Below are 70513 nucleotides of genomic sequence, written 5' to 3' on the forward strand. Positions count from 1 at the left end.
GGTGGGGTGATTCTTCTTTATGTTTTTCTTCTATCTGTATTTTGTAATTTCTTAAACAATTATTACTTGTATACCTTTTTTTTTTTTTTTTGGAGCGTACTCTTTATTTCTCTTTGGTTTCTTAGCAGGAAAGACAGCCGTGTGGGAGGATGTATACTTTACTTTTATAATTTAAAAAAGTAAACATCGGGGCGCCTGGGTGGCTCATTCAGTTAAGCGGCCGACTTCGGCTCAGGTCATGATCTCACGGTTTGTGAGTTTGAGCCCCATGTCGGGCTCTGTGCTGACAGCTTCGGATTCTGTGTCTCCCTCTCTCTGCCCTTCCCCTGCTCACGCTCTGTCTCTCAAAAATAAATAAACATTTAAAAAAAATAAAAAAGTAAACATCGAGGCTCCTGGGTGGCTTGGTTGAGCTTCTGACTCTTGATTTTGGCTCAGTTCTTGATCTCACAGTAGTGAGTTCAAGCCCCGAGTTGAGCTCTGTGCTGGGGGTGAATCCTACTTAGAAGAAAGAAAGAAATAAAGAAAGAGAGAGAGAAAGAGAGAAACAAAGAGAGAAAAGGAGGGAGGGACGGAGGAAAGAAGGATGAAAGGAAGGAAGGAAGAAAAAGGAAACATCAATTCCCTAGGAAGACAGAACCTCTAAAAGGCTAATGTTGCAAACTGGCAACCCATAGGCCATATGCAATGCACAAACCTGCTTTATGTAATCATCACCATAAATTCCTAAAGATTGTATTAGAGAGAAAAAAATAAAACAAGACTGGAGGAAAGCATAGTTTAAAATGCAGGAAGCAGAGAACTACCAAGAGTGAGATCTGGAGGGTGCAAAAAGCCATCATTGGCTAGAGGGAGAAAGTCTCAGGGACAGTTTACTGGGTAAACTGTGGAAACCATTGAGAGAATCTAGACTGAGGGGCCCCACCTTCCTTCCTGCAGAGTAGCGAGCAGCAACTGCCATGTGCACAGAGAGACATGCAGGGCCATGCTCCAGGAGAGCTAACAACCCCCATGAAAGACAGAGAGCTTCCACACCCAGCACATTACAAGAACATAGAACCTTACGGAACAGCCGTCTCTTCTCAAAAAATCGGTAGCACTCCATTATAGTCAAATCAGCAATCAGGCAAACAGGAATTCCCAAACACAGAGTATTACAGACCAGCGAAAGTCAGCAAACAGTTAAGGAAAGCCAGACCTCTGGAAGAAAGCTACCTGAGAACTAACAAGTAAGGGACAAGAAAGAAACTAACAAGAAATTTAACAGAACAAATGGAAGACTTTAAAAATAATTAATAGCTCTAGAAAGAATGTGGAAGATTCTGCACTCATCAAGCACAACCCATTTTAGCTTCTTTGCGAAAAGAAGCAAATAGAGGGGGTTTTTTGCTGGAAAATAAAAATAAATATATATTATATGTATCAAATATAAAAAATATATGATTTTGAAAAGCTGAGTTGTTAGCAAAATGAATACGGCTAAAAAGAGTAGTAAGCTAAAAGATTAAAGTGAGAATTTCTCCTCAAAATTCTATAAGAACAGGGGCGCCTGGGTGGCTCAGTCAGTTAAGTGTCCAACTTCGGCTCAGGTCATGATCTCACAGTTTATGGGTTCAAGCCCCGTGTTGGGCTCTGTGCTGACAGCTCAGAGCCTGGAGCCTGCTTCAGATTCTGTGTCTCCTTCTCTCTTAGCCCTCCCTTGCTTGTGCTCTGTCTCTCAAAAATAAATAAATGTATTTTTTAAAAAAGGACAAAGAAAGTACATGTCATGGAGGATACGTTCAAAATTTCTAGCACCTGCCTAATAGTTCTAGAAAGAAAGAAGAAAGTGAAAGAGGGAGGAAAAAGATAGAAAAGGAAATAATTAAAGCAGGAATAAGAGGAAATTTCCCAGTGCTTAAAAATACAAGCCTCCTGTATGGATCAATATAGGCTGATTGTGCTTTGATAGCAAACCACACCCAAATCTCAACGGCTTAAAACCACAAAGGTGTGTTTTCTGGCTCAAGCTACCTATGTATTGGCTATGTGCCTATCACAGGTCAGCAGTGGGCTCTGCTGGTTGTAGTCACTCCAAGACTCAGGCTAACAGAGCAGCCACCATCTAGAATGTTGCCCATCATGGTGGCAGAAAGTAAAAGAAAGTTCAGAGGCGCCTGGGTGGCTCAGTCAGTTAAGTGCCCGACTTCGGCTCAGGTCATGATCTCACAGTTGGTGGGTTCAAGCCCTGCGTTGGGCTCTGTGCTGACAGCTCAGAGCCTGGAGCCTGTCTTCAGATTCTGTGTTTCCCTCTTTCTCTGACCCTCCCCTGCTCACACTGTCTCCCTTTCTCAAAAATAAATAAGACATTAAAAAAAGAAAAAAAGAAAAAGTTCAATGGGTCTCACTTTGTCAGTTAAATGGTCCAGCCCAGAAGTGATATGTACTCACAACTCATTGTCTAGAACACGGCCTCACCCAACTAGGAAGGAGCCAGGAAGTACAATCTGATCATATGACTGCAAGTATTGGATTAATAGCACTGACGACTGATGATCAACTATACTTTTGGTTTCCATAAATGCAATACTTTCGATGAGTCTCGAAAGCGTATGCTAAGTAAAAGAATTTAGACTTAAAAGGCCATACATTATTTGATTCCATTAATATGACATCTGTAAAAGGTGAAATACATAGGGACAGAAAACCCAGATCAGTGGTTGCCAGGAGCTTTTTGGGGAGGAAACTGACTACAAAAAGTAACAAGGCAACTATTTGTGATGATGAAAATACTCTCTCTTGATTATGGTGGTGCTTTTATGACCATGTAAGTTTCTCAAAAATGATAAAAATGTGTGCCTGAAAGGAGTGAATTTCTCTCAACCAATCTTGGAGGATAAAAAGGTAAACAACTTTTTTCATCCATAGGCCATATTTGAAAGAGTTACTGTAGGTTGTTCTTCAGCAAAACAAAAATTAGATTCAAGTAAAATAAAGATAGGGAACACAAGAAACAGTGTAGAGCAAAGCAAACAAAAAACAATAAAACTTAAAAATTTTTTTAAATTAGGATTTTAAAAGATTTTTATAAACATAAAATATAAAAAATAAAACAAAGATTTAAGAAAAAAACAAATTAGGGGCGCCTGGGTGGCTTAGTCGATTGAGCATCCAACTTTCGCTTAGGTCATGATCTCGCGGTTCGTGGGTTCAAGCCCCGCGTCGGGCTCTGTGCTGACTGCCAGCTCAGAGCCTGGAGCCTGTTTCAGTCTGTGACTCCCTCTCTCTCTCTGACCCTCCCCTGCTCACACTGTCTCTCTCTCTCTCCTAGAAATAAATAAAACATTAAAAAAAATTATATAAAAAAAAAGAAAAAAACAAATTATGTTATTATGTTAGAAGGCTTATAATTAAAAATAGCAGTTCCCTATTTGGCCCCCACACACCCATGTCTTGCCCCTTACTACCTGAAAGTCCTACCTACCTCCTCCCAAGAAGTAACTCTTTTCACATTTTTAGTTACCATTTCTAGTATTTATCTCCAAATTTAAAAAAAAAGGCAAAACCTCTCTCTCTAGGTATATCCTAAAATTATTCATTTCAGACATCATTTATTGACTTATTATGTTAGAATATTATTTTTTGTTTATGTATTTATTTTGAGAGAGAGAGAGCGTGCACGCATGAGCAGGGCAGAGGGAGAGATAGAGAGAATCCCAAGCAGACTCTGTGCTATCAACTGATAGCACAGAACCTAATGCGGGGTTCAAACTCACAAACCATGAGATCATGACCTGAGCCAAAACCAAGAGTCAAACACTTAACCAACTGAGCCACGCAGGTACCCCTCGGATGATTTTATTTTGTTATAGATGTCTTTCCTCCACCATTTTACCAATACAGTTAAATTATGTTTTGTTAAATTCATATTCAATGTTTTTATGTTTTGACCACGAAATTATTGTGCACTATGATTTCTTCTCCTTGTTCCTTTGAAGAAAAAAACTGTTCAATTTTTGTTTTTCCTGGAGTTAACAATTGCCTCACTTTTTCCCCATTTGCTTAGTTTTCCTTGAACCTATCTATGGTTTAAGTCTTCCTATAACATCCAATAATTTTCTTAAATATTTCTCAGTACAATGTTGACAGTGTCAACCCTGTCAGATTCTATCAACCTCAGTTTTTCCCACTGAAGTCCTTTTGTCCTAACAATCTGGATTGATTATTGTGTAGGCTTAATGCATAGCTGTTGTCCTGGGACCTCCCTTTATCATCCTGGAAAATTACTTCCTTGATCTTGTGTCAGATGTACTATTTCCTAAGCTCTGTATGGTGCTTTGGATTCCCTTTCATTAGTTTTTACAAGTGTTTGTCAGACCCTAGGCACCAAAAGGGTGAAGCAGATTGAGAGCAAGTATGCTTTTTATGCTTTTTTTATGCTTTTTAGGAAGGCTTGAACCCTGCAGAAGATACACTTGCAGCACTTGACTCTTCATTCACATGTTGTGGGTCTTGCAAAATGACCAATCCTTTCTTCAATCCCTCTCTAAAAAGTATTCCAACATGGTGTTCCTTGAAGCAGATGTGGATGACTGTCGGGATATTGCTTCAAAATGTGAAGTCAAATTCATGCCTACCTTCCAGTTTTTTAAAAAGGACAAACGGTGAGGTGCCTGGGTGGCTCAGTTGGTCAAGTGGCCAACTTTGCCTCAGGTCACGATCTCATGATTTGTGAGTTTGAGCCCCATTTCTGGCTCTTTGCTGACAGCTCAGAGCCTAAAGTCTACTTCAGATTCTGTGTCTCCCTCTCTCTATCTGCTTTTTTCCTGCTCACACTCTGTTTCTTTCTCCATCAAAAATAAATAAACATTTAAAAAATTTTTTGAAAAAGGACAAAAGTTATGTGGATTTTCTGGAGCTAATAAGGAAAATCTTGATGAATTAATCTAGTCATGTTTTCTGAAAGCATGACCAGCCACTGGCTGTTTAAAACTTGTATTTTTTTTTTTTAATTTACAAACCAGAAAGATCAAGCATGAAAATTATATACCCAACTACCATTTTATTCTAAGTGCCAATAAAATATTAATTCTACCTTTTTAAAAAAAGAAAGAAACACACATAAATGTAGTATTTCCTGGACCCCTTGTTTTTGTCTTTCTTGTTGAACTCCCTTGTTTCAGAGGAGTACATCTTCGGTAGCCTCTGCAGAAAGGTCATGGGAAGCAGAATTTTTGAGACTTTGCACATCTAAAAGTGATTTTATTTTATCTGCGTGTTTGTTTGATAGTTTGGCTAGAAAAATATAGGTTGAAAATCATTTGCCCTCTGAATTTGAAAGGTGTTACTCTACTATCTTGCAGTTTCTGACATTGCTTTTGAGATATCCAGTGCCATTCTTACACTGTTTTTTCCTTCTCTGTGTGTGTGTGTGTTGTTATTGTTGTTTTTGTTGTTGTCTGTCTTTCGTTTTTTGGTTTTTTTGGTCTGTGACCTGTTTTTCTCTCTGGGAGCTTTCGAGTCTTCTGTCGTTAGTGTTCTGAATTTCATGATCATTTGTCTTGGTGTGTGTGCCCTTAAAATTAATGAGGTTGGGCGCTCTGCGGACTCTTTTAATCCCAAGTTTCATGTCCTCATGTGAGGGATATTTTGTCATATCATGTAATTGATTATTTTCTCCCTTTCGTTTTTCCTGTTCTCTATTTCTGGAGCTCCTATTAGATATTGGACCTGCTGTATCAATTTTCTAATTGTATTGTACTTTCTGATTTTTGTCTCTTTGACCTACTTTTAGGGAAATTTTACCAAAACTTTAACTTATGCCACATTAGAATTTTTTTTTCTTATTTTTGGAGTATTACTTCTCTCTAGAGACAGTATCCAATTCAATGCAATCTCATTTCATCTCTCCAAGAATATTACTTTGAGTTTATTTGAAATTATCTTTTGTTCCCCAAATTGTTTATGTTTCTTCTTCTCCTTCTCCTTCTTCCTCTTCTCCTTCTTCTTCTTTTCCATTAGGTTGTTTTGAACTCTCTTTTCTGCGGGAAGCTTTCCTCAAAAGTCTGGATGCCCATTAGAATGACTGCTAGGATCAGTGTGCACAACAGGAACTTGGCTCATCAACTGGTGAGTCAGTGGGTGGCCAAGGAGCTTTTAAATTAGAGACTCCTAAATGTCAGAATCTGGAGGTCTTTGCTCTGAGTGGTTCAGATGGCATAGGTGAGCTCATAGAGTTGCCTTCGGGCAACGTATAAGCCCGGCTAATTGAACAAGGCTGGGGAAGGGAGGGTAGTGGTCTTGTTGTTCATCTGTCCAGACTACCACTGAACTCCCTGCCTGCAGCTTCTGGAACCTCATTGCTTACACTTCTCCATGCTCCTGTCCATGAGTCTGGAGCCTCTCTGATGTAATTTCTACAGACGCTAAACCTCCTGCCTCCATTGGAAGGGAGAGAGGGCAGTTAGTGGAGACTTGAGCTGGATGGGGGTGGCAATCTAGAGATCTTCTTCATATACAGACTTTGAACCAAACCCTGCTTTAGTCCCTTGCTTTCTACATCAGCCGAGGTGTCCAATTTCCTAAAGCTTTCTGGGATTGTGGGAGAGAACTGGCTTGCTTCTCACCAGATTCTACTTCTGCAGCACTTGGGTCTGATCTTTCTCCATCTTTCAGAGCTCATTTCCATTCCTCATCCTCCTTCCCACCTTGTATAATGCAGTTTCAGAATACAGATGTCGCCTTATTTCACCAAATATGGATTTGCTGTTTCTGCTTCTTGTTTTCTGTGCTTTGGGGGGTGATTTGGGAGGAAAAGAAAGGGACGAACATGACATTATTTTACAATAGTAAAAATATATCAAAGCAGTTTTTTTTTAAACTTGGCTCATTTGCTAACATTGAAAATAATCATGACATTTCTTATAAACATGAGAATGTTAGAATTTCCTAGAACTATCACAAGAACTGACAGCACTGGCCCCTTATTGTTTCCATGTGGTAGCAGCTGGAGCTCAGGGGCAACACTTTCCATTTTCTGAAGTCCCCACCACTCCCTATTGTCCCAGTGTGTTTCTGTATATTGACATTCCTGCCTGGCTCCTGTAGGCATTTGAGTTTGCATTCCCTGCCGAATCTCTTGATTAGCTGTGTGCCTCCTGGGGAAATAAGTTAGTGGGAAAATCTTCCTTCTATGTCTGTAGGAGGGGGAAGACAGCCGCAGGAGGGAGACGTGAGGGCTGCAGGAGGAAGAAGGTATAGGGGTCAAACCAAGGGAGGAGGAAATTGAAGAAGGTGAGAGAGCTCTGGGGACAAAACTTTCACAATTTAGGGATAATACACACTTCATAGGTTTGTTGTGAAGATTGAGTAAATATGTGTACAGTACTTCGAACAGCACCTGGCCCCTAGTATGTGGTGCTATGTTGGCTTATTATTATTATTATTATTATTATTATTATTTGCTTTGTCTGGTTGAGGTGTGATTTACATACAGGGAAGTTCTCTCTTTAGTGTATAGTTCCATGAATTTTGAAAAACATATAGTCATGAAATCACCACCACAATCAAGATAGGGACTATTTCTGATACCCCCTCACACACACACACACACACACACACCCAGTCCCTGGCAACCACTGATCTGCTTCTTGTCCTTGCTGTTTTGTGCATTCTAGATCACCATACAAATGGAATCTTTCAGTAAGTAGCCTTGAGTCTGGCTTCTCTCACTTAGCGTAATGCATCGAAGATCCTTCTCTATTCTTCAGTGTCTCTGTAGTTCATTTCTGTTTATTTCTGAGTAGGACTTCATTTTAGGAACACACCACAGTTTGTTGATCCATTCAACAATTGAAGACCATTTCAGTTGTTTCCAGATTGGGGTGATATTATAAATAAGGCCACTATAAACATTTACATATAGGCTTTTGTACATTTTCATTTCTCTTAAATAAATATGTGTAGGCATGGAATTTCTGGGTTCTATGGTAGGTTGATGTTTAACTGTATGAGAATCTGCCAAACTATCTTCCAAATGGCTGTGCCATTCTACCTCCCCCCCAGCAGCAAAAGGAGGGGTCTGGTTGCGCTACATCCTTCCTGGTTCCTGGTCTGGTCTCTTCTTTTAGCTATTCCAGTAAGTGTGTCTTGGCTTCTCACCATGCTTTTAATTTGCATTTCCATAAAACTAATCATGTTCAGCATATTTTATGTGCTTATTTGCTTCCCATATATTTTCTTTGATGAAATGTCTATGCCACTATTTTGCTATTTTGGCGGGGGGAGGGGGTTGCTTTCCTTTCTTGACGCTTGAGAGTTCTTTATATATTCTAGATACAAGTCCTTTATCCGATATGTGTTTTGCCAAGATTGTCTGCCAGTCCGTGGTTTGTCTTTTCATGTCATAACAGTGTCCTTAGCAGAGCAGAAGTTTTGAATTTTGATGAAGTCCAATTTATTACCTTTTTCTTTTATAGTTAGCATTTTGATGCCATGTTTTAAGAAAGCTCTGCCAGGGCACCTGGGTGGCTCAGTCAGTTCAGCATCTGACTTTGGACCAGGTCCTGATCTTACAGTTCGTGAGTTCGAGCCCCACATTGGGCTCCATGCTAACAGTGTGGAGCCTGCTTGGGATTCTCTCTCTCTCCCTCTCTATCTGCCCTTCCCCTACACTCTCAAAATTAAATACAAACTTTAAAAATAAGTAAATAAACTAGGCCCCCTGGGTGGCTCAGTCAGTTGAGCGTCTGACTTTGGCTCAGGTCATGATCTTGCGGTTGGTGAGTTCAAGCTCTGTGTCAGGCTCTGTGCTGACAGCTCAGAGCCTAGAGCTTGCTTCGGATTCTGTGTCTCCCTCTGTCTCTCTCTGCCCCTCCCCCACTCACTTTCTGTCTCTCTTTCTCACAAAAATAAATATTTTTTAAAGATTTCTTAATAAATAAAAATAAAAAAGGTCTGCCTAACCCCAGTCACAAAGATTTTCTCTCCTGTTTTCTTCTGGAATTTTTGGAGTTACATTTTGGTCTATGATCCACTTTGAGTGAATTTTGCTATGACATGCAAGGGATGGACTGAGGTTCATTCCTTTTGCACGTGGATGTCCAATGGTTCCAGCCTCCGTTGTTACCTGTTCGCAGTGAGCATTAACACTATCAGACTATCAGGATTCCCAGTGTTCCAGGGGCTGCCAGTCAGCAAGGGGCATCCTGGCTCCACATGTCCCTCAAATCTAACAGCAGGGGCCCCGTGGCAGTCCTTTGCTGGCAGAGAAATTGGTTTCGGGTCGCTTTACCTCCTCTCTCTCTTCCTGAAATCTCTTGCATAAAACAAACCATGAAAGGGCAGGGGTGGCTTAGTGGTCTGGCAACGTCCCTTTGAAAACAAACAAGTGCAGAAATTGAAAGCTAGCGGCCATCTCTGGGGACTACTTGGAGAAACAGTTTGGGGCCGGTGCATCCGCTGCGCGTGGCTCTCCTGCCCCCGCAGGCAGTAGGTCGGACGTGGCAAAGCCAAACAGGATCCTGATTGCTTCAGATGTCACTTCTGGCCAGGGAGACCACCCCCCAGCTCAGGGCCTTTGCAGAGAGAGGCCGCGCTGGTAGGGGGTGTCTCATCATGGAGGAAGCGGAAGGGGTTCATGGCTAAGCAGCCCTCGAAAGTTTGTACAGTTGGCTTCCCACGTCTAAGGGACCATAAGCTCTGTTTTATAGATAGGGAAACTGAGGCGGGGGAGGTGTGTGTGTGTGTGTGTGTGTGAAGAAGATGAGTGCAAATTTGGGGTTTGGGAGGGACAACTTTATTGAGGTATTGAAGCATACAGCTTAGCGAGCTTTGAAGAAATTCCCACAGCTGTGTGATCCTGCCTGGAGTCCAGCGTTAGAGAATATTTTCATCACCTCCTGTCATTTTGCAGTCCATCCCTGTCGCCCCCTGTCCCTGACTACCCAGGCTTTTCCTTCTGTCACCACAGTGTTGCTTTTTCTAGAAATTTCTTGCAAATAGAATCATGCAGTAGGCAGTCACAGCAGGATTTCGAGTCGAATCTAACAAGGAAGCCAGAGAGCCAGAACAGCAGGCACACCTTCACCAAAGGTTTTCTCTGCCTGCTGCGTCTCTGAACTCCAATCTGCACATCTTTCAAATGAGGCTACACATCGGTCCCCCATCTCAGGGTTGAAGCCAGGGTGAAATGAGATAATGGAGGTCCAGTATCTTGCACATTCATAATAAATACTCCGTGGATACTGGAAATAGATCAAATGGCCAGCAGCAGGAGAATGCGTAAGTTCCTTGCTGTGTCTTCACCCTGTGGAATATTCTCTAGCAAGGAGAAGGGACTCCAATGATTCACAATCATACCGATGAAACTCACAAACATCCTGTTAAGTGAAACAAGACAGATGGAAAGAGCACATACTGTGATTCCATGAATGGAAAGTTTAAGACCCCGCAAAACACACCTGTGCAAAGAGAAGTTGGGAGAGTAGCTGCCCTTTGAGAGGTAGTGACTGGGAGAGACAGCGGGGAGCCACGCAGGTGTATTCAGCGTGTGAAGGTTCATTGAGCTACGCCTTCACAAGCTGACAAACAATGCAAAGCCCTGCATGGTGCCTGGCACATAGTAGGTAATTCTTATTCTTTCCACTACACAGTGTTTCCATAGGAAAGCGTGGTTGACTGCAGAGGTTGGCAAACTTTTTCTGTAAAGGGTTAGTTATTACATATTTTCGACTCTGCAAACCATGTAATCTCTAGAACAACTTTTCACCTTTGCTGTTGTATCGTGAAAGCATCCAGAGATTATATGTCAATGCACGAGCATGGCTGTGTCCCAATAATACTTAAAAAAAATTTTTTTTTAGAGAGAGAAAGTATATGGGGGAGGGCCCAGAGAGCGGGGGGAAAGAGAGAATGCCAAGCAGGCTCCGCACTGTCAGTGCAGAGCCCAATGCAGGTTCAAAACTCATAAGCTGTGAGATCATAACCTGAGCTGAAATCAGGAGCCAGACAGTGACTGAGCCACCCAGGCGCCCCTCAATAATACTTTATTTATGAAAACAGGCGGTGAGCTAGATTTGCTGACCCCTCGCCCATGGAAAGACGGGCTGGATTCCAAAGCCTCCTTCACAGAGTCACTGCAGGAGTCTGTTCAGTCATTTCCCTGTCCCCACTTTTTCTATCTGTATAATGGGGAGCTGGTCCCTGCTCTGAACTACCATTCCAGGTGGCTCAGAGGTCAAATGAGCTCACAACTGAGGGAGCCCAAGGGAGGAAAGAGCAGGATTTAAGAGTCTCTTGAGATTCTTTGGTGCAAAGCAGATTGTTATTTCTGCCAAAGTCTGAAGAGAGAAAGCCGTCAACCTCACGCCACCCAGTGCATCCATGGGCACCAGTGTCCCAGGGGTATCCCGGAGCAAGTCAGGACCCACAGGCCTGGCACCGCAGCCTGGTCTTTGCCTCCCAGAGGCTTTTCTCTCAAGAGCCTATGGAGGAAGAACAATGATGAAAAAGGCTGGAAAAAAACGAGACCCCAGGGGGCTGTTCCTCTGAGACCCAGGGCCCTGATGCTCCCAGCTTGGGCCTGCTTTACTGAGCAGCCTGTGTCTGTGGCAGGGACGTCTCCTCTAATCTCCAGCCTTTGCTCAAGCCTTGCCCTTAGCCAGGAGTGTCTTCTGTTCTGTCTGTTTCCTGGTGGGCTTCTACTCATCCCCCAAGACATGATTTAGGCTATAGATCATCTGGAACACTCTGGGCAAATAACCCTAGTGTCAGTCGTCTGGGGAAGAGGCTGGTCTTCAGAAAGCCAAGTGTAAGTCAGAAGGCAGGCCCAGGGGCCCTTGGGTGGCTCAGTCCATTGGGGGTCTGACTTCAGCTCAGGTCAGGATCTCGTGGTTCACCAGTTCGAGCCCCGTGTCAGGCTCTGTGCTGACAGCTCAGAGCCGGGAGCCTGCTTCGGATTGTGTCTCCCTCTCTCCCTGCCCCTCCCCTGCTCACACTCTGTCTCTCTCTCTCAAAAATAAATAAACATTTTTAAAAATTAAAAAAAAAAAAGAAGATAAGCCCAAAGTAACTGGGAGTGGGCAATTCTTGCCTTTTCCTGCACCTCGTTCTCTAGGAGCTGGGCTTCTGGGGCCTAGACATGATTGGAGATAGTAACTATAATCATAGTAACAGTAGCAGCCAACATTTTTTGAGATTTACTATGTGCCAGGACCTACCACACACACTTCACATGGATTAATTCATCTAATCCTTGCGAGGACCTGAGAGCAGGCACTATTATCCTTCCCATCCTGGACAAGGAAACTGGGGCCCAGAGAGGCTAAGATTCTTGCCTGAGATGACATAGGTCTAAAGTGCTGGAGCTCTGGAGATTGTAGAAGAGCTGGCTTCAGAAGTCCAAAATGGGTCATTACTATCCTTGTTGTATCTTTTTCCTCAACTCTGAACAAAGTCCTTGTCACACAGGAGCATTAAAAGGGGAAATTGGGAGGGGAGAGAGAGAGAGAGACACCCTTTCCAAGAGAATGACACCCAATCAGGAGTCAGAGCTACCACATGGGCAATCACCCCTCCTTCGGATTCACCCAGGAACGACTCCAAGCCCTGCGACAGATGAGTGGGGGCTCGTGTGGGAAAAGATCCAGGGGAAACTGACCTGAAGGGCATTTATTGACTCACAACATTGAAAAGTTCAGAGGGAGGACTGGCTTCAGGGCCGGCTGGGGCCAGGTGCTCAAATGCTGTCCTCAGGAAGCTCACACTTCCCATCATTCAGCTCTTTCTTGTGTTCAAGTCATTCTCAGGCAAGCCTCTCCCTACCTTGCTAGGGAATTTTCTAGTGAATATTTTAGGACTCCTTTCCAGTAGTTCCCACAGAAATCCCAGGGCTGTCACTGGGCCACAGTGACTCATGTGATCATCCTTGAACCAACTGTAGCCAGGGGGTGGGACCATGTTGGTGGTGCAGCCCTGGGTTATTTAGCTGCCCCTAAGACTGAGTGGACAAGGGTGACCTCTACTGGCAGATGAGGGGAATGCAATGGGCAAACAGCAGATGTCTATTAGCCTCTGGAGGGAAATAAAGCATTCCTCGCCCACAGGAGGGGGATGGTTAAACTTGGCCTTTGAGGTCTGTAATCCCTCCTTGCTCTTGACTGTGGACCTCCATGATCCTTGTTGGCTTAGCCTGGGCTAAGACCCAGACCTGAGTTTCTCTGCCTGCCTCTCCCAGCCCACCAGCCGGGCTGTAATGCTGACACGGCCTTGTGCCAACTCCTGGTCTCCTGCTTGGCCTATCGCCCCAGCTTCCTAGTTGCTTTGCCCCCATCTCCAGTCTTGGCTTTTTCCCATCCATGCCATTCCCTGGAAATACTGTCCCCAGTCCAGCAGAACCCTGGCTCAGAAGCCTCCAGGCTATTCCTTAGTGTCAACAAGGAAAAACGAACTTCTTAGTCCTATGCCTGGACCCCCTGCACCACCTCCTCAGCAAAATACACCTCCCCTGGTTCCAAACCGTGTTGACTATCCTGGCACACTGGCTCACTTACTTGCCTACAGCCGAAGGGTCAAACCTGAGTCACTGCTGCCCAGGGCCCTGCACCCACATGGTGCTCACACGAATGCTTGCAAAGCCACATTTTCCAGCTCTTGTGCATAACTGCTCCTCATTTAATGGACAGGAGAGGAAGTCAGGCAGCTCCATAGACGGACAGGAAGCGACAAGAGACAGAGAAACCAAGAGAGACACCAAGAGAGTGAGCGCATAACAGAAACAGATTTGGGGGTCAGAGATCGGGGTGGCGGATCCACAGAGACAAGTCTGGAAGGGACAGAACTTCACCCAGGACGGAGATGCGGGCACACAGGGAAGAGAGAAAAGGGCGGCGCACAAGGGTGCCAACTGAAGCATATTTTGGGTAGAGCAAACAAAGCTGAACTTTCTCCATTAGGACTTCAGGAGTGTCTTGCGCTGAGCAATCAATCCTGGTAAACATTAGAACATGGTAAAAAAGAAGGGGGTGGGAGGCAGAGGCAGACAAAACATTTGCCTCCAGGTGGGTTGGCGCAGGCCTTGATCACTGAGACAATAATCCAGCCCCCCACCCCCACTCCCAGGCAGATCAGCCTGGGCCCAGCTTCAGGTGGAAGAGGAGGCGGTGAGACAAGCCAGGGAAAAAGAAGCCATGGAGGTAGCCTCCAGGGAGGGAGTCTGAGCTAAGAGCTAAGAGAGAGAGAAGTGCCCCAGCTGCCGGGAGCGGAAAGGGCCCCAGGAAGGTTCTGGCTCCAGCCTGGCCATGAGTCACTTAAGACAAGCCGAGACAAAGTTGGAATCCACCTCTGGGCCAATTGCTCAGAGTGCCTGCCACAGCCTCCCAAAGTCAAGGACCAGGGAGCAGGTGTGGCCTTTCCATGGGGGACCTGCCTGGCTATGTGACTGAGGCTGTGTCCTCACCTCGGCAAGGAGGTCTGCAACACCTGCACACAGTATCCAGCTGGTGCTTAATAATGGCAGCTAACATGACCCTGGGAGGCAACAGTCCCTGCGTGCAACGAGCTTAGTGTCCTGCAGTCAGGGCCACACAGTCATGCAGGAGAGGCCAGAGCAGCTGGTGAGGGACCCTCTTACCATCCATCAGATTTTACTCTTATTACTATGCTATAAAGCCACATGATGTTCATGATTTGAATTTTTTTATTTTCTGAAATGGAACCATTGTACATTGTACAAACCATATCTACTGATGGAATAAATAAGTGAAAAATTATACTGCTGTACAACACGCCAAAAAAAAAAAAAAAAAACAACAAACCAAAAAACAAAAACATAAGAGGGAAAAGAAAATTAGGTAACGGTGAAAAAAGGTCTTTATACCTCTAACCAGGTCCTTGGCGATAATGAACATTCCAAACCATGACATCGTTTGTAATGAGGTCACCACCCTATAGATCAGTCAACCGCCCTCCGGGTTCTGGGTGTAAGTGCCAGCACTTTGTGGAATGTGTAGCCGAAGCTTCCCCGACTCCGTGTGTGGCGGGGAGTAAGGTTGCCCTGGCAGCCCTTGAGGCCACAGGGCCTGGTGTCCGCGGAAGGCATCTGCTGAGGACCCCTGCCCCTGGCTCGGTCGGCTGAAAGGTCTTAGATTCTGGTGGGAGGAGGGCGAGGGGTGCAGGGTGGGGAACAGTGGCTCCGAGGAGCGGACTGCGTCAGGGAAGGAAGCACGTGTGGATTTTTGCAGTCTAACGATGCCGCGTGGAAGGCCTTCCCGGCCAGCGATGCGTGCGGGGCCACTGGCGCTTTGCCAGGCGCTTTGCCTGTCCCCGGCCACAGGCCCCTTCCTACCTTCATCAGGCACTTCAGAGAAAAACTAATGACAGCCTCAGTATCGTGGATGTTGTCTTCAGCCTCAGCCACGCTGACTCCCCTTGCCTGTCCAGAGAGGCCACAGCAAGCGGCAGGGGCCCCGGGGACCCCGGCCGACGTGGCATTCCTTGGATGCACGTGTGATTCTTCTTCAGCTGTCTTGGTTCTAACCTCTCATTTCCCAAAAAAGAAAGGAGATAAATATCCAAATTCATCTTTCGTCAAAATGGAGTTTTGCTGCAAAGAAAAAAAGTTAAGTTACTCTAGCACGAGAGGATGTGGAGGTAAAGCCGCCTTGAAGATGCTGAGAGGTAACGCGGAACACAGTTCTCCACAGAACTGACTGCCTGAGGGGTGAAACTGATAAGGATTTTGTTTTGTTTTTAAGACAGAAACCTTTCGGCATTGCGAACTTCAACATTAAGATTCTCAAAGTTTGTTGGTTTTTTTTTTGTTTTGTTTTGTTTTTTTGTTTTGTTTTGTTTTTTTTTCCCTTATTTCAGGAAACATTTTTGCATGAGGTATTTGAAATTCAGGAACATTTTGATTCTTCTCGAAGTGCAGGAAATAGATTGGCTCCCTTAAAAAAAAAGTAAGAGCCTCACCCTCAGAAACTTAGGAACTGGAATCTGGCAGACACTTCCCACGGTGGTCAGGAGAGAGATCCACACGTCAAAGGTGGTACCTGAATATACGCACCAATCAGCAAAACGAAAACGCAAACAAAAAAACCACAAAACAACAACAAAATATCCCCCTCCAACCCTCCCACCCCCTCACACAACTCAAAGGAAGTTGAACTCCAGTGCAGTAAAGAAAGCTCAGGAAAAGGGTTAAGGTCCGAGGAGTCCATCTAGGAATTAAGAGCAAACCAGGCCTCAGAACCAAGCAATCAGGCAGTTCGTCCACAGGGGGCGTCGCCATTTGAGTGAGAGGAAGCTGTCCTGGCGGAGGCAAGGACGAGACCCGGGAGGGGGACTCAGTTACCCCTTTCTGGAGGAGTGTAGAGCTTTCTGCTCCCCGGTGCCTGGTTTCTGGCCTTTGAGGCCCAATCCTCAGGGTCTGCTCCCCAGTGGGGACCGTCAGCGCATCCTGGGAGCGAGAGGCGATTGACTATTGTTGGCTCTGAAGAGTCAGGAACACTTTGTGATCTCGCCTCCGCCGGGCGGGGGGTGGGGTGGGGTTGGAGGAGCCCAGTGGAGCCGGGGAGGCGGAGGGCAGCAGGTTACTGTGGATTTGAAATCCAGGCAACACACTAGGAGAGAAAGTTCAGCACCAGCTATTCCTGCCATGTGCGCCGGGCCTCCACGGCCCTTTCGTCGTCGTAAGGAGGCAGTCCTGCGTTCTGCCACAGAAGCCGCTTCGTCTTCGGAGGTGTGGGAGAAAGCGGGATGGTGGGGGTGGAGGGTGGGAGTGCCAGGGCGACCTAAGGGTTCTGTGTATCCATCTGGGCCACGGTGGGCTTGGAAACAGCGGCCTCAGACGCCCCGAGGAAGCGAGAGCACATCCAGTGGCCCGCCCTCGGGGACAGTGTCCCAGCGACATCATAGACGCCTCGGACCTTGGACCCAGGACCCAGGCAGGGCCCAGGGCGTGCCCGACCCCTCCCCCCTGCACCTGCAAATCAGGTGGCCAAGGAGGGTCCCGCTCTTCTGAGGCCTCAGTTTCCCCTCCTCCTCGCCTGCTCCGCTCCAGCTGAAGTCCCGGGTCAGGGAGGAGAGAGATGTTGAGGACGGTGGCACCGGCTGCCTGGACAAAACCGAGGGCACTTTGCAAAGGGAGATGCAAAACAACCAGGAAAACATGCCAGAGGTCACCTCAAGGGCACAAGGCACAAAAAAAGAAAGCGGAAGGAATCGGCTGAATAGTGAAAAGCCCCGACGAAAACCGATTTCCTGATCGGCACCACCCTCACATATAGCTTATATCGTTAAATAGAGAAGTGGGGGGTGGCGGAGGGGGTAACGAAACAATACAGCAGCAACACAAATGTAATCTTGGCTTCGGAGACAGTGTGCAGACACTCCTGAGCGCTGTCAACTCCGCCTTCCCAAGGACAGTCCCTTCGAGACTCAAGTGTTTTGCTTCACAGCAGAAAGTTCTTCAGTGTCTGAGAAGTTACGCTGTTCTGGGTTTTCTTGGATTTGCACTTGGTAAACTTGGAAAGTTAGTAGTTCTGTCTGCCCCCGAGAGGAATCGCTCGGGGGAAGTTGTTCTAGAATTCAGCCTGCAGATGGGTCTCCCGGGAAGTGTGGACAGCAGGACTGAACGTGTCGTGTCTACATCTCTTCGGAGTTCTGTTGTGAGGCCTCCAGCTTCATCTTCTTAGAGGCCGGGGCTCCTTCCAAATCCTTGGGGAAGAAGAAAGGAGAACAGAGGTTAGCAGGCCAGGAGGGCAGTCTGCGCCAGCCGTGGGGCGGAAGGTCAGCCCGGGAGGAAAGTGAGGCCCACCCTCTGTGGTTCAAGCCTGCAGTTCTGACTCTGTGCTCTGCGTTCACCACGCCCTGGGTCACCTGGGCCCCGCGTGTCCCTGCCACGGTGGCCGCCCTGTGGGTCCCAAGCGCACTGTCAGCCACGACTGTTACCGTACTGCCCCATGTGGCTCTAAGCTTCTCTGTCCCCTTCACCACACAGACCGGGGGAGGGTTTCCCCACTATCAGCCCTCTGATCTGTAATTAATCGCTGCGCTAATCACTCGTACCAAGTTCCAAGTGTGCCTCTCCAAGCTCGAGGGCCTGGTCCAACCGTGCCACACGTGGACAGTGGCTTCTCCAAAGCCTTGGACAGGTGCCTGGCCTGGACGCAGATTCGGCATTTGCTGAACGCATATGTGCATTTTTCTGGGGAAAAGGCCTATAGTTGTGACCGAATTCCTAGGTCCCATGACCCAAAAAAGGCTCAGCACTCATTCTCGCACCCTGACTTTCCCACTCAGGCACCTCCAACCTGGCCCATCACCTGAGACCAGCTGTTGACCTTACCCTCGCTGCCTGCACCCCGTGTCCGTCGGGGACGCCACACCTGCCTGGGATAAAGCTGACAGTACCCCAGAGGCCTTGTTTGACCTCCCCGTGTCCCTCCCCCGCCCCCCACCTACTAGCAAGTCTCACCAACTCCATCTCCAAACACCCTTGGGCCCGCCCACCTCTCCCCGCTGCGTGCTGGCCCATCCACATTGTCCATAACCAAGCCGCCACCATCGCCTGCCCAGATAAAGCGGCTTCCTGTCCCGTGCTCTCCCTATGCAGCCTTCAACACCGTCCGACCAATCCCAAAATAGAAATCACACACGGAACACAAAACCCGCCGACGCTTTCCCACTGACTTCAGAGCAAAATCCCAACTCCTTACCGGGCTGGGAGGGCCCAGCAGCCAGCCCAGGCCTCCCCTGCACCTCTCCTCACTGTGTTCTTCCTTGTCCGCTAGGCCCCGGCCCCCCAAGGCCCCCTTTTTGGTCCTCAGGCTCATTCTGGTCTCCAGGCCCAGGCACCTTTGGTTTCCTCTGCGCAGAAAGTCTGCCCTATTTTCCCATCCTTCAAATTCCCATTCAAAGCCCCTTCCTCTGCCTACCCTGACCCAAAGAATGTTCCACAGTCCGGCCTCCCTGTTCTGGTTCTCCTGAAGCGCATGTTGGGGCCTTGTAACCTGCCCATGCCTGCTGCGTCCTGGCTGCTCCTTCCTCCCCGACCCCATGAGGAGCCCCAAGAGAGCAGGGAGGGACCCAGTCTCTGGCTCCCCCTGGGTCCCTAGTATCTGGCCTAGGGCAACAAATGTTCCATAGAGGCCCTAGACCTTGATGCAGGCTGTGTCTGAGTTTCTTTCTTTAAAAAAAAATTTTTTTTTTAATGTTTATTTTTTTGAGGGAGAGAGAGAGAGAAAGAGAGACAGTCAGAGCACAAGCTGGGGAAGGGCAGAGAGAGAGGGAGACACAGAATCCGACAGGCTCCAGGCTCTGAGCTGTCAGCGCAGAGGCTGATGTGGGGCTCGAACACTCGAACCATGAGATCATGACCTGAGCCGAAGTCAGATGCCTAACCGACTGAGCCACCCATGAGCCCCGTCTTTTTTTTTTTTTCTTTTTGAGAGAGAGAAAGAGCACAAGCGGGGGAGAGGCAGAGAGAAGGGGACAGAGGATCCAAAGCAGGCTCCATGCTGACAGCACAGAGCACAATGTGGGGCTCAAACTCGTAAACTGCAAGATCACAACCTGAGTTGGAGTCGGACACTCAAGCGACTGAGCCAGCCAGGAGCCCCTGGCTGTGTTTCCTGCGACAGACCCTGAGAGCCGGCATCCCAGGGAGGCAGAAAGAACCACCTCTGTTGGTGTTCTCTCTTGTTTTCATGAAAGTGACAGAAGTCAGATAAAGACAGAATAGCAGAAGGCAGGCTCTGTCCCTTCCGAGGACGGTGGGTCCCGTTTGGGAGAAGGTCTTTGGTCCTGCAGAACACCTGGGGCAGGGAGGAGCAGCATGTGACTTTGGGGGGTGGGGAGCCTGGAGGAAGGTGAACTGGTGTGCAGGAGGGGAGGGGAGAGAATGGGAAAGGGAGGGAGTGAGAGGAGCCACGAACTCAGGACAGTTGAGCAGGCAGAAGAGCTGAGTATTCTTCCTGACAGGGGAGGAAGGGAGGGGCTTTTGTTTGTGTGTTTGTTTTTGACACAGGAATGGCCAGATTTCCACGTCAGGCTGTTTGCTTAGCTGTGAAGCACCGTGCACCTCGCTCACAAGCCTCGGGGCTCCAGGGGCCCGCGTCTGTGCCTGTGCACAACAGCAGAGGAGACCCCCTTTCAGGTGTGGGTCCCCTGGAAATGGGAGCGGAGGCGGGGGCCATGTTAGGACGGAAGACCCCTGTACCATTCAGACCTCTGAAGGGGAGGGGAGCACAAGAACCCCCCAGGGCAGGGAGCAGAGTTTCAAGCTGACCTCTCCTCCACTGAGTTCAGGAGGCCAGGAGATCCCAGCCAACATCTGGTTTTACAAATTGTACGTGGGGCTTTGATTTTTATTTTTAATCAAATGGTCTCACGCTATGCCCGAGGTTCTGTGTCTTGCTTTTCTCATTTCACATTGTGAGGGCATTTCTTTATTGCCGGTCTGTACCTGGGTCGACCACACTCTTTTCAACAGCTACGTATGAGTCTGTTCTACCCATGACCTCAGGATTAATTTAACCAGTCCCCTTTCGACAAACTTAGGTTGTGGCCGATTTCCTACCACTGCAAACACATCTTCTATCAACACTCGTGCTGTCTCCGGACAGAACACAGCAGGGGAGAATTCTATAGGAGGAGAGGGCTGCAGATCCAAAGGCGCTCTTCTCCTTGGGGGTGCAGCTGGACTTAAGGTCTTGCCCTGCCCTTTCCAATCTTTCGGCTACTACTCCTTGTCAGTTTCTCCCACGGTCTGGAAAATAGTTTTATTAGCTGCCATTTTGATACCCCTGAGTCCCCAACTCATCTTAGGTGAGCACAGTGGGCGGACGCTGAAAAATCACAACAGTGACTTCTGAGGCATTCCTGCATCCTGTGTCACCAGGAGTGTGTTACTCACATTGTCTCATCTCGTCTGCGCCTTGGCCCCAAGACAGTTCTGTGACCCCCATTCTGGCAGCTGCAGACAACGAGGCTCGGTTATGCGGAGTGAAGGGGTTGGGGATTCGAACTCAGGATGTTTGTTCCTATCCACCGGCCACCTGCTTCTGCACAGTCTGATTCAGAGCAGATGCTCACAGACAGCGATGACCCAGTTCGGGGTCCAAGGTGGGGGAGGGGGTGTGGTCAGTTGCAAAATTCTAACGGATGATTCATCTGGCCTTTAGGATTGTGCAGACATACCGTCCCGGCTCTCAAGGAAGCGGACTTTGGGTCACTAGAGCGGACAGTGGCTTTGTGGACCCGAGTAACAAAGTGGTAAGGCTAAGGCTGGGTTAAAGGATGCTTCCTCCTTCTACACCCTGTTCCCTGAGGACAGGGCCCACGTGTCTTGTTCTGCAAGACACCCAGGGTGGGACACGGGACGCCCACAAATCCTGCTCAATGAATACAGGAAAGTTCCAATCTTCCAAGGAGAAAACAACCAAACAAAATAACAAAAACACCTTTCAACGTACCCCCGACACCCCAACGGGCTCCCGGCCGATCTGGCTGCCCCTCTGAGGCCTGGATCGAGGTACCTGAGAGATTGTGGACGCCTCTGCAACTAGACCCGCGTCTCCAGATGGCTGCCGTTCTACTTTCTCTGAACTGTTCATCGAGTTTTCCATTGAGGACTGTGAATTCTGCTCATCAGAAGCATCTGAGGGAAAAGCAAAATGACAGAAGCTGTTTTCAGACACGTGAGATGCGGAGCCAGATGGACCAATTACTAAAAATACCTGGAACAGGGTAGTTTTGTGGCCAGGCGGTCTGTCAGTGCTGCAATGAGCTGTGGGGGTAGGCCGGGAGGCCTCTTAGATTTTTTGTGAGGTCGTTTTAACCTGCCAGGCCACAGGCTGGCCCTGGGGCCCCTAACTCTTGCCTGCTCTCTCACCACCCGCCACGTGCCTGGAGAGGACATCTTGGGGCGGGGGGAGGGAAATGCTACAGGCTTTGTGCCGTGTGCGCCTGGCGCCCTCTGGTGGGCACAACGCGCTGCAACCGTCATGGCTGCTGACTCCTCCCTCTTGCATTAGAGTGTGTATTCTCTACCTGGGGAGCCCACTGAGGTACCTGCCCCTCTGCAGACATTTCTCTTAATAACATGGATACTTTCCTGATCGTCAGAGCAAGGGCTGATCATTGTGAGAAACAGAAAACACAGGAAAAAAAATATAAAGTTAAAATCAGTGATTATCTCACACCACCCACAACTATCAACCCACTAACATTTCGGAGGATTTATTTTCATCTCTCCAGATGTTTTCCCCCTACATGCATATAATTCTCTGCTCTCCCCAAATAGAGATCACACAGAATTTTAGAAAAAATTTTCATATCTTGGAAAATTCTCTAAACACAAGAGTGCACAAGATGGCTGCACGGCTTCTCCCAAGCCATCACTGATTTATGAATCCTGTTTTGCCAATTATTTGGGCTATTTCTTATGCATCAGTCTCCCTGCTCCCCACCCTCCCTGCCATGTCCCTTTAGCAGGAGGCTGCAGGCTACAGTCGGCTGCATGAGGCCATGCAGCTGTGGGAGAAGAGACAGCAGTGTTTGTACCTGAAGCTTATTTTGGGCACCGAGCAGCCGAGCTCACAGGGGGACCAGCAACATCCTGCCAAGGGCCCCATTCTGCTTGCACTCAAGGCCCCAACAACATATGTCACCCTGATTTTTCTAACGTGCACGAGAATACTCAAGAAGGCTTTATTTTCTGGGGTTTCTGAGGCAGAAAAGAAAAAAAAAATCCAGGCTTAAATTGTTGTTTTTTAAAAATTTTTTAAGCTTATTTATTTATTTTGAGAGAGACAGAAAGAGAGCAAGCAGGGGAGGGGCAGAAAGAGAGGGAGAGAGCATCCCAAGCAGGCTCCACATTGTCAGTACAGAGCCCAATGCAGGGCTCGAACTCACAAACCATGAGAGCATGACCTGAGCTGAAACCAAGAGTCGGTAGCTTAACTGACTGAGTCACCCAAGCGCCCCTAGGCTTAAGTTTTAAAGCAATTCAAGCAATGTGGAGACAAGGAACAAAGTCGGCAGCTCTCCATGGCCTGAAGCCACAGGGAAGCAGCGGGCTGGGGTGTGGGGCTGGAAGGAGGTGTAAGACCCTCCGCCCAAGGAGGCTGACCTCCCGGCACGTCCATCCCGGTGAGCTGTTGTTCACGTGTTCCCTTACCCCCAAAACCAGCTGCCCTGATCGCTGGGGGGCAGCACCGGGACACCCACCACCTGGCCAGGGCCACCTGGCTCAGGGGTCCACCTTCTCCGGGGCTGGGATCTGCCTACAAACTGGTGGACACAGCATTTAGAGACAGACCTAAGTTCCAACGGTGTGTCTGCCACTTGATTCCTCTGGGCCCCATAAGAATTACGGTTGGCAACAGGCACCCTGTGCGGTCACTGTGAGGACTAAATGGGATGACAGGGAAAGTACTCAAGTAGCAAAATAACCCGGGGAGGGGGGGGGTATAACTGAGGGATTAGCTAGGGCATAGACCCAGACTCCCCATAAGCCTGACATTTCTTTGACATTTTGTTTTACTTTTTTTTAAAGAAATATCTACCTATTGGAGCACCTGGAGGTGGCTCTGTTGGCTGAGCGTCTGACTCTTGATTTTTGGCCCAGGTCCTGATCCCAGGGTTGTGGGATCAAGCCCCATGTTGGGGGATTGAGGCTCAGCATGGAGCCTGCTTGGGATTCTCTCTCTCTCGCGCTCTCTCTCTCTCTCTCTCTCTCTCTATCAAAAAAGAAAAAAAAAAAAAAAAAGACTGGCAGCTGCCATGGGTTGGGGCCAGTGAGAAGTGAGTTTAGGGGTACAGAGTTTCCTTTTGGGTTGATAGAAATGTTTGGAACTGGACAGAGTTGAATTTCATCTCAATTTTTTTAAAAAGGAAAAACATCTCTGTTATATTATATTCTATTTGATAATACATGCTTGCTTTAGCAAACACCACTGATTGTTACTGTCGTGCTCTGGCCTGCAGACTGGACAGGAAGGTTCAGAAATCAAGGCCAGTCACCCAGACGGTCGCGCTGAGCCCCTGGCCGGCCCGCAAGCCCGTGGAGCACCGACGGCTCAGTGCAGCGGCCCGGCTCTCCCAGCGCCGGTGCTGGAACCCCCCCAGGGGAAATTATTTTCCTAGGGCCTAAATTTAGTCCAGCGACTTTGGACATTATGTCATTCCCTGAACTCACTCAGCAGTAAACAAGTTCAAAGCAAGGTCAACAGCTGGCGACCAACCTGCCCTGTCCTGCAGGCAGCATGCACCCACCTGGGAGGCCTCCAGGCCTTCCCCGTGGGGGCTCCCCACCCGTGGGGGCTCCCCACCCGGGGCGGGCCCTTCCGGGCGATGCAGGGCAACCGTGCGGGCCCAGGGGCCCGGGGTCGCCAGGAGGTGTAGTTCCCTCCTGCACCAGGAAAGCCTTCGGTGCTAGCGGGGACGGGGGTGGGAGGCGGTGGTAGTTACCAGAATGTGTCAGCTGTGGAAGCGGCTGCCCAAGCAGCGTGCGGGCAGCGGGCAGCAAGGCTGGGGGCAGGCAGGACGGCCTCCCCGCGCTCAGGCCCCTCCTCCACGGCGGGCCAGGCCGCCCTTTGCTTCCCTTCCTGCCCCGTTCCTTGTGGGGACCTGATGGGGGGCCAGGGAGCGGGGAGGCGAGTTTTACTGGCCTTGTTTTATAAAGAAGGAAACAGGAAGGCTCGCAGGAGGTGATGCTGCCCGCCCAAGGCCACACAGCCGGCAAGCGTGGGCCCAGATGTGACGGCTCGTCTTGTCCCGGGCCCAGCCCCCTGCCTCTACTGCCCTCTGCCCGCAGAGCTACAGGGAGCCCAGGAAGACCCAGGGGGCCCCTGTAGGGACAAGGGGGTGCCCCCCCGAAGGGCCCATGTCAAACCTCCTATGATGCTGGCTTTCAACTGAGGACGATTTTGCTCCTCGCTAAAGGGGGGCGTCTGGCAGGGTCTGGAAACATTTTTGGGGTCACAGCCAGGGGTGAGGGCAAGCTGGGGGGGGGGCTTCTCAACATCCCACCACACACAGGGCAGCCCCACGGCAGAGACTAATCTGTCCTCAAGTGGCAGCAGTGCCGAGGCTGAGAAACCCGCCCGGCCCCCGCCTCTCCGGAGGAAACTGTGGGTTCAACTACATAAACAGTCCGCGGTCCCTCAGCCCCACCCGCCTGAGCACAGGGGCAGAGATGCGCAGGCAAGACTCCGCGCGGGACCGTGTATGGAGAAAACAACCCTCCCCCAAAACAACCCAATGACCATCCACACGGGTCTATTTAAATGAAATGGGACACACTCATACCTCTGCGTGTATACAAAGCTGGTGAAGAGAAGAAGACAAACCTGTACGTGCTAATGTGGAACCATCTCCATGGTGATTGCTCAAGGAAGTATTCTAAAAAAAGGGAGGTTATAATCTCATATAGATTCTTCTGGGTGCACAGACTACTTATTTCAGGAGGGCCACAACACAGGCTCACAGGGTCCTTCCTGATGAGAGGGAGGACGCTAGAGGCTCCCGATGCGGGGCTGTCCAGTCTGTGACCTAACACCGACCTGTCTGTCCCCCGTGTGCAGCGTTACCTGCACCCCACCCTGCCTTGCCTACGGGCCTACCTGGCACATGAGCACCTTCCTCACGCCTGGCTGGCTCGCCCCTTCCCCCACCTTTCCCCAGGCACTGCCCCTTGGTCCCTTCTGCTTGCATCGCTCCTTCCCCTCCTATTCCTGCTCATCTTTGAAGCTTCACTCAGGGAGCACCTCCTCCAGGAAGCCTTTCCTGAACTCCTTAGGCTCCCTTTTCTTACCGTCTAGTACAGCATGGACCACAAACTCAAAAGGTCCCTTAAGGGCCAGGCAGTGCCATGAATGAGGCAGAGAGGCTGTTCAGTTCAGACAGACAGACACACACACACACACACACACACACACCCCTAAAGGAATACTCTTCTGTTCCTCTAAGTAATATGTATTTGCTCAACCCCTCAGGCTTTTACTTTTCCACTTTTGATAGAGAAATAGGTTCAAAAAGCAACTTAATTTTTCCTTTAAATGTTCAATAAGAAAAGTAACAGTGGCTGTGGAGTAGTACATGGCCACTACTCTTGGGCCTCAGTGTCAGGGAGACAATAGGGAGTGGTGGGGAGTGTGGTAACTAGTGAGGGCAGGCCCGCTTGTCCTCCCTGGAAGGGCAGCCACATCTCTGCTTTAACCAGTCGCTGCTCCACGAAAAAGCAGAGCCAGTACTGCCAGATCTTCTGATTTTCCAAGAGGTGGAAATCAGTCTTGTTTTAAGTGAAATTGTTGAAGTTTAAAATTTTGACATCAGAGGTGTCTGGAAGGCTCAGTCGGTTAAGCGTCGACTGGCTCAGGACATGATCTCATGGTTCGTGAGTTTGAGCCCCGCATCGGGCTCTGTGCTGACAGCTTCAGATTCTGTGTCTCCCTCTCTCCTGCCCTTCCACCACTCGCACGCTGTCTCTCTCTCTCTCTCTCTCTCTCAAAAACAAATAGACATTAAAAAAAAAAAAAAGAATACGAAGGGATGTGGGCAGCCCGGTTGGTTAAGCGACCAACTTAGGTTCAGGTCATGATCTTGTGCGTTCATGGGTTCGAACCCCACACTGGGCTCCGTGCTAACAGTTCGAACCTGCAGCCTGCTTTGGATTCTGTGTCTCCCTCTCTGTCTCCCCGTCTCTCTCTCTCAAAAATAAACAAACATTAAAAATTTAAAAAATATATATGTTTCAAATAAAATAAAATACGGGGCGCCTGGGTGGCTTAGTTGGCTAGGCTCCAACTTCAGCTCAGGTCATGATCTCACAGTTTGTGGGTTTGAGCCCTGCGGTGGGCTCTGTGCTGCTTCGGATTCTGAGTTTCCTTTCTCTGCCCCTCCCCCGCTCGCACTCTGTGTCTGTCTCAAAAATAAACAAACATTAAAAAAGAATTTTAAAATAAGATAAAATAAAATTCTGACATCAAATTCAAATGAAAAGTAAGAATACCACCACGCCCATGACCACACGCACACACCACGTGCTGGATCCAGTCTGTGTCCGACCTCTGAGGTGGGGGGGAGCTCTCAGCCTCAGTTTTGGGGTCTGTCTCCCCTGTTTCCTTTCCTCTGCCTGCTGGTGGGGCAGGAAGCAGGACTGAGTCGTGAGGGCACCAAGCCTCACACAGGGTGGGTGTGGGAAAGTGTGTCCAAAGGAAGGGCCCAGAGAGGCCTTCCTCCTGAGAAGGCCCGGTCCCTCCCCCAGCACAGAGAAGCCCAGCCGCCCTCCCTGTCAGGTAAGCTCAGCTGTGTGCAGGGGCTCCGCACGGCCTGCCCTCCCCTCGTCTTCCCTTCACGGATGCCGGCAAGGTCGTTGCCCCATGTGCCGGGGGTCACCCTCCAGTCCCCGCTCAGCCCAAGTACCACCTGTCAACACGTACTCCCACCTCAGACCTTCAAAATATGCCTCAATATCAGACAATCAAAACCTATGGACCCATCTTAGGTGAGATGACGGTACCTGTGATCACGGAAGAAAAGATTTTTATTTTTAAGAGACGCGTGCTGAAGTGTTCCGGGACAAGTGCTGTAAGAGCTATAACTTACTTTCTTTTCTTTTTTTTTTTTTTTTAATATTTTTATTTATTTCTAGGAGAGAGAGAGAGAGAGAGAGAGAGAGCGTGAGCAGGGGAGGGTCAGAGAGAGAGGGAGACACAGACTCTGAAATAGGCTCCAGGCTCTGAGCTGGAAGTCAGCACAGAGCCCGACGCGGGGCTCGAACCCACGAACCGCGAGATCATGACCTGAGCGAAAGTCGGACGCTTAACCGACTAAGCCACCCAGGCGCCCCTATAACTTACTTTCAAATGCCCCCCCCCCAAATATTTATAGACAAAGCAAAACCACTTAGGAATGGCCGAATTCAGCTGACATAAATGGGAGAGTACACTATTCACCTTCCTGGATGTTTGAAAGTGTTCATTTTCAAGAGTCGAGAAATCTCAAATTAGACAAAAGTAAACCGACATCCACATATAGGAGTACACATACATCCCCCATGACCAGACTGCTGCTTACCACCTTCTCTGCTGCCACCTGGGTCGCACCAGCTGCCACCCTCCTCCATCTGGATGACTGCGGTAGCCCTATCATCTGTGCTCGATCACAGCACCAAAGTGACCCTTCGGACCACAGCGCTCAATCCCCGCGGCTCCTGCCTCACTTGGCATGGAAGCTGGGTGTGGTCAGTGGCCAGGAGACCCCCCACACTCGAGGCCCTGCCTCCTCTGATCTCATCTCACTTTGTAAACCCCTCATCCATGTTTCCCCAGCCACTGAGCACACTCCTGCCTCAGGGCCTTTGCACTGCCCCTTCCCTCTTGCCCACAGTGCTTTTCTCCCACTTATCCACATGGTTTGTTCCCTTACCTAATTTTAGCCAAATCTGCTCTAAGTCGCCTTCTCAGTGAGGCCTTTCCTGGTCACCCTATTTAAAATTAAAACACTTTCCCATAATTCATCAAGACTCTCCATTTCCCTTTCTTACAGTTTTCCACAGCTCATATCCTCTAAAAACTAGACTGCAGCATTTTTAGTTGCTCAAAAGGAATCTGAGCTGGTCTAGGCATTACCCCTCTTCTAGCGTGACCTTCTAGGGGCTGGCACGGGGCAGGCCACATCAACGACTGCGGGATGGCTGGCTGAAGACAGGCCCCTCCGGTCCCAGGCCCCGAGGGCACATACCTTCGGCCCCAGGGAGCTCCTTCCCATCTGCCTGGGTCTCATCCGCCTTGGCTTCAGTGCCTTCCACAGGCGCGGCCGAGGCGGGCTCCGGAGCAGGGCTGGAGTTACTGCTGTTCTCCTGTTTGATAGGGGACGCGTCTGCTATGGAGCTCTGGTTGCTGTTGTCGTCTGCATGGGGGGGGGGGGGCGGGGGACACAGAACCACAGGGTGAAATCCGCAGCAGCTGCTGAAGAAGGGCGGGTTGGGGGCTCGGCCTCCCCAGGCCTCCCGGCCTGCAGCCCCAGAGGATGCTCTCCCAAGGAAGGGGACACTTCCCCGCCCTCGGGACCTCTGAGGTGACCCGCCCCCACATGTCCTGCGAGGAAGAGGCTTCCGGAAGCCTGCCTGACTCCCACCCGCTGGCTCGGTCCTGTGTTTGGGGGCAGCCAGCCACAGACAGCGGCCTCACACGTTTTAGGTCTTTGAGGGACACTTGAGGCCTCATTCTGGGTTGAAGAAGCCAGACTTGTGCACTTGGCTCTGTAGCAAGACAAAGGCTGAAGCACGGTCCGTGTGAGGCAACGCTGCCAACAACATTCTGTTGATCTAATCGAGTGTCTAGAGCAACTTCTACTTGATGCAAAATAAAAGGGGGAGAGGAACATGTTAGCAGGAAGTGGGGTATTCCACAGGAAATCAGCAATCAGCTCGGGCTCTTCAAGTCAAAACCATTGATTAAGAGAGAGAGAGAGAGAGAGAGAGAGAGAGAGAAGCTAGCAAGATTATTAAAAGATATTTAAGAGGGGCACCTGGGTGGCTCAGTCAGTTAAGCATCCGACTTCAACTCAGGTCATGATCTCATGGTGTGTGAGTTCAAGCCCCGCGTCAGGCTCTGTGCTGACAGCTCAGAGCTTGGAGCCTGCTTCAGATTCTATGTCTCCCTCTCTCTGCCCCTCCCCCACTCATGCTCTGTTTCTCTTTCTCTCAAAAATAAACATGAAAAAAAGAAAAAAAAAACCAAATGAATAAACATTTTAAAAAATTAAGAAACTTAACAACTAAATAGGACATGTGAAAATTAGATTCTGTTTTGAACGTGCCAGATTATAAGGGACATTTTGGAACAATTGGGGAATTTGAACATTTGAATATCTGACTATAGTCTGGAGTTTAAAAGACACCACAGAATAATTGTTACTTTTGTTAGCGGTAAACATGGCGCACCAGGTGTATAGAAATGCATTTATTAGTGACACATGCTGATGGGTTTAGGCATGGATTTCAAACACAAGGCGGGGAAACTGATTTTAAAAGACTTCAGTACAGGTTGCCTACGTTGTCAGAATTCCCTGAACTTAACACTTAAGAGCTGTGCAATTTTTATACGTAGATTACATTTCAATTAAAAAACTTAACACATTAGGGGCTCCTGGGTTGCTCACTTGGTTAAGCATCTGACTTCGGCTCAGGTCATGATCTCATAGTTCATGAACTCAAGCCTGGCGTCGGGTTCTGTGCTGACAGCTCAGAGCTTACAGCCTGTTTCAGATTCTGTGTCTCCCCCTCTCTGACCCTCCCTGGTCTCTCTCTCAAAAATAAATAATTATTTTTAAAAAATCTTAACACATTAAGGAAACAGATGAGGAAACATGGCATGATGTCAGTAAAAACCTAGGCAGTAGGTGAATGAAGTTCCTCACACGGTTCCTCCTACTGTTCTCTGATACTAAATTTTTCATAAGACAAAGAAAAAGGAGAAGTTATTTGGGCAATGGCATTAGAGGCTGAGCTGGTGGGCAGAGGTGGGGATCCAGAGGCACATAGCCCCTGGCCCTGGACCCCGGCTTAGGCGCACAAAGTCACGTTAAATTCCAGATTCCCAAGTGGTGATTTCAAAAACATTACCACACTGCTTTTCTGGGCCATGCTGCACAGCTGGGATCAAAGCCACTTCTGTAAAACAGACAGCGAGAAGGAGGGACGGAGCAGCACACCAGCACATCCTGGGCACCTACCTACCACGTGCTGGGCAAAAACATTCACAGCTACCTCATCCTCCCGACAACCTGCAGGTACGTGCTCTTACCTCCCTACTTATAGAGGGGGAAGCGGAGGCTCTGAGCGGCAGAGGCCCTTCGTCAGGCTGGTCTGAGTCACTCTAAACTCGACCTGCTGGTGAAGCACTAGGGAGTCACACAGTCCCAGCCAGGTAAAGTGCATCTGAATTTTTTAAAATTATTTTTTAATTTTTATTTTTTAAGTTTATGTATTTATTTTGAGAGAGAGAGAGAGCAAGCACCAGTGGGGTAGGGGGTAGAGAGAGAAGGAGAGAGAACTCCAAGCAGGGTCCATGCTGTCAGCGCAGAGTCCGACGTGGGGCGCGAACTCACAAACGGTGAGATCATGACCTGAGCCGACATCAAGACTCAGACGCTTAAGCGACTGAGTCGCCCAGGCGCCCGGCATCTGATTCTAAGTGTACTCATTACAGAGTAGTCTCTTGTGAACTCTGGGACTAAAAAAAAAGTGCACTCTCTTGACTTACCTTTCAAGAAAATCTAAACTTCCTGTGACGAGCGATGTGTGCATGTGTGTCAAGAGGCACAGAAGGCAGAGGCCCGACCCGTGGGTCCCAGCGTGAAGTTATGTTAATTAATGACAACAAGCACTAATGGTTAACAAGTCAGTGGCCTGAGCCTAGCCTGGTCACCTGGTGACCACATGATGCTGACACGCGAGTCAACATTGGTGGGATCCCCGACACTACAGAGGTGGCTGCAGGTGGCCCCTGCCCCCACGTGGAGCCTTCCAGGTAATCCTGTCCAGGCGCACACGTTTCCCTGTCTTTGTACACATACGTGTCCTGCGGCTAGACTTGGTCTTGGCTGCACAGAGACTGAAATGAAAGGGATACCAAGAAGGTGAGCAAGGCTCCTTGCGTCAGGGATGCTTGTTCAACATTCCAGATTTTTCTGGAGCATGAGCTCAAGCTGGTGTCCACACACTTGGATTCTGCCTCCGAAGGACCTCAAAGGCCAGCACTGGCATTTATGAGCATCCTGACCCCGGGCAAGCTGCGTCACCTGCCTAAGCCTTCATTTCCTCATCTGCACAACGGGGCTTGTTTGCAGGGTGAAACGAGGTAAGGCATGAAATGGGCTTAGCTACATGCTTGGCACATTGTGACATTGTGACAGCTCCTTAAATGTCAGCTACAAACATGTGAGGCTTTTAAGGGATTATCTTATTCAATACTTACGATGACCTTAATGACCTTATTGACCTTATGAAGGAGGTGTTACCCTTCCTATCAGACAAACTGAAAACAGACCTGAAAGGTTATGAGTTCTGTTCCGAGCCCAGGATCACAGGGCTATGGGGAGATCTCAGGGACTCAGTTATGAACCCAGGTGGGATCTTGTCCTCTGCTCTAAAAGGCTCTCACCTGTGAGCCAGGATGGGGGTTGGGCGGTGTGCATGCGTGTGAGGGTGTGTGAAAGTGTGTGTGTATGTGGGGCGCCTGGGTGGCTTAGTTGGTTGAGCGTCCGACTTTTGCTTAGGTCATGATCTCGCGGTTCGTGGGTTCGAGCCCCGCGTCGGGCTCTGTGCTGACTGCCAGCTCAGAGCCTGGAGCCTGTTTCAGTCTGTGACTCCCTCTCTCTCTGACCCACCCCTGCTCACGCTGTCTCTCTCTCTCTCCTAGAAATAAATAAAACATTAAAAAAAAAAAGTGTGTGTGTGTGTGTGTGTCTTCTCAATCCCTAGAGAGTGGGGATCTAACCAATGCCAGGGAGGCAGGTTATGTCCCACCTCAAATACCTAGTTCTGAAACGGAAATGATTCAACTATGATCGCACAGCCAGTAAGGGGCTTTCTTGAGATGTCAGCTGTCAGCAAACCCCCCTGTGCTTTTTTTTTTTAACCTAAAAAGAAATTTTTTTAATATTTATTTTTGAGACAGAGAGGCAGAGCATGAAGGGGGATGGGGCAGAGCGAGAGTGAGACAAAGAATCTCAAACAGGCTCCAGGATCTGAGCTGACAGCACAGAGCCCGACATGGGGCTCAAACCCACAAACTGTGAGATCATGACCTGAGTCGAAGTCCGACACTTAAACGACTGAGCCACCCAGGCGCTCCCCCCACCCCATGCTTTTCTGAAGCCAGGTCAGCAACAAGCCAGAGTTCCTGCCCTTGGATCTTGCGACTGTGTTTTCCAGACGGGTTGGTCAGTTTGGGCAAGTGGGGAAGTTCAATTCCATTCCTTTCCTGGAGCACGACAGCCCTGGAGTCAGAGGGGCAGAAACTCGATCAAACCAATATTCCTTTTTTATTTACTTATTTATCTAATATCACCCTGGTGTACAAAAGACTTGGGTTGGTATAAAGGACAAAAACATCAATACTGGGATCGAGAGATGCGCCTGCGTGGCTCAGTTGGGTGAACATCTGACTCTTGGTTTTGGCTCAGGTCATGATCTTGCAGTTTGTGAGTTTGAGCCCCTCGTTGGGCTCTGTGCTGACAGCTCGGAGCCTGGAGCCTGCTTCCGATTCTGTGTCTCTCTCTCTCTCTCTGCCCCTCCCCTGCTCATGCTGTCTCTCTCTCTCTCAAAAGTTAATAAACAGTAAAAAAAAACATTTTTTTAAAAAAGGGTAAAACAGGAGCTCAACACCAGCAAAGTCAAAACAACTAGAGGCTGGTTAAAGCAGGTCTCCAGCCTGGACTCAATCAGACAAGTGCTTGGCTGTCATTTGCAAAATAAGGCAGCAAAGGAAGTTAGGATATCAATGTGGAAGGCAGGTCCCTGGGTCCCAGAGTGATGACACGATGTCAAAAATCCAGTTTCGAGTTTCCCAGCAGCCAAAGCAAAACGGGAAATGGAAAATCTAGTCATTTTTGTGGTATGCCAGGCCTCGGAGGGGGAAAAGACCATATACCCCCAAAAGGTGCCTGAGTACACAGGGCTGACAGGTGAGGCCTGGGTCACTGGGCGAGAAGGTCTCATTTTGTGTCTCTGGCTGGTTTTACGTTTCTTGGCTTGCTGTGCTGGGAAGAGAAGTTTCCTCTCCTCTGCTGGGCCTTCTCCTGGGCACACAGAGGCCTCCTGGTGCCACCCAGCCCTCCTACCCTTGCCTGGAATGTGAACAAACCTGCTGGCGAGAACAAAACCTCAGCGCTCTGCCACGGCCCAGCGCCCCGCGGGAGAGCTCACCGTGCATGTCCATCATCCCCGGGGAGGAGCTGTTCTCCGGAGTGGTCACCTCTGAGCCGCACTTCTCATCTTTGCCCTTTTTCTTGTTCTTGTTCTTCTGGAGGAGAAAATGGAGCAGAAACCAAGTCACCACATTGTGCGTGCGTGCGTGCGTGAGCAAGCCCCCGGGGATGATATGAATATTTTATTCAGCTGGTTCATCTTGGAGCCTGCAAGTCTCTGGAGGGCTCTCCTTGGCCTGCATTTGAACATGTCCCATTAGAGGCCTCACCTGCAGAAGGGAGGATTCTGCGGCTGGGCTGGGGGGCTGGGAATAAAAAAACCTGCCTTGTTTGTGGGCTCAGCATCAGCAGGCGTGCAAACACCCTGGCTTAGAGGAATTTCCTCCACCTGCCGGGAGAACATCTGGGGAAAAGGCCAGAGTCACCCTGCCCAGAGCAGGTACAGTGATGCCAGGGGAGGGATGGCGAAGACACAGGTCACACACTTTTGCTATCTGTAGGCCCCGGGGCTGCCTTTCTCGAATAGTCAGCTGACTCCCAGAACCACACTGGAAGGCCAGGTGAGGAGGGAAATCCCAGGGAGGAAGGAAGGTGAAGGGGGTGCTTTCTGTGTGCAGTTCTGTTTTGGGTTTTTTGTTGTTGTTGTTGTTGTTGTTGTTTTATTTACAAATGGAACAGAATTATGTTGGAAATGACCTGTGTCCACTGGTAAGAGACTCATTATTATGGCATATTCTTTCAATGTAATGCAATGCAACATCTACAGAGAATAAGGCAGCTCTTTGTGTCGAATGATCTACAAAAATATTAGCATACTGGAATATCTCAGTATCTTCAAGATGCGTACAAGGAAGGTTCCAGAACATGGGAGGGGAGCACTACTAATGGAAAGAAAAGGACACGTAAGCCCGTGTCTGCACATGTGTTTGCGTGCACTCTCTCTGGAAGAATAAACAAACACTGGTCACCTCCAAGAAAAGGAGCTGGTGGTGTGGGGGGCTTGCACAGGGATGCGAAGCAGATTTACACAAAGATACGTATGTATTTGGAAAAGGTAGCATTTGAGGACCATGCATACCCATCGAGATGGGAGGGTAGATTAGTGGATTCCAGGACCTTGGGGCGGGGCCAGGAGTGACTGCTAACAGGTGTGAGTTTTCTTTTTGGGGTAATGAAAATGTTCTGGAACTACAGCAGTGATGGTTACACGGCAGTGAATATACTGACACTGACTTGTATACCTTAGAAGAGGGAGTTTTATGCCATGCGAATGGTCGTTGTTTAAAAAACGTTTTTAAAGTAATATTTGAATTTTGTAAAATGGTTTCCCTACTTAAAAGAAAACAACTTTCAAGAGTTCTGAAATTAAACAAAAAAGAAGACAGGGGTGCCTGGGTGGTTCAGTCAGTTGAGCACCTGATGTCGGCTCAGGTCATGATCTTACAGTTTGTTAGTTTGAGCCCCGCATAGGGCTATGTGCTGACAGCGCAGAGCCTGGAGCCTGTTTCAGATTCTGGGCCTCCCTCTTTCTGTCTGCCCCTCCCCCGCTCACACTCTGTCTCTCTGTCTCTCAAAATAAATAAGTGTTTAAAAAAAAAAAAAGGTGCAACCATGTCACAATTGGTTGTTTATAAAAAAAAGAAAAAGCTAACCCTCCACAATACAGGTTTCTGGCACAACCACTAGAGATTCCGATTCAGCTATCTGGGGTGGGGCCCAGGAACCTGCATTTCTTCAAGATTCCCAGGGGGTCAGATGCTCAGCCAGGTGTGGGACCCATTGCCCTAGAGGGAAAGGGGGTGGGGGAGACCTCGCATCATACATCATGGCTCAGAGACAATAGCAAATTAGCATTGTTCAAGCTCCGTCTGCACAGCCCTGCTGGCTGGGTTAAGTTCTCTCTGTTTGATATATTGTTCTTACGCTGTTGCAGAAGCCTCGGGAGCTAGATATTGCTGCTCCGCTGCACAAAAGAGGAAACTCAGGCCCAGCAAGTTGGGGTCACCTGTCTGGCATCATAGGCCAATCAAGGGTAGCCTGTCCCAGACCTCTGTGCCCAGCTTGGAGCTGCCCTGTCCTTCCAGACAGCCCATATATTACACTTTCTCCTTGATCACTATCCATCTTGGCACTTCCCTGATGTCTGTTTCGTGCTATTCTATAATTATCTTTCCCAACGAGATTATAAATTCCTTGAGAGCAGGGACCATGTCTTCTCAAATGCACCGGCGTTTATAAAACACCTAATGATGTGCAAGGCACAGACGTGGGCCAGAGCCAGAAGCTGCCTTCGAGGAGCCGGCTGCACCCTGCTCTCTCCCCTCTGGGACAGCCAGCACCAAATGCCGCCATGAGCTAGGTCTCAGGACCCCTGGGGAAGGCAACCCCGGTGGCTCCATGAGCCCAGGCCAGAACCAGAAAGGGGGACAAACACCGGCGTTCTCAGCCCAGCACCAACCTGCCCAGAGGTGAGCAGGTGATCACAGGGTCAAGAATGGAGCCTCAGCCGTCTGGAGATCCCAAAACAAGTCACTGAATATGGTGGGAGAGGCTCAGCCCCACCTCTAGGGACCCCTAGAAACCCACCAGTCACGACCACGTCACCCCAGACGTATATGGCTTATTGTGGGCCATCTTCCTGGAGGAGGGGATTGTTTGCACCAAGAGAGAAGGCGCTCTAAGCAGGAGGAACAGTCCACGCCAAGGTCTACAGGATGGTGGGAACATTCTGGATGTTGACTGGAAGTACGAGTAGCTGACCTGGGGTGTTTGGGGGTAACTGGCCCAGGAGGCACAAAGCTGAAACCCTATCTGTGATGTGGGGCAGCAGGTGGCTGTCTGCAGTCCCTGGGGGAGATGATGCACAGCTGCTGGTGCTCCCTCTAGTGGCCTCCTCTCCAGCACCGCCCCCCCCCGCCCCCCCCAGCAGGGGCTGTGTTCCCTCTCACTCAGGGTGGCCAGCAGCTCCAACTGCCAGAAGGCTCTCCAACAGCAAAGAGAGCATGCGCTTTGGAGTCAGACAGCCCTGACACTTGCTGTGTGATTCTGGGGAAGTGGCTTCACCTCTCTGAGCCTGTGTCCTCGCTTGTCCAAAGGGGAGAAAGACAGCAACTCCCCAGAACTGGTACGAGAAGCACGAGGCACTGCCTGCCAGGAGGTCAGGTGCTCAGAAACAGCGGTGCTACGACGGTGGGGTAAGGCCTGCTTGTCCGTGGTGCCCTGGGCACTAAGGCGCACCCTTGCTGGCAAACTGGGGGGCCCTCAGTCCAGAAGAGACGACTTGCAGGGGACACTCCCCACCTCTCTGATGGCCAGACTCTGCAGCTGGACTGTGAGTGAGGAGGACACAGGTGCCTCTCCAGCCCTAAGCTGGGTCCGGGTGCTTCCCAGGTGGCCTTGGCCCCAGGGCTGCACACTGGTGGGCAGTGGCGGACAGCGCCTATTCCCTGCGGTGGGCAGGGCAGGACAGATGGTGGCCCGACCCCAGGGAGCCAACCCCGCATACTCACATCATCCACCTTTGGCTCTGTCACAGGGACCCACTTGTAGATTCGCAGGGATGTGTCACCCACAGTCACCCACTTCTTCTCCCTGCAGAAGATGAGGAAGAGCCTATTACCAAGGGGTTTCTGGGGCACAGGCTGCATGGCCTTGGAGCAGTTGTGACCCAGGGGCTGGTCAGCCTGGGGTTAAGGGAGTGAGTTCCAAGTCACTCCAGATCTAGTAGCTAGGGGCCCCCCGGGCAAGTCACTTCACCAGTCCAAGCCTCAGTTTCCCCATCTGTTGAACCACAGAGAGTCATTAATCTCTCCAGGCTGCCAGGAGGATTGTAGGAGACAGCACGTGTTAGAAACTCCCCCTATGCCCGGGAGGACGCGCCCGGTGACACGGGTGCTGAGGGGCTGCCATTCAGGAGGACTCCTCTGGATGACGCGACTTGGGCCCCAGAGCCCTCCGGCTTTTGCCCCACAGCACAGCCCACTCTGTGGAGTCAGCGAACTGGCCACCCCGACCCCTGGGCAGCAGAGAGGGCTTTAGGCCAGCAGGGCATTTCTTTCTGCGGGGGGCGACGCAGACCTTCACCAAGGGCACCCAGGGGCTCACCCTGTCCTCCCGGCAATGCCTCTGAGGCCAGGGGAAGGGAGGCAGGAGCAGACAGAGTGAGTAACCACCCAGGGCTCTTCGGGGCAAACGCCATTTGGAGCGGCCACAGGGGAGTGTGGAGCAACGGCAAACCTGCACGGCCAGCACCCTTGGACCCGAGGGTGGTCCCCAGGCCTCGACAGGTGGCTGTGAGGCAGCAGCCAGCCAGAAGGACGCTCCGAGACCTCACTCCCCGGTTCTAAGATGCGCACGTTTCTGGGTCTCCCCTCCTAATACCCACATCTGCACACCGCCCCCACCCCACCCCCACCACATCCTGAACTCCTGGGGGACCGCGTCCAGGGTGGGGAGCAGCTACTAAAAGCAGGTTTATGGGTAAGGAGAAAATCACAAGCCATGAGAAGAACATGGGGTGACTGGTTTTCATTAAGGATAATAATTAACACCCTCTCCTCCTCACCACTCGGCCCCAAGCCACCATCACTCTTGAGGCACCCGCCATGGCCTCCAAACTTTGGTCCCTGAGCCCTGCGTTTGACACATGAGGTCAGGTCACTTCCCGGCCCTAACACTGGGCATGAGAGCCATAGGCCATGCACCTGATACCGAGGCTCAGAGGAAACTTCCAGAAGGAAAGCTGGGACTCCCGAACCGAGCAGCTTGGGCTCTAGGGTCTGCGTTCCTGGCACCAGGCTCGGCCATCTGAGAAGTGGGAGGTCACAAAGGATCTCTCAACTGCTTGACGAGGACCTTCGCTGGTTCAAGGAACCTACCGTGGAATGACAGGGACAGATGCGCACCAGCTACAGGCAGCAGGGCAGCCAGAAGCCCTTGGCAATTTTAGTGACGAGGGTTCCACCAGAATGGAGATTTATGTGTGACGTGAGCACCTCCATTTGGGAGCCACAGGCACCTGCCCAGCCTCCCCTGCACAGGTGGGTGGCCTTCATGTGCTGGTGGGACCCATTACAGCCATCTGGCACCCCTTTACCACACTCAAAACCAGCAGACCCAAACCACAGACATCTCCAGGCCCCAAGCTGTGTCTGTCCGGGTCCTGCATGCTCCCTGCCGGAAGAAGCCACGGTGGGGCTTTTATTTATTCTAGGACTATTTCTAGTGCTTTCTATGTGCTAAGCCCTATACACGCTCACTCTAATCTTCCGATAACCTTGTGTGGCAGGAACACTCACCTTCCCCATTTGACAGATAAAGAAACTGAGGCAGGAGGCAGTGAGGTCATTCTCTCCCCGAGGCCGGTGTTCAAAGCCTCTACGTGGCACTACTTTTAGGAGAAGCTTCTCTGGCCACCATCCCTGCCCTTTTTAGCCCAGAAAGAGGTAAGTGAAGACACATATCTAAGTCACCAGCCACCCATCTCCTAAGTCTTGGAAGCAGGAGGGACGACCCATAACCCCCGTCTTTCCCCATGTCCACTCTGAAAAGTCAGAAGGTACCCAGAAGGGACAGGGGCCTTCCAAAGAACAGCCCTGGTGACAAAGCAACAATCGTAACAGCCACTGTGTGAAGGCTTACTTCTGCCAAGTGCTTTATTTCCAATAAGGCCCTCTCCCCCAAAGACTGCCAACAAGCCTACGAGAAGGGAACTGGTGTCATTCCATTTACGGGTGGGAAACAAGACGCCCAGAGAGGTTACATAACTAGTTCATGGTCACACAGCTAGTCTAAGGTAGAGCGAGGACTGGACAGGCTCTGACCTTAGAGCCCACTCTCTGCTGTTCTGTCTCCTGAGGAAAACTAAGAAATCATTCCACCGAGCACATCAGTGACAGAAGCTGGGTCAAGAAACACAAATTGCTAGAATCACGTGCAAACGGCCAAAGGCACTCACTACTCACAGTCCCTCTCAACTGGCTTCCTCGGCCTGGGCCCCAGTAGGTCAGCAAATCCAAGGTTTGGTTAAGAACAAAAGTAACTGACTTGCAAAACCTATGCCACATCTTCAGGCGAAAAGTGGGCCAGCTGCGGGCTCTGTGGCCTACACATGAGCCGTGACGAAGGTCTCGAGTCTCATGCGCTTCCCTGAGCAGTTGGGGGCCCTTACGAGCTGACAGCAGCCAGGTTCTTGTGCTTCCCCCTACCCCAGCTGGTGACCCCTTGCCCTGAGTACCCCAACTCACCCCAAAGATTAGAAACCTTTCTTCAGGGGCGCCTGGGTGGCTCAGTCGGTTCAAAGTCCAACTCTTGGTTTCGGCTCAGGTGGTGATCTCACGGTTTATGAGTTCGAGCCCCACATGGGGCTCTGCACTGACAGCCAGAGCCTGCCTGCCTGGGATTCTCTCTCTCCCTCTCTGTGCCCCTCCTCCACTCTCTCTGTCTCTCAAAATAAATAAACTTAAAAAAAAAAAAAATCTTTCTTCAGTTGCATTTCTCCTGGACACTGAGGGGCTACAGGACACAGAGAAAAGCATTAAGAACCCACCCTCAGGAAGTGACCTCAGGAAAGGACTGTCCTTTTGCTCAGTGGGCCAAGCAGGGACACCAGGGCTGGGAACTCAGGGTGTCAGTCACGGAGCAAGGACCAGGGAGGACAAGAGGGGATTTCACAGACATGACCAGTGGGCTCTGGGGCTTTCCGCAATCCGGCAGCGCCCTGGGAAACACCACATGGGCTCAGGGGAGCAGGAGTCCCTGTTAGTTTCCCAAACCCACCATCCCAGAGCACGCTGCCCCCACCCTCAATGCGACCAGGAAGCTGTACTTACTACCTTATATATGGGGCGGCGAACAGGCGGCCCACAGGTACGTTTTGTCTGGTCTACATGTGGATTTTTAAAATGTGAATCGCTTGCCAAATTCTAAGAAGAAAAAGTCAGACTCCTCATAAAAATCCAGATTCCTGACTACTCTTGCACACATAGTGACTTGGCCACAAGGGCCCCACGTGCCGCAGAAGAAAGGGCTCCCTCGGACCCCCAGGACTCACCCCCACCCCCATAGGCATGGGTCCAGATTCACCACAGCCAGTAGGCTGCACCCCCCACCTTGCCACAAAGCTGCCCGTGGGCACACCCTGAGCCCCGGGTCACCAGCCAGGCTTAAGTGCCTCTCAATTCCCCTCCAGACTTGGGCTTCTAGACAAAAGGGCAAATGGGGTCCCAGCTGTGGCAACAAAGCTCTAAATGCCCCTTTGCCCCCCACCCCCACCCCAGGACATGTTCCCATATAAATTGCAAGCGCCCATCACAGATTTTCTAGGCCAAGGTCAATTTCTAATGTTTTCCTGGGTGTGGGTCCAAGAGCTAGCCAAGGAGACCATCTTGGAGTCAGTGGCCATGGGGGCCCTGGTGACTCCCTCAAAGATACCGTGGCTCTCTCACGTCGTATTCATTTCCCAGGGCTAGTCCTTGATTCCTTCGGAGAATGGTGTCACCCTAACTAGGCTCAGGATCACCTGACCTGCCCTGCACCTGGCAGGAGGGTAGCCCCTAAGGTAGTGAGCTGAGGCCCTAAACATGGTCAAACTGCCTCCTCCCCCAGGGACCGGTGAGAAGTCTCCAGGGAATAGGCCTCTCTCTCTCTCTCTCTCTCTCTCTCTCTCTCTCTCTCTCTCTCCTTCTTCATTAGATCACTGAGGGACCCTTCAGACCAAGGGCCCGGGGGTCTAGGGCCCAAGCCTGCTTTGTGGCTCAAGCTTTTGTCTCCTGTCCAACGACCCCCTTCCCCTGCCCTTCTCCACCCACACAGGGCCTCCTAACTCTGGCCCAGTTTCCCAAGAGGGGCCCACCATTTTGTTCTTCCAGCCACCTAGTGGCTGCCTCAAAGCCTACCAGCCTGCTCTGCTGGGACACCACCCAGGGGAGGAAAACAGGCTGGCAGCGAGGGACAGGGTGGTCACGGCTGGCGGCTGGCTTTTTCTGGGGACAAGAGAAGGGAAGGGTTGGCAGAGGCGGGATTTTTCGGGGTCACCAGGGCTGAGAAGAAATACCACCCTATGCTTACAGGCTAACTGGTATGACAGACACCTCTGTTCTCTGGATAAAATATAGGATGAATTAAATACGAATTTCAGATATATAACAGTTTGATAGAAGTACGTCCCACATAGTGCATGGGACACACTTACACTAAAAATTATACACATATATCATTCATTTTTTAAAACTTATTTCATTGTTTATCTAAAATTCAAATTTAACTGGGTGTCCTGTAATTTTATTTGCTAAATCTGGCAACCTGATGTCCCAGCCACTAGTTAAATGCATGGTTGGTGGCCACGCAGTTAATAAACAACTCAACGCCTCAAGGGCTGAGTGGAAGACCTATTCTAAAGGTGCCGTGGAGGTGGAGGTGAGATTCGGCTTCTCCGGGCTGGGGAAACTGTGGAAATAAGGCAAAGTCTTTTTTGCTTAAAAGGGGCAAGAAAAAAAACTCAGCCAAACACAAATTTTATGGAGTCCACCTTACAATAAGGGCACATTAGTGACTGCTCCTAGAGGCAGGGGTGAGTGCTTTCGGAGACATGATCTTGTTCCAGGAGAAAGCAGCAAGGGACACCTTGCTGCCATGCTTTAAAGGAGTTCCACAGTTTGCCCAAGGTCACAGCAAGGAAGCGAACTGGGGGTGCAGCCGTGAGATCCTTTATCAACGGCCTGTTTCCCAAAACACAGCGAGGGAGGGAAACATGTTCTTCTCCCCTTCCCCCACACACCCGCCAGGCCAAAGTGGGCTCAGCAGCACTGACGGCCCCCAGGCTGGCTGTGCCAGCGGCCACGGGGCAGAAAACCCCACGGCTCCATCTGCCCTCCCCAAGGACCAGCTGGCGGGTCTGCCTTATAGGAGCAGCTGTCAGGGTGCCTGCGCCCCTGCCCCTCTGGAAACCTGGAGCAGAAGGGCCCACCACGCCCCTCTGAACAGAGAAAGGCGCCTTGCCCCCCGGGCCCCTTTCTCACCTCCAAGCCTTGACAGAAGGGACACTGGTTCTTTCTTTGCACGGGCACTAAGGCAGGGGATGACTCCAGCCTTCCCTCTGGGAATCCCACAGGAGAGGGAATTGTGGGCTTGTTTTCCTGTGTGTTTCGGCCTGCAGCTGTTTCTGCCATTTTTAAATGGCTCCAGTTGGGCAATGGGCACCCTGTGTGCCCCGGGAGCTCCCACGGCACGGAAGACTTGCATCTCAACTTTGGAAGGGCTCCCCTTCTCACGGTTCTGAAAATTCTTTGTCCCATTGGAGCCAAACCCAGCCCTTGGCCGGGCATCCGGCCATCCGCAGACAGCCCTTTCCATAGGAGGCCCAGGAGCACGTGGACTTTATTGATTTTCCTCTTGCCTTTTTTTGTTGGGTTTGACTCAGAGAGGACAGCTAACTTGTGACACGGCTAGGCTGGAGGCTCGCCCCCGGTGGTTTTTAGAGACCAAGGCGTTACTCGAGAAATGACACCCCTACACATAAACATACCCCACCCGGGGGCCTGCCCAGCTTTCAGTCTTTAAATAAAGGGTCGGGACAAGCCCGCGGGGGCTGACACTCGCGAACGTCGCGGCTGCTCCTCTCCCTCCCTGACCCTGGTGCAGCCGTGGGAAAAAAATAATAAAGTTGAAACCAAGGAGCCGGGAGTTTTCAACAAGTCTGCCCCAACCTGGCGATGTGCTGGCGCCTGGGGCCTGGCCCGCGGGCCGATTCGGAGCCAGACCCCGACGAGGCCGCGAACGCGGTGGGTCCCCATTAATTACAAGGCCACGCCGGACAGACTCCAACCTGAGCTCGGAGAACGCGCACCGCCAGCCCCGAATCTCCTCTCCCCCGCGCAGAGAACAAAAACAACGGCTCTCCCGGCAAAACAAACACGAGCCGCTGCTCTGGGAAGGGCAGGCGCGGCCGAGGACCGGGTTCTGGCCAAAAAGATCCGCCCGCCGACCCCCGCGCGCGGGCGCCGGCCGGGCAGGGCGGGCTGGGCGGGGGTGCCGGGCGCCCCGGGCCCGCGGCCGCCCCGGCGCTTTCTCCTCGCGCTCGCCCCCATCTTTCTTCCTCGCCGAGAGCCCTCGCTCCAGGCAGCCCAAAGCGCTAAATTTAAACGGCTCGCGCTCTGCAAACTCCGCAGACTCGAGGGCGCCGGGCCTGGGAGGCGGGGAGCGAGCGAGCCAGCCAGCCGGGGAGGGAGGCGGGAGGGAGGCCCGGCGCGGGCTGGGGCGCGGGGGCCGGCGCTGCGCCGCCCGGGGCGCGCGGGGAGGAGACGGAGACGGCGGCGGCCCGCTCGGTGCCTGCACAATGGAGCTCGCGCTCTCCCCTCCGCCGCCGGCATCGCGGCCCCGGCGCGCGGGAAGCCGCTTTCATGTGACTTGCACAAAACGAAATGGCTTCTGGGGCCGGCCCCGAGCCCCCCTCCCGGGAGCCGGGCGCCGCGGCGGGGCCGGCCCGCCGCTCCGCCGCCCGGCCCGGGGCGCCCCGCCGCCTCCAGGCTGCCGCCGCCGCCGCCACCGCGCCAGGTGGGCGACAGGCGCGAGCGCACCTGGGCAGCGACCGCGGCCCCCGCCTCGCGCAGGTGACCCGGCTCGCGCGCCGCCCGCCGCTCCAACTCCCGGGCCCGCGGCCGGCCCGCGGCGCGGCGCCCGCCGGCTTTTTGTATGTGCTCCGGGGGTCTGGGGCGGCCGCGGCGCCGGGCGGGCGGGCGGGCGGGCGAGCAGGCGCCTCCGCTTACCATTTGCGCACTTTCTCGATAGCCGCCATGACCCTCTTGATATCATCTTTGGCGCGGCTCCTGGTCTCGGCTCGAACCGACCTGCCCGACATGGTTCTGGCGGGGAGAGAGAGGCTGGGGGAGCGCGCCCGCCGGGTCCTGCTCGCGCTCCGCGGCGGCCACACTCGCGCCCGCCCGCCCGCTCACTCACTCACACACTCACACACACACTCTCTCACACACTCACACACACTCACACACACACACACAAAGCCGGAGCCGCCGCGCGCCCGGGGCCCAGTGCGCAAGCGCCGGGCGCCAGCTGCACCGAGCAGGGGGAGCAGCGCCGCCGCGGCCGCCAGCAGTGCGGCCTCCGGGTGCCGCCGCCGCCGCGGGCCAGCGCCGCGACCCCCACCCCCCACCCCGCCCTCCCGGGGAGGCGCCCGCGACCCCCCGCTCCCCGGGGAGGCGGCCGGGGGCGCCCGGCCACCCCCGGCTCGGGGCGCGCGGAGGGGGCGCCCGGGAGCGGGGACACCCACTCGGAGGCCGCAGGTGCCGCGGGGTCCCCCCGGGAGGGCGCGCCGACGGGGCGGCCGGCCGTGGAGGGGGCGCATTCCTTGGGAGCCAGTCCGGCGGCTGGTGCGCTGCCCCGGGTGTGTGTGCAGCGGGTGCAATAATGCAAGTGTCCTGTGAGGCTCCTGACTTCTCAGAGTTGAGGGCGGCGATTCGGGGCGCGAGGTGCTCCTGGAAAGAGTTGGGAAACGCGGGTCTCTGCCGGTCCTCTGCCCCGTGCAAACACGCGAGCTAGGACGTCGCTTCCCTTTCCCCCTTCCTTTGGGAAAACTAGAGCTGAAGGAAAGATGTCGGGGGCGAGGCGACCGCGAGACAGTCGACCCTATTAAATAGCTTTCCGCGCAGGAAAAACTCAGCGATTATCAGCATTTCAGCAGGGGCTCTTCCTTTCCTTCTGCGGCTGCTGTCAGAGAGCCACGATTTAAATTGAAGCCACTCCTCACTGAAGTCCCAGGCTCAGACCAGGTGCTGCTACCTCACGAGAACAAATGACCCCAGCAGGTGCAATGGGCCTGGCCGGCCTACAGGGAGGATTTTGAGGTAGCTTCTTCCCCATCATGTCTCAGGACAGCTCTTGGAAGAATCTACCATGGCCGGATAACCCAGGTGCCTCATCTCTGTGTTCAGCTGCCGCTCAACCGACTTGACCAGAGCTGATCCATGCCCAGATGGACGCTAGGGAAAACGAGGGTGACCCTGTTAGCAAACCCAGACCCTTGGGGATAAACTAGCCCAACACAAGTCATTTTGCCTGCAGGGAAAGGAGTCCCGGGAAACCTCAAGGTCGCAGCCATAAACTAGATCCCAGAGCCCCCACTCATTCTAGAACCAAGCAGTTACCCCCTGAGATTTTGGTTTTGGGGAGAAAAGCCACTGGAGAAATGGGTGCCTAATAAGAAAAATAAGACAACACTTACCTTAGTGAATCATTCTGAGCATTATATCTAGGAAAATACGTCACAGCAGGTCATAAAACAGAGGTCTCTACTGTTGGCCCTCTGATGGCTTAGAGCCACAAAGAACTCCTGAATATATATATTTGAAAAAATAGGATTTCTGGGGTGCCTGACTGGGTCAGTCTGAGGAGCATGCGACTCTTGATCTCTGGGTGGTGAGTTCAAGCCCCACACTGGGTGTAGACATTACTTAAATAAATAAAACTTAAAAAAATAAAACAGGAAGATGTCAAACATTCAAATATCAACTGATAAGTGGATGTGTGTATATCCACCCAATAGAATATTATTCAGCTGTTGGGAAGGAATGAAGTATGATCCATGCCATGGCATGGATGAACTTTGAGAACATAGTAAGTACAAGAAGTCAGTCACAAAAGAACAAATATTGTATAGTTCTACCTACATGAGGTACCTAAACTGGGGAAACCAATGGAGACAGAGCAGGTTGGCGGTTGCCAGGGGGTGGGGTTGGGGGTGGAGGAATAGAAAGTGACTTCCAAGGAGGTTGGGATTCCTTTTTGGGATTATAAGAAAGTTCTAGAACTAGATAATGGTGATTGCTGTACAGCATTGTGAATATACTTAAGTGTGCTGAATTGTACACCTTAAAATGGTTACAGTGGTCAGTTTTATGTGTATTTCACCACAATAAAAAGAAATAAAAATATCTGGCTTCTTCAGCAATAGCAGATCTGTAAACTGGTCCCCCAGGGCCACATGGTAACAATGCGCTGGAGCGGAGGAGCCCTGTGGCCCTCAGACAAAGCTCTCCAGGTCACCAGTGTGTCACCAGGTCACTTTACTCCTTGGCATTACCAGATGGCCCCCGATGGTATTTGTGTTCTTGATCTCTGATTAAACTATAAAGCTTTCTACAAGTGTTCTTTATAAATCTAGTACGCCTCTTTTATACTTCCCTGTCCCCTGCAGATATTTTTAACCTTTCTTTCAACAGAGCACAGTTGTTTTATAGTCTGTGTCTGATAATTCTAATATTTGAAGTATCTGAGGGTCTGTTTGTCCTGGTTCTTGCTCATGGTGTCCTATTTCCTTGTGGTCTGCCTGGTTCTCTTTGACCATGCTGGACACTGCATTTTAAAATTTATTTATAGGAATAATTTGAGGCCTAGGATGAAGTTCCCTTCCTCCAGAGATGATTTACATTCGCTCCTGCCAGGCTCCTGAGGGCAGTGCTATTCCAGGACTACTTACATCCAAGCTCAGGGCTTATGGGTCCCTGGACCACCCTGATGATGCAAATATAGGCTGCCCTATTGAGCAAGTCTGGTTGGCTTATCATACCCTGGAGGGGGGATCGTGGGGCGGGGTGTCAGTGATGTGAGCTGCTGGCTGACAGGCCTGCACTTCCCAACTCTGAGCTCAGTGACCCCATGTTGATGGTTTGAAATCACTGTGGCAGGAGTATTTACACTATGGAAATTGAAAAATTCTGTATATCAGGATCCTTTCCTCGACCCCGCTCAGAGCTGGTTGGTAAACATTTACCAGAATACCACTGGTGGGGCCCAATAGGGTCTCAAATTATTTTGGGAAGGTCTCATCTCCCACATGGACTTTTATTTCTGGTCTCTTGCCTCAAAAAGCCACTCACACTAGAGTTCAAATATGCTAGACTTGACAAAGCTCTCAGGGTTAAAATGGCTTCTTTGCTGGCTTCTCTTTTCCCTTCCATTTCAGCTATTCCTTACAATTTAGACTATTCCTTACCTTTAGATTGAGAGTTCATTTGAATACCTACCTAGTTACTAGAAACTGGATGTCAGGCTGTCTCTGAATGTTAGTTGTTATTCTAGAGATGTTAAAAAAGAGATCATAGGGTTACAGAGGTGAGTTACTTAGTTATGGCTTCTGTCTTTACCTCTCTGTGCCTCATCTGTAAAATGGGGTGAAAATAACACCACCTGCCTCATGGAACTGTCATGAGAATGAAACAGTATTTGTCAAGCACTTAGAGCAGTGCTTGGCATATAGTAAGTGCTAGAGACTGGAGAGGATTTGGTAAATAAAGGACCTGGATGATCCTTTGCATCTTTATGACCCATGCTAGGAATGGAAGTCCAACCACCCCTCTTTCTGGGCTACTAAATTCAACTCTTAATCCACTGTTGCACAGGGAGGGGATTTGAGGAGGTTTCCACCTCTGAAGTGTGATACGAAATTGTGAGGCAGCGCGGGCCTGGCTCTTGCTTCTCTGCAGCATTGGTCCTCACCTAGCAACTTGCAGGAGCAAGTTGTTTTCATAAACAGAGGTGTTTTGGTGTTTGGGGAGCAGGCCATTAGCAAAGTCCAGCAAAGGGAGAGAACTGAAGAGAATACTCCAACCACAGAATGAAATATAGTCCTTTCCTCGGAGACGGAAGCCAAAGGGTGTGGGGCAGGGTATAAAACCTCCCCCCCATTACAGAAAAGGACACTAGAACTCAGAAGTCACACAGCCAGTTAGCAGAGTTCTGACCAGAACCATGCTCTCCTGTTCTCTTCTCCAGGATTCCCCACCCACATCCATCATAAAGTTGGTAGTTGGAAATCAACATGGCGGGAATGTTGACACTATGGAAATTGGCGAGTGCTTTTCATCAGGACCCTCCTGTCCCTCCTCTGTCTAGAGCTGGTTAGTGAACATTAACAGCCTACCACTGGTAGAGCCTAAATTGGGTCTTAAATGATTGTGGAGGAGATCTCCCCTATAGTGTGGGCGTTATTATAGACCGGGGAGACCCTGAAAAAAAATTCTTTTTGACAAACCAGATACGACAATCTGCCTCTCCATATCTTTCTTCCCTAAAACTACAACTGTAAAAATTGTCACCAGCTCAACTACTAGTGGATCGGCAATTTGCATATCCATCCATGCAGCCACTGGCTTGCCCAGAAGTTGAGCCACTTGAGGTCACATAAAAATAAAGAGATAGTGGACATGAAGTGCTTTGAAACATTCATGTGTTCAAAGGTGAGTCAGTGTAGTCCAGACGCTCTTCTGACGATGAATGATGAAACACAGGATGTCTGCTCAGGACCCAGTGACTTGGAGCAAAGTTAGAGATCTGTCCACAAACAGGCTTGGTGAGTTCTCAGGTCAGCTATCTAGAAGGCTGCCCAAACGCCTTCTGCCTCCTTCCTGCATGCTACTCAGCGTCTGAATATCCTTCCCAGTTTTGGGTGAGTCTTTGGAGGTAAAAGCCAACCCCTCCTTCCCCAAAAGCTAGTGGCGGGGCTTGTCTTCCTTTTTTCCCACGGCATTAGGTCCTGGGCATGGGTCCCAACCTTAGACAGTTGGTGGTTTTTTTTCTTTGTTCCCCCATGTTTGTTTGGTTGTTATTTGCTTGTTTTGAAAGAGAAATAGTGCGAGCAGGGGAGGGGAAGATAGAGAGAGAGAGAGAGAATCTGAAGCAAGCTCTGCACTAACAGCAGAGAGACGGGTGTGGGGCTTGAACTCACGAACCATGAGATCATAACCTGAGCCAAAGTCGGATGCTTAACCAACTGAGCCACCCAGCTGCCCCTAGCCGGTTGGTTTTTTAAAATAACTTTATTGAAATATCATTAGCATGCCATAAAATCCACCCTTTTAAGTGCTTTTTAGTATGTTTACAGAGTTATGAAACCATCACCACACTTATTTTTAGAACATTTTTGTTATCCGAAAAAGAGACCCTCTACCCAAGGTTAGAGGCAGCTACAGAAAGCCACAAATCTACTTCCTGCCCATATAGATTTGCCTATTCTGGGCATTTCACATAAATGGGACCAAACAATATGTGTCCTTCTGTGACTGGTGTCCTAGCATATTTTCAAGGGTCATCCGTGTTACAGCACGTGTTAATACTTCATTCCTTTTTATGGCTCAATAATATTCCATTGCGTGTGAATTTGCCACGTTTTGGTTATCCAGTCATTCACTGATGAGCACTGGGATGCTTCCATTGTTTGGCTCTTCTGAACACAGTTACTATGAAAATTACCATACAGGTTTTTGTACAGATGCGTTTTTCATTTCTCTTGCCTATGTATACCGAGTAGTAGAATTGCCGGGCCATATGGTAACTCTGTGTTTCACATTTTGAGGAGCTGCCAGACTGTTTTCCACAGCAGCAGTGCCATTTTACGTCCCCCCTGGCAGTACACTAAGGTTCCAACGTCTCCACATCCTCGCCAACACTTGTTCTCTTCTGTCTTTTTTATTTTAGCCATCCTAGTGGGTGTGGCATGGCATTTCACTGTGGTTTTTTATTTTGACTTCGATTTTTGAGGGAGCGTAGGGGCTGTGGAAAAATGACTTAGAGCAGAAGTGGCCACTGGAGAGGATTGGAGGCACTGAGCTCACGCACCTGGCGTTTTTTGGTTCTTTTTAAAATTTTTATTATTTTTTTTAAATTTTTAATGTTTTTATTTCTGAGAGAGAGAGAGAGAGACAGCATGAGCAGGGGAGGGTCAGAGAGAGAGGGAGACATAGAATCTGAAGCAGCCTCCAGGCTCTAAGCTAGCTGTCAGCACAGAGCCCAACGTGGGGCTCGAACCCACGAACCATGAGATCATGAGCTGAGCCGAAGTCGGACGCTTAACTGACTGAGCCATCCAGGTGCCCCAAAATTTTTATTATTTTTAATTCTTTTAATGTTTATTTTTTAATGTTTACTGATTTTTGAGAGAGAGAGAGACAGACAGAATCCGAAGCAGGCTCCCTGCTGTCAGCACAGAGCCTGACAGGTTCGAACTCATGAACTGCAAGATCGTGACCTGAGCTGAAGTTAGACGCTTAACAAACTGAGCTACCCAGGTGTCCCTTTAATGTTTATTTTTAAGAGAGACAGAGTGTGAGTAGGGGAGGGGAAGAGTGAGGGAGACACAGAATCTGAAGCAGGCCCCAGGCTCTGAGCTGTGAGCACAGAGCCCACCGTGGGTCTCGATCCCATGAACCACTGAAGTTGGCCGCTTAACTGACTGAGCCACCCAGGCACCCCTGGCCTTCTTTGGTTTTTGCTCATTTTCAGAACTTGTTTCTCGAGTCTTTTCCTTGATTCTTTGAGTTATCTGATAGTCTTCAAATAAAGTCCCTTTCCACTTAAGCTAACCAGAGCCCATTTCTTTTGCTGCAAATCAAAGATCATGATTGACACCATACTGAAGCTTAGTCGTTACATTTCTTTATATTTCCTGAATTGCATCTTGTTGCCATCCTTTACTTCTCCCCAAAATACTATAATAGTCTCCTTGCTGTTGTCCCTTTGCCAGCCATCCCCTCCTGCCCATCACCCAGTTCTATGCCTCTAAATTGCAAATGTAATCCATTTCCCCTCCTTTACTTTAATCTTCAAGTTTAACCTCCTTGATTTAGCTCACAAGGCCACCCATAACGTAACCATTGCTTTCTCTCAACGTAAGGGGTTGCTCCCCTGCCACCACCTCCAGAGACCCCTTAGACTGGCTTAGGGTGCCTCATTTATGTAATTTCCCCTCCACCTACCCTGATCCCCTCTTCCTTCCCACCCCATCTGCTCCAGATATCCCTATATCATATCACAAGATTCTGTAATTATTGCCATGTCTGTTTCCCTCACTACAATGTGACCATCTTAAGGGCAAGAACCATGCTTTGTGCTACATTATATCCAGGGCTTAGCATGCTGTGTTGACGCTCGGGTCACTTAGTAAGAGGATCTGCAGGCCACAAGTTACTGCCATTCCACCATTTATTTCACAAAAGTGGAAAAGGTAGAGATGGCCAGCAGGGCACAGAGGAAGGGGGAAGTGGCATGCATTTGCTGACACTTTACTGCAGAGCAGGCTGCCTTCAGGCAATTACCAGCAACTAGGGGAAAGTACAGTTAAACATGATTGCTCACAAAGGAACAGGATCACTGAGAAAATTGTGGTCACATTTAAAAAAAAAATATTGAAATCTCTGGAAAATGAAGGAAGATGAAGAGACGCCAACTCGGGACATACGGGTTATGAAGCAGAAGCCACAGTAGGCGTTTCTACCTTTGGCTGGTGTCACGTGAAAGAACAGAAAAGACTGGCTCTACACGTGACTTATTTATGGTCTTTCCTGGGATCCTCTATCCCACAACAAGACTCTGGATAAAAGAAATGAGGGTGGCCAGATCTTCCACCTGGAAGACTCGACTAGCCTCCATTCCTCACATGAAAACGTTCCTACTCTGACTCCTGAGGGAGAACCATATAATGGTAGCACTGAAGGAACACTAGAGATCCTTCTAGACCCCTGAGGACCTCGTCTTGAGCCTACATCCCCTTCTGTGTTCTGACCACACAAACCTTCGGTTCACTGAATGCTTCTGGCTTTGGTGCACACTGTCCCCTCTGTCTGGGATGTTCTCGCCTGTCTCTTTCCATGACTGGCTCTCAACATCGATGTCTCATCTTCGAAGAGACCTTCCCTGACCACCTTAACTAAAGCACACTCCCCTCTTGGTATTCAATATATTCAATGCTTTTTCTTTATGACTCTGAGAATAATTTGCAATGGCATATTTATGTGTTTGTCTAACATGAGCTCCCTAAAGACAATGGCCGTGCCTGTTCTTGTTTACAACCGCACACCCAGTGCTCATACAGTGCTAGCACACAGTAACTATTTGCTCAGTTCATGAATGGACAAATGGACAAATGGACAAACAAATGGATGAACGGAGCCCATCTGTGAAGAAATCAGGCACTCACGGAGGAGAAGCAAGGCAGCAGCCAGCCCCTTAGATAGTACGGTGTGCCCTGGGTTTGCCACAACCCCATGTCTCCCCCATGCTGGAGCCACCACTCAGGGTATTGTCTTTGCTACAGACCCCAGGACTACGGTCCCACCCGCTGCTCCCTTCTCCGGGGCAGGTATGCTGCCAGGATGGGGGAACTCGCATCGTGCAACACCCACTTCTGCAATGTTGGAAGTGCTGGCCAGGAGCACGCATTAGTTCCTCGTAACTGAACTTGCTCCCCTCCCAAAGAAAACACCCCCACTTGCTTTGAAGAGTAAGATATACAGGGGCGCCTAGGTGCCTCAGTCAGTTGAGTGTCAACTTTGGCTCAGGTCATGATCTCAGGGTTTGTGGGTTCGAGCCCCGTGTTGGGCTCTGTGCTGACAGCTCAGAGCCTGGAGCCTGCTTTGGATTCTGTGTCTCCCTCTCTCTCCCCCCCTCCCTTGCCTGCCTAAAAATGAATAAACATTTTTAAAATTTTAAAGAAAAAGAGTAAGACATACAAAAATAAATACCATGTTGGGGCGCCTGGGTGGCTTAGTCGGTTAAGCGTCCGACTTTCCGACTTTCGCTTAGGTCATGATCTCACCGTTTGTGGGTTCGAGCCCCGCGTCGGGCTCTGTGCTGACTGCCAGCTCGGAGCCTGGAGCCTGTTTCAGTGTGTGACTCCCTCTCTCTCTGTCCCTCCCCTGCTCACGCTGTCTCTCTCTCCTAGAAATAAATAAAACATTTAAAAAATAAATAAATAAATAAATACCATGTTTACATTGATGTGGTTTGTGACTTCCAATCAACAAAACGAGAAAACGTGAGGGACTTGGGAAGAACATAATGGTTCAGTCCCTTCCCATGGCAGCGACTTGGGTGTTGAACTTTCCCACTGTGCCACTAGCAATTCCAAACTACCGAGAAAGGCATGGAACCAGCAGTGGACAGTGATCTTCCTGGGCCTGAGGCCTCTCCCCTGGGCAATGATCAACACCTACTGTTACCTACAAAAGCAACAGGGCTGCCTTCAGGTATCAGCAGCTCAGGAAAACAAGCTAGAGGGGACAGGGACCTGCTAGTCACTGTCCTGAGAGGTCAGTCGGTCCCTATACTCTATTGCACTGCCATTGAAGAATGTTGCATCAACCTGTTGTGGTGTTTTGTTTTTTTTAAGATTTCATTTTAAAGTAATCTCTACCCTCCATGTGGGGCTCAAACAACCCCAAGATTAAGAGTCGCATGTTCTACTGACTGAGCCAGCCAGGAGTCCTAGGGTATTTTGTTGTTGTTGTTTTGTTTTCCTTTAAGCTAAGTTTAAAAAAAAATTTTTTTTAAACTTTTTATTTTTTGAGAGACACAGAGAGAGAGAGAGAGAGCATGAGCAGGGGAGGGGCAGCGAAAGGGAGACAGAATCCGAAGCAGGCTCCAGGCTCTGAGCTGTCGGCACAGAGCCCAATGTGGGGCTCGAACCCACAAATGGTGAGTTCATGACCTGAGCAAAAGTTGGACACTCAACTGACTGGACCATCCAGGCTTCCCAGGAGACAGATCTTTTCAAAAAGATCCTTCCTGTCTGCACTGCCTGGAAGCACAGCAAAGTCTCGTGGTCACAGAGGACAGACAGCAGGTGAGGTGACAGACAAAAGCAGCCAGCCCTGACTGGCTTTGGGAGTGTTTGCTGGAGAATGGAGAGGCATAGGGCGGAGCACGGAAACCATTCAGGGGCAACTGAGTCAGAAAGGTGGTGTAGGGGTGTGTGTGTGTGTGTGTGTGTGTGTGTGTTTTAATTTTGAGCTAATTTTAGATTTACAGGAGAGTTGCAAAGGTAAGACAGAGAGTTCCCATGGGCCCTTTACCCAGCTTCCCAGATATGTACCCCCTCCCCATGTAACCACCATATAGTGATGAAGACGAAGAAATTAACATTGCCGCGATGCCATTAACTCATCTACAGACCTCAGCTGGAGTGCACGGTTTCCCCAGTGCCCGCTTCCTGTCCCGGAAACCCCTCTGGGATCCCATTTTGCACTTCCCCACTGTGTCTCCTTAGTCTCTTCCCATCAGAGACTGTTTCTCAGTCTTCTCTTGCTCGTCTTGACCTTGACAGGATTGGAGAGCGTGTCGGTTTGCTCTGGCTGTTTGTACGGATGCGCGGTATTTGTAAAACTGTTGGGAGGAGGGATCCTGGCCGAGGGGGTAGAGCGGATGCAGTTTTCACGTGGCCTACAGGTTAAGAATGGTTTTCATAATTTTCAATGGTTGAAAAAATTCAAAAGGAGGTGATTTTGTGATATGTGGAGATTATCGTGAAATCCAAATTTCAGTGTCCATTAAGAAACTCAGTTGGAACACAGCCACAGTCATTCTTTTCCGGATGGTCTATCGTTGCCGGTGTATTCCAATGGGCAAGTCAAGGAGGTGTGACAGAGCCATTCGGCCTGCAGAGCCTGGACATTTACTCTCTGGCCCTTTACAGAGAAAGTCCACCGACCCCAATGGAGAGAGCCTGGCGGGACCTGGTGCTCACTTTTGCTCTAAAGCAAAGGCAGCTATTAAAGAGCTCTGAGTTCATCCATCCATTCTACAGATACTTATTGAGGCCCCATTGTTAAACCCAGCAGACACCTCTATTTAAACAAGTGCTAACAAAGCTAACGCTCCGGAATTGGAGGAGGTTAATGCTCATCAATCATCTGCCCAGGTCTCGGGTACAGGTGTCCCGTAATAATAATAGTCACTGCCCTGTTGTGAGCTCTGCCTTGTGCTGGTAACACTACTCGCACCCTCTCCTTTAACGCTCTCAATCACCCAGCAGCTACTCCAGGAGGAAACTGAGGTTTAAGAGATTAGCCACACCCAAGGGTACATAGAGAGCCACCAAATGTAAGGGGCAGAAAATGAGCCGTCAAGCCCCTGGGCATCAGAGCAGATGGTGTGCAAACAAGCCCCTTGTCATGCTTGGGAAGAGCCGAGGGGGTGGGCTGGGGAGGCTCCCGGTGGTTCCTAGACTCTAGAAGCAGCAAACCAGGATAGCTGGGTTGGTCAGTAGCCAGAGACGCCATCTGAAACAGCGTTCTTCCAAAAGAGCATCACAGTCTTCAGTGTTTTGTCCCTGAGTCTTGATGCACAAGCCCAACAATTATACTTCTTTGGTCTTTCCTCACTCCCCCTCTGGCATCACTGCTCTACCACGCACACCGCTGGAGAGTCTGAGTGCTCTGCTCCCTCGGCAGGAAGGCTGTCTTCCACTTCCTCCCCTGGGTGGGGATGTGGATGTCCCAGCAGGTGGCCTGTGTGGCCATCAGGCGGGGCCTGCCAATGTTGGGAGACAAAGGGGCTTCTGGTGCTGAAAGGTGCACAGGTCCTCTCCGTGTTGGTCAAACAGGTTGAGAGACACCCAAACAAAAGCACCTGCAGAAAGGGGCCCTGAAGGTGAGAAGGGCGCCCAGTGGCCGAGCTGGGCTGGGAGCAGTTGGGAACGCTATTGACACGAATCCTGCCGTCCCCTGGGGTTTTGGCCTTCCTGGATGAACATCAGAGCCAGGGCCTCCCCTCCCTGTACTGACTTGGAGATGCAGGAAGATCAGCACAGAGGGAGCACCTCGGCCACAGTGTGAAGGCGGTCCCAGCTCACGGATCCAGCCACAGGTGGTCCAGCTGGTCACTGGCCAGTTCTGCTCAAGGCAGTGATTGCAATACATGTAGCCGATCAGAACAAAATCACGGTGTGCCAGATTTAATTTAACCAGGAGCCCCTGGTTGGTGTCCGGACAGCATTCCATTCTGAGTAAATTTTGAAGAGAACAAGTCATCTGAGAGTTTCCTGTTCCCTAAAATGTCCCCAGGAACTTTTTAACTGGCTTGGTAATACGTCTCCTAAGCCCTTAGCAGCTGCAAAATTGATTCATAAGGCATGGTGGGTTTTTTTGGTCTTGTTTTGTTTTGCCTTTTTAAAAAAAAAGGAACAAGACGTAAACCAGGTTGCAAAGCCCTGGCCACACAACCCGATAGAAGATGCCTGCGGAGCCCTGGCCCACGCTGTCCATCCCAAGGTCACCGTGACACAGCCAGGTTTGCGGTGGATGGTTCTGTTCTATGTTCAAAGACTCACTGAGGCCATGTCTCCAAGTGGACACCATGAAGCAGGGAGGGCCCAGTGCATGAAGGACGACACTACTGTCACCTACTTCTCTTGCACAGACTCTGCTCCTGAAGAAGGGCCTTTAGGGGACCAGAGATGTCATCTCACGTGCCAGAGCCTCTGGGGAGGGACCTGGTTTGGGTGGGAGGGTGCGATGGGCTAAGCATGTGCAGAGAATAACATCTGGCACTTGGGTCTGAATGAAAACTCATCACTGATAACAAATCTCTAAAATCAGACCATGACTTTCATCTGTTTACATAATGTCAGTGCTCTAGTCTCAAGGTCAAAACACCACTGAAAACTTAGCAATGTTTCCTAAATATCCCCTGAGCTGGGGAGGCTGGGCCCCATTTGTGCCTACTACATGTCTGGAAGCCCTGGGAGGGAGCGTGAGGCCAGGGATCACCCATGCTAGTCAGCGGGGGAGAGGAGGGGAGGGGAGGGGTGAGAGGGAAGAGAAAGGGAGGAGAGGGGAGGGGAGGGGAGGGAAAGGGAAGAGAGGGGAGGGGAGGGGAAGAGAGGGGAGGGGAGGGGAAGAGAGGGGAGGGGAGGGGAAGAGAGGGGAGGGGAGGGGAGGGGGAGAGGGGAGGCTCACAGACTCCAGTTGGTGAGTTCTGCCCCCACTCCCGGGCCTGGCCGGGTGGTTTCTGGTCCAGGTGCAGCACACACAGGGCCCCAGGGGATGCTCTTTTGCATTCTCTCTGGCAGTTGCCGCCAGGGTTAAGCATGGCCAGTGAAGCTCTTCATAACGGCCACGCACAGCTGCTTAGTTGTTTTGCTGATGAGAAGGCAGGAGCAGGGACTCCCAGGAGCCCAGAGCACCCAGCACCCCCCACCAGTCAGACAGCAGGCAGGGGTGATCCCCATTAAACCACATTATGCCAAGGGGCTGGGTGGCACCTGAGGGGAAGTGACTACAGCTGCACGTGTCCCTGGGAAGGGCCGCTGCAGGTGCAAGCCTTCTCTGCACCCAGGGACCACACCACCTCCGTGTCCTGTTCAATCCCGCGCAGGCGGCGCTGACTTAGATGGAGCAGAAAGCCAGGGCGGGGTCTCCAGCCACCATTTACATCCAGCTGCCAGTGTGTCTTTTGCCTCCAGCCACTTTTCTATTTGAGAAACAGTGGAATGTCCAACTTTGTGAATTCCACTGCTTAACAGAAATTTGCTTTTAATGTCTAAATGTTCCAGAGATGACAGTGGGGGGCAGGGAAATACAGGGAAAGCAGCGCCTCTTGGGAAGAAAAAAAAAAAAAAAAGAAACAACAAACCCCGCGCACACACACAGTCCTTTGTGCCTCAAGCATTCCTTACAACTTCGCTGACCATAGGATCTTGTCTGAAATCTTGTGAAATGGTTAGGCCAAGAATGTCAGTCGCGAATATTTCTGCAGTGATTTCGTCTGGAAGTTGTTCTTCAAAGCAGATTTCTGAACCTAGCCAAACAAGAAAACAAAACAAATGCCTTCAGAATGATGAGGTTTGTAACTCAGAAGCGCATTCCAAAAATACAAGGAACCGATACTGAACAAAAGTGAGAGGTGCTTTGTGCTACAGCTTGGCTGGGAGTCCTTCAACACCCCTGGGTGGAAATTGGCTAAAATCCCCCCTGCACGGTTTGGAGCACTGTTACCAAATCTCTGTGAACTTCCCTGGAAAGCCTTCAACCACATGGTATGGTTGATTTACTGTTTGGAGACACCTAGGAACCCAGTGTAGGTTATGGTCTGATGTCCTGAGTACACAGGGAATGGGGGAGGGGAGCTTGGAGGTTCAAAATGACTCACCAGATACTGGAGTCTAGAACCGTCTGAGATCAAGAACTCTGTTTCATGCGAAACTGGGGATGGCCAGTAAGGAGAGAGGGAGAAGGAAGCCCGGCAAGGGGTCTCTGCTCCTGACCCCAGTCTCGGTAGCGGTGATGGGCTTTGACCACCATGGGGCATTGGGCAGCGTCCTGGGCCTGGCAGTGGTGATGCCCCGCAGGCCTGGGAGAGCGGTTTAGACGGGTTCGTCCAGAGCTTAAACTCCCAACCCTAATTGCGGGTCCATTTCCCTCCCCCTAGAGGATTAGAGAAGAAGGTGAGCAATCCTTAGGCAGGAAAGGAGGATGAGCTTTAAAAACCTCCAAGCACTGGCAGCTTGAAGTCGGGCTTGTGCCTAGTTGTAGCCCTGTCCTTCTTCAAGTCTCTCGACAAAGTCTCCTCTGAAACACCTTCCAAGCTGTACTTCCCCCAGGGGCCAGTACTCAGGCACACAAGCTGAGAAGATGAAGACCGGGTCAGTTGAATAAAGGGGGGACGAGGAGGAATAAGACCCAGAGGATGGACGAGACACGGCAATCAAACATGGCGCCTCTCACGGGTCCTTTCTCGCTCACGTTGGGGCCCCGGCGGACTTGCTTTGTTGTACACACGGTATTATGGAGGATGGCTTGCACTAGGCAGGAGGAACAAATACGCTTAAGTCTATGACAAATTAGTGAGCCACGGCTGCAAGCCCAGGCAGAGTCAGGAACGGTACCTTTGACGGAGGAGGCTGCGGGCTCAGATTTCCACCCCTCAGGATTCAGTCCAAACAGCGTAGCGAAGCAGTCACACATCTCCTCCTCTGTCATGTGCTCACCTGAGTATCGTTAAAGGAAAGAGTGTCCATTCCCGCTCTTGGGGCTATGCATAATGTCAGAGCTTAGCATCGTCATTCCAAGGTCTTCAAAGAATTATTCCATGATTTCCTTTCCTTGGGGCACAAAAACAATCTACAGAGTCCTACAGAGTCACATATCCTTCCTTATATGAGGTTAAGACTGGTGTTTCATGGAGGGGAAGTCTGCTGGGGCTTGTATGGAGAGTAAGACAACTTTCTTTTTTTTTTTTTTTTTAAGTTTGTGTATTTTGAGAGAGCGTGAGTGGGGAAGGGGCAGAGAGAGAAGGAAACAGGAGAGTCCTAAGCAAGCTCCACACACTGGCAGCGCAGAGCCTGATGCGAGGCTTGGACTCGCCAAATCGTGAGATCATGACCTGAGCCGAAACCAAGAGTCAGACGCTTAACCAACTGAGCCACCCAGAAGCCCCTAAGACAACTTTCTGATCAAGACTGGCCTCAGCTTGGGATGCCTGGGTGGCTCAGGGGCATCTGAGCTTCTGACTTCGGCTCAGGTCATGATCTCATGGGTTTGTGGGTTCGAGCCCCACGTCGGGCTCTGTGCTGACAGCTCAGAGCCTGGAGCCTGCTTTGGATTCTGTCTCTTCCTCTCTTTCTGCCCCTCCCCTGCTAGTGTACCCTCTCTCAAATATAAATAAACATTTAAAAAAAATTTTTTTTAAACAGACTGTGTTCAGCTTCATTTCATGTTCCCTCACACTAGAACCACCAGCTTGATGAAGAGGAAACTGTCACCCAGAGAGAAAGCCTACTTGACTTCCTCACATGAAATGTTGAGGAGAACAGTAGATTAAGAGAAAAAATTTTACAGTGGTGTGGTTTTACCTCACAATTGCATCCCAGTGTCATAATAGCCCTGTGACATTGGTGGATAGCACTTTTACTCCCATTTTATAAGCAAGGATACTGACTCTCCCAGAGGTTCAGCAAGTTGGAACACAAATCAGATTCTTAGGGACCCAGGATAGTGCCTTCCCCATCACCCTGTGTTTGCCAGCTCTGTGGGTCAACAGATGGCATCCCCCATGGTTGAAGCCCCCATCTGATTAAAGGTGTCAGGGGGTCGGGGCGCCTGGGTGGCTTAGTTGGTGAAGCGCCTGACTTTAGCTCAGATCACGATTTCACGGTCTGTGGGTTTGAGCCCTCATGTGGGGGTCTGTGCTGACAGCTCAAAGCCTGGAGTCTGCTTTGGATTCTGTGTCTCCCTCTCTCTCTATCCTCCCCCACTCACACTCTGTCTTTCTCTCTTAAAAATAAACATTTTTTTAAAAAAGTTTGCCAGGGGGTCTGCCTCCCCAAAGGCAGTTCTCTCCAGTGGGAATGGCCCAAGAATGTGACAAGATATTCCCTATTTGTGGATTTACCTTTCGTTAGAAGCAGTTTTAGGAAGTCTTCTCTTCGTATAACCTTCTTTCCGCTTGAATTGGTAAAACCGAGGACGTTAAAGCTATCCTGAATGCCACGCATGGTGTTACCAAAAGGTGGTCTGTGATTGAGGTAAACTTTAAAGAAATCTGGTAAGTTGATTTTGTCAATTAGCTTTCCAGTGTCCACATACTCACTAAATCTGACTTCATTAAACATATCTTCAATCTAGGGAAGAGGTTAAAAAAAAAAAAGACCGTGGTAAGCAGAAAAGACACTTTAATATACTTCTAAAAATTGGACAGTCGCAGACAAATGTTTACAGTTAGTTGAAAACATGTCTAAGGGTTGATTATATCCCCCAAGAAAGAGATGCTGAAGTCCTAACCCCCAGGACCTCATATTGTGACCTTATTTAGAAATAGGGCCATGGCAGATGTAATTAGTTAAGATGAGATCATACTGGAGTGGGATGGGCCTAGTCCACTGTGAATGGTCTCCTTATAAGAAGAGGAGAAGACACACAGGGAGGGGATGGCCACGTGATGATGGAGGCAGAGAGTGGAAAGACGCAGTTCAAACCCAGGACTGCTGGTAACCACCAGAAACTAGAAGTGAGGAGGGAAGGAAGGATTCTCCCCTACAGGTTTCACAGAGAGCATGGCCTACTGACAGCTAGATTTATTCTGTGGGGAAATAAGTCTCTGTTGCTTTAAGCCACCCAGTTTGTGATGTTTTGTTACTGCAGTCCTAATACAGTGGCTGGTTTTTCAATACTATTAACACGGCTACATTATTATCACCTCTTACCTATCAACTACTTTCTTCCTTTGTGAGGCAGATGTTAGTTTCATTTAGAAGGTATTATCCTCACAAATTTAGAAATTAGCTTATAAACTCAGTTAAGTGTCCAACTCTTGATTTTGGCTCAGGTCATGATCTCAAGATCATGTGAGATCGAGCCTTATGTTAGGCTCCACGCTGACAGTGCAGAGCCTGCTTGGGATTCTCGGTCTCCCTCTCTCTCTGCCCCTCCCCAGCTCTCTCTCTCTCAAAATAAATAAACATTAAAAAATAAGCAAATAATTCAGATGAAACTCAAATATAGGACCAATGGCCCTAGTAAGTTTCTTAAAACAATTAACTGCACCAAGATTCACTTTTCCTTCTTCTCTTTACCATTTTTATTATGCAATATTTTGCATATACAAAAGACTTTATGTAACTTATGGGGTATAACTAAAAAGTGAACACCTAAGAAGCCATCATTCATTGAAAAGTTCAACAAAAGTGATAAATCTTTAGCTAGAATAACCAAGAAAAAAAGAGAAGAGACTCAATTACTAAAATCAGAATTGAAAGAGAGAACACCAGTACCAACCTCTCAGAAACAGAAAGTACAAACAGCATGTTCAATTATAGTTCATTTGTATGAATCTGTAACTGATGATGTTACAATGAGATAACTTAAATGAAATGAACACATTCGTAGCAAGACACAAATGACCAAAACTGACTCAAGAAGAAATAGAAACTCTGAATAGACCTGTAACAAGTAAAGAGATTTAAAACTTCCACAAAGAAAAGCCAAGGACCAGATGGCTTCACTGGTGAATTCTACCAAATATTTTTTAAAATACCAATTTTCCACAAATTCTCATCACCCCCCTAAAAAAACCCAAAAAAACAAAAAACAAAAGAAAAGGGAACACATCCCAATCCATTCTATGAAGCCTGCTTCCTGACTTGGAAATTCATTGTGTATTTTCCAAATTTTCTAGAATGACAAAGGATGCTGCTCAATCTGTGGATTCAAACAGAAATGTGGTACCTGTTAATGCGGGTCTCCACATAGGTCTCCTTATGTAACTGCCAGAAGACAGGACAGGGAGAAATATAAAACAAACAAAACCACTCCTCACAGCCATCCATCTCTCCCTCTGCAGTACTTTAATACCATGCACACTGCAGTTGGATGAAATTCAGATACTCAAATTATGCCCAGCAAAGGGCTAGAAATGAGTAATTTATTTTAATATCTATAGTAAAAATTTTTAAATAATGTTTACTTTAAAATATTTAATTTAAAATAACATTATTTAAAATAATGTTTATTTATTTTTGAGAGAGACAGAGACAGAGCATGAGCAGAAGAAGGGCAAAGAGAGAGAGAGGGAGACACAGAATCCAAAGCAAGCTCAGGCTCTGAGCTGTCAGCACAGAGCCCGATACGGGGATTGAGCCCATGGACTATGAGATCATGACCTGAGCTGAAGTCGGATGCTTAACTGACTGAACCACCCAGGTACCCCTTTAATATCTACATTTTAAACCAATATGTGTCCTAACAAGTTGTGGGGCTTGGCATTTTACAAAGAGAGGGAATAAGAGCCACAGAAAAGTAGGAAGTAATTTTTTTTTCTAGAACATGAACTCTGCTTTCATTTGTAGGAATGAATCAGGAATTGAATCTATATTTGTACATAATATTTATCAATAGGTAACTAATTTCTCCTGTCCAATAAATTACATAGAACAAAAATCAGAAGAGTACCATCTTGAAGAAACACCAAGTATCAACCTATTGGGGGCACCTTCATGTCTTGGTATGGCCCCCAACTATTAAGAAAACAAAAATATCTTTGGAGTCCAACCATAATTTCCATAAAAGATCTGAAGCACTTTCTTTCCATTTCCCCCCACCATGTGCCTAAAATATACATGTATATGTTTAGCAAAATTCTTCTCATATATGTATATAATTTAGTAGCCTGCTCCCCCCCCAATACTGTATCTTAGTAATCACCTAGTATTTTCAAAGAAGCCATATATTTTCAATGCAACATTCCAGGAATGGTCCTTGGACATAATATCATCAATTACAGATACAAATGAACTACAATTGATACTATATAAGTAGCTTTAAATTGTAACATCTGTGTATGGAATATTCACTGAGTTTATATTATGTACAGTTGCAAGTTAAATTATGTATAATTTTAGTTATAAATAAAATATTATCCACTATCATATCATTTATACTTTGTACTACATAATTTTAATAGTATTATTATAAACATGTGCTACTATTTACCATGGGTCTCTGCTATGAGTAGAGGCTGGGGCTAAAAGCATGATCTTTGATGATAGACCTAGGTTCAAAGTCTGGTGCTCCCATTTTCTCTGTGACCTTCTCAACTTCCTTATCTTGAAAAAGAGGGTTATGGAGTTTTGAAGTTTACCAAGACAATATATTTAAGGTGCTAAACATAATGCCTAATACACAGTAAGCTCTCAAAAGGCAGTAACTATTCTTGTGATTATACTTTCTATGCCTTTGCTAATTACGATACATATAATTATAATTATAGTTGTAAATTTATAGCTATAAATTATAGTTATAAATTATGAATTATACACATAATTTATAATTACATAAATAATATAAATGTATACACATTATAAATGTAACATATGACTTAACTCAATTCGAAATATAAGCCTAGGGGCGCCCGGGTGGCGTAGTTGGTTAAGCGTCCGACTTTCGCTCGGGTCATGATCTCGCGGTTCGTGGGTTCGAGCCCCGCGTCGGGCTCTGTGCTGACTGCCAGCTCAGAGCCTGGAGCCTGTTTCAGTCTGTGACTCCCTCTCTCTCTAACCCTCCCCTGCTCACGCTGTCTCTCTCTCTCTCTCCTAGAAATAAATAAAACATTTAAAAAAAAAAAAAAAAGAAATATAAGCCTAACCTAAAGATACCAAAAAGAAACTCAAAAGCGGGAGTTACTCATACCCAGAGCATTCCAAAGATCTCAGAGAACATTCTCAGCACAAACCATTGAGTAGGTGATTCACCTCTTACTCTCTTTTCCCATATGACTGATCAAGAATCACAGCTTGAGGGGTGCCCGGGTGGCTAAGTCGGTTAAGCGTCCGACTTTGGCTCAGGTCATGATCTTATGGTTCGTGAGTTCGAGCCTCGCATCAGGGTCAGTGCTGACATCTCAGAGCCTCCAACCTGCTTTGGATTCTGTGTCTCTCTCTTTGCCCCTCCCTCCCTCCCTCAGTCTCTCTCTCTCTCTCTCTCTCAAAAACAAATAAACATTTAAAAATTTAAAAAAAGAATCACAGCTCAGAAAACAAAGTTGGAAGCTTTGGCATGACATTTCTTTCCTGAGCCTTCTTTGCAAGTATTGGTTGGAAAGGCAGGTTCTGCTACATGTCTAAACAAAGTTCACGCTTGGGAGAGGAGCCTTGGAGATGGAATGGAGCACCGAGGGCCTTCCCTACGCCTCAGTTGCCCTGCCTCTGCTTGGCTTCAGCAGAGCCCCTTTGTTGGCTTCTCACAAAGCCACTGGCCCCCCCTCCACTAAGCCAGTGCTTCACTTGAGTCACCTGGGGAGCTTTAAACACTCTGAGCCCCAGGCCCCATTCCCTGAGATCCTGACTTCATGCGTCTGGCGTGGAGTATGAGCAGTTACATACTATCGAAGCTCCTCGGGAGATCAGAATGCACGGCCAGGGTTGAGATGCACGGCTTTAAGGCAGGGGTTCTCGAGCTTCAAGTTTCATCAGGGGTCAAAATGACCAGGCGCACTTATTAAAACGGACAGTGGTCCTGCCCCCAGAGGTTCTGACTCACGGAGTCTGGGACGGGGCGCCAAGAATCTGCCTTTCTTACAAGCTGGTGCTGCTGGTCTGGGGAAACACTGCCCTTAGACCACATCACTTCTGCAGAGGTGATACTGGTGCCAACAGGAACCGGCACCGGGCTTGTGATTTTCCCTGGAGAGGAGTGGTGGCCGGCAGCGGTGAGCTTGTTCTCGCTTTGGGCCCACACCTCTCTCCTCCATGAAGCTTCAGCAATCGCTTTCCTGTCTATTTCCTCCGCTTCTTCAGAGCCTGGTGGTTGTAGGGACCCAGAGAAATAAGGAAACAAAACAAAACAAAAAAGCAAACAATGCAGGCAAAAGTGAGATCATGGGAGAATTTTTCTTAAAACATACAAAAGGCTGGGGGGCCTGGGTGGCTCAGCTGGTTCAGTGTCCGACTTCGGCTCAGGTCATGATCTTACGGTTTGTGGGTTTGAGCCCCACGTCAGGGTCTGTGCTGACAGCTCAGAGCTGGGAGCCTGCTTTAGATTCTGTCTCCTTCTCTCTCTCTGACCCTCCCCTGCTTGCACGCTCTCTCTCACTCTCTCTCTCTCTCAAAAAAAAAAAAAATTAAAAAATTAAAATATACAAAAGCCTTATTTAGAATAACCACTTACTGCTCTTGTTAGTTTAGTTCAATTTACCAGAAGTTACCAAGCATTTGGTTTAGCGCTAGGTGAATGAAAGGCAAGTCACTTAATTATTCCAGGACAGCCCTGCACTCTAGGACTTTATAGTCAGCAAATATCTATTAAACACCTTCTAGGTGCCAGGCACGGGTCTGGGCCCTGTGAAGAGACACGTAAGAGACCTCAGAATCTTGTTTCAGCATCATGTTTTATCACTTATGCTTTCTAACCTCCCTGTTAGGTGGAGAGGAACATGATACATTGGAACTGAGGCCTTGCTCACCGTACAAGCAGGCTCCCCCTGTGGGCTGGTGTCTCTTGTGCTAGGTTCATAGGCTCGCAGGCTGGGAGGAATCTCCCTCCTCCTCACACCCACCTCCCGATGCAGGGTGCTCTCTAGAACATTCTCTGCAGATCAGGAGTCTGTCTCATCCCAGCGCACGTCTTCACCTCGTGCCCCTCCTGGGACCCCTTCGAGTGCTCCCACACTGCCCTGGGCAGGGAAGGAGGGGCGCTGAGGAGCGGGGTTCAGGGCTGGGCAGCCTCACTGCAGTCACATCTGGAGACACCCCTGCTATTTATGAATTGCTCCGTGACTCACAGCTGCCCCCTGCTTCCTCCAGGAACTATATTTGGATGACAGCTGCCTTTCTCCAAGAGCGGGACTCGCCACACCCACTGGACGCAGTCCCAGGGTCAGGCCGGCCCTCAGTGCTCGGCCACCACCCTCTCTCCCTGCTGTCTGGGGTGAGGTGACCCAGAAACAAGAACACTACTCATTCCAGGGCCCTTTATGGTGGTGACCTTCATCCAGCCCCTCATCAGAGGCCAGGTGTCAGACACTTCCAGGCACTCGCTCCAGGAAATGGTTTTAAAGGCTTTAAAATCTAGGGACACCTGGGTGGCTCAGTCAGTTAAGCGTCTGACTTCAGCTCAGGTCATAATCTCACAGTTTGTGGGTTCGAGCCCCGCGTCGGGCTCTGTGCTGACTGCCAGCTCAGAGCCTGGAGCCTGTTTCAGATTCTGTGTCTCCCTCTCTCTCTGACCCTCCCCTGCTCATGCTGTCTCTCTCTCTCTCTTTCCCTCTCTCTCAGAAATAAATTTTAATAGACATTAAAAATTTTTTTAAATAAAATAAAATATATTTTCTACTATCACTATGATCTATCCTGTTATAATCATAAAACCAGTAAAGATTAGGACATGCTTGTTATAAAAATTCAAGCAATGGAGACAGGGAAATAAAGTGTCCTGTAACTCCCCACCCTCAGCAACGGCCAGTGCTTGATGTCCCCGCTTTTAGGGTTTCTTCCTTGTTTGCACCACAGCACACGTGTAGAATGGAACACGGGGTCTGGGCCCGGCCAGCTGGGGTGCAGACCCAGCTCTCCCCTCAAGGGCTGTAGTGACTGAGAAAGCTTCCTCCCCTCCCTCAGCCTCGCTTCCCTGGTCTGTGAGACAGAGACAATGAAAGCATCTCCCTGCTGTGAGGACTGAAGGGCAGTGGGATTAAGCCCAGAACCTGGCACACGGTGGGAGCCCCAGAGAGAAGAGCCTGGACGGTGGTGCTGCTGGTGCGGGTGCAGGGGCTGGTGTGGGTGCGGGTGCGGGTGCGGATGCTGGTGTTGGTGTGGGTGCTGGTCCTGGTGCAGGTGCTGGTACGGGTGCTGGTGCGGGTGCTGGTCCTGGTGCACTTATGGCATTATGGTCACCTGAGCTCTTTCTTAATGGCTGCGTGGCATTTCGGGATTTCTTTCTTTAAATGCATTAAAGTGTGAGCAACAGAAATCGTTTTGTCTCGCCCTCATCTCCCTGAAGGGGGGACACAGTGCTCACTGGTGTAGGGACTCAGCTGAGCGGGAAGGCCTCCCTAGAACAGTGGGCCATGGAAATGACTCCTGACATTCCTGTTTCAGAGCAAATGCAACATAGTAAGGGCTTCTTGTCAAAGTGCAAGTCGCCAAGTTCCCGTGGGGTCTTTATCAGAGCAGAAACTGTGCCCATGACCACCGGCTCAGGCCTCTCCTCCTTGCACGGGGAAGGCTGTGCTGCTTGGCTCCGGGCCCTCTGTTCCAGCTGGGACCACAGTTTAGCCCCAAGATTAGCACAAACGGCTTTGAGAGGATTTGTTTGTTTATCTTTCTGGGTTTTGTTCTAGATACAAAAGCAACACAAGCTACATGCTTGCAGCTAAGAAAAATTAGAATAAATTAGAATACTACAGAACTGTATGGGGGAGCCCCCTCCCCCACCCCATACATAACCACAACTGTCTTCTGAGGATGGTACAGGCCACTAAGTGGGAAGTGTTTTCATTTACAGACCCGGGAGATGGGCTTATGCTGCAGGCTTGGAAACCAGCTAGGAAGAGCCCAGCTGCCGTGGCTAGCAGAGGGAGAGCGCGGTTCCTGGGGGCGCACCAGGAAAGAGGGGGCACAGGGCACGGGGTTTAGCGTGGAGTAAAGGCCAGCGAGGAAACCCCTGTTGGGGTGACTGTCAGGACTGGGAAGGTCTCAAAACAGTTTTAGGTAAATTGCTGTGAAATGCATTACGTGTGACTCTTTCTGACAATTCCCAAATTGTCAAGAAAGCTGTCTTGTGTGAATGGGCTTTGTGTTTTTGTGGAAACCGAGGAATGAGCTGAGTGTCAGGTCTGGAATGAGGTGGGCTAGACAGAGTCTGCACACCCCACCCCAGGTAGCCACGAAACTCTGACTGGCATAGACCAGAGCCAGGTTCCTGTTGGTACCAGAGGCCTCTGTGGACATGGGGTTATGCGTATAGATTAGGAAGCAAAAGTTCTCCCAAATCCCAGCCCTCAGAAATCAATGTCATTAAACATTTGGAGCATGTTCTTTCAGAGTTTTGCTAGGCGTGAGCGAATATATAAATTATTAATGAAATGAGCTTATGCTTTACATACTGTTTTTCCCTTTTCCATTTAAATAACAAAACCTGAACATTCTTTCTGAATCAACAAACATACGTCACTTTTTAAGGACTTCTAAATTAGGTCTGTCTTATTTTATTTACCCCATCTCTTATGAACGGACATTAGGGTTGTTTTGTTTCACTACTAGGAAAATATGTAGCAACTGTCCCTTACATATGCACATCACTGTACACTTGTGTGAGTTTTTCTGGAGGATATGCTCCTAAAAGTAGATTAGGTGGGTCCAAAGACATGTACCTGTAAAAAGTTAAATGGTTGTTGGGGCGCCTAGATGGCTCAGTCAATTAAGTGTCCAACTCTTGGTTTGGCTCAGGTCATGATCTCACGGTTTGTGAGTTCAAGCCCTACATTGGGCTCTGTGCTTGTCGACAGCATGGAGCCTGCTTGGGACTCTCTCTTCCCTTCACTCTCTGCTTCTCCCCATTCGTGCTATCTGTGTCTCAAAATAAATAAATAAAAACTTTTAAAAAAAGAAATAAAAATCAAAAGTTAAGCAATTATTTATTTTCTCTCCAGACATTCCTAAACAATGATAAAGTGTTGCTGCTGAATGTACCGAATACTTCATGAGTACTATTAACTACTTTGAGATCAAATAATCATGGCTGGGATTCTATTTTCCTTGCTGTCTTTGCAGCACATATGACCAAAGAGCATCATTTATTCATTCATTCACTCACCTGACCAATATTTGCTACAAACAGATGCCTCTGCTAGGGTTGGCCTTACATTTATCGAACTAAGCGGTTACACTACTGTTAATTCACTACAAAAACCTACCAGGGTTAAACACCACTCTGCAAGCTAAATAGAAACGGAGCCGCAAGTAACCAGGGAACACATGTGACACGTGGGCCCTGTCCCAACACGATTCTCCAAAGTCCTGGAGGAAAAGAAAACTTATAAAGATAGAAGATGAAACTTTGTCTTCTGTGAACTCAGCTATAGAAAATGGTGACACCTAAGTTTTGGTTCCTTCTATAACATTATGAACAGTTTAAATCTTTCATTTAAAAAATGAAGTTTTGTGGGGCTCCTGGGTGGCTCAGTCAGTTGGGTGTCTGACTTTGGCTCAGGTCATGATCTCACGCCTTGTGAGTTTGAGCCCTGAGTGGGGCTCCGTGCTGACAGCTTGGAGGCCAGAGCTTGCTTTGGATTCTGTGTCTCCCCCTCTTTCTCTCTGCCCCTCCCCCAC

At 49.5% G+C, this 70513-nt stretch overlaps 2 protein-coding genes across 5 annotated transcripts in view; both read right to left on the bottom strand.

Moving 5' to 3' along the window:
* Window positions 1–15302: 15302 nt before the first annotated feature.
* On the bottom strand, window positions 15303–44876 carry BCL7A (BAF chromatin remodeling complex subunit BCL7A). Of its 4 annotated transcripts, none has more exons than XR_005525752.1 (7): window positions 44682–44876; window positions 37428–37509; window positions 33917–34013; window positions 28726–28893; window positions 21453–21637; window positions 15949–17694; window positions 15303–15580 (listed from the first exon to the last, which is right to left on the bottom strand). XR_005525752.1 is itself a non-coding variant. In XM_039218363.1 (6 exons), exons 1-6 carry the CDS (start codon window positions 44771–44773, stop codon window positions 17623–17625), a joined length of 696 nt encoding a protein of 231 aa, XP_039074294.1. In that variant the 5' UTR covers window positions 44774–44876; the 3' UTR covers window positions 15714–17622. The 4 variants fall into 4 exon arrangements, 2 of the variants coding, with proteins under 2 accessions (XP_039074294.1, XP_039074416.1); XR_005525746.1 differs by lacking the exon at window positions 15303–15580 and having other exon boundaries at window positions 15714–16028; window positions 16331–17694; XM_039218363.1 differs by lacking the exon at window positions 15303–15580 and having other exon boundaries at window positions 15714–17694.
* A 13269-nt stretch (window positions 44877–58145) lies between these two features.
* CFAP251 (cilia and flagella associated protein 251) overlaps window positions 58146–70513 on the bottom strand; it is a 67600-nt gene continuing 55232 nt past the window's right edge. The window contains exons 21-23 of the mRNA XM_039220372.1: window positions 61087–61315; window positions 59582–59683; window positions 58146–58494 (exon numbers count right to left, since the gene is read on the bottom strand). Coding sequence (XP_039076303.1) covers window positions 58358–58494; window positions 59582–59683; window positions 61087–61315 — 468 coding nt within the window. The 3' untranslated portion in view covers window positions 58146–58357. The remainder of the gene's footprint in view (window positions 58495–59581; window positions 59684–61086; window positions 61316–70513) is intronic.

Source organism: Hyaena hyaena, unplaced genomic scaffold (genome assembly GCF_003009895.1).
Source record: "Hyaena hyaena isolate Hyena2069 unplaced genomic scaffold, ASM300989v1 scaffold_0, whole genome shotgun sequence".
NCBI classification, from domain to species: Eukaryota; Metazoa; Chordata; class Mammalia; order Carnivora; family Hyaenidae; genus Hyaena; species Hyaena hyaena.

Excerpts from the sequence above, each read along its gene's own strand:
- BCL7A (XM_039218363.1), bottom strand. The coding sequence starts at position 44,773 with ATGTCGGGCAGGTCGGTTCGAGCCGAGACCAGGAGCCGCGCCAAAGAT. Across the intron at positions 21,638-28,725 it reads GGAGCTCCCTGGGGCCGAAG|ATGCTTCTGATGAGCAGAAT; the intron begins GTATGTGCCCTC and ends CTTTTCCCTCAG. Across the intron at positions 17,695-21,452 it reads AGCCCGTTGGGGTGTCGGGG|GATTTGGAAGGAGCCCCGGC; the intron begins GTACGTTGAAAG and ends TTCTTCCCCAAG.